We start from the raw sequence: 72,089 nt of genomic DNA, 5'->3' as shown, positions 1-72,089 counted from the left end.
ATCTTCCATATTATCAGTATCCAGAACATTAGAAATAGACTCAGCATAAAGATTTTTATAAAAGTCCAAAATATGATCCTCAATGATTTTAGGATCCTCCGTAACCTCATTATCAATCCGTAGACGATGAATCCCACTAGAATTATATCTCCTTTTGACCACCGCATGGAAAAAAGCAGTATTTCGATCTCCATCCTTGAACCATAACATCCTAGCCCTTTCTTTCCAAAACAAATATTGACAGTGAAGAGCATGATCAAGCTCCTCCTTAGCAATCTTTTCTTGACAGAAAAGTCTGTCACTATCAGACAAACTAGCAGTCTCTAAGCTTTTTTGAATACCAAGAAGGATGTCCTGCTTAAGAAGAACTCCATTATGAACATTACCAAAAGAATTTTTATTCCAGTCTCGGAGCTCAAGTTTCAACATTTTTAACTTAAGTTGCAAGATAAACATAGGACAACCAACAACCTGATTAGCCCAAGAATCATGAATAAGCTTTAGACACGAAGTGTCCTGAAGCCACATCGAAAAGAAACGAAAATTGTTAACCTTCCGCAAAGAATTACTAGCAAGACTAGCAATAATAGGGGAATGATTAGAACAATTTTTAACAAGAACCTGATAAGAACAAGATTCCCATTCATCCAGACACACTCCATTACATAAAGCCCTATCCAGTCTTCTGTGAATTCTATGCAACCCTCTCCTTCCGTTACACCAAGTATAACAAGATCCAGTAAAAGGCATACAAGAAAGATCATTAGTATTAATCCAGTTCAGAAATTCATTACAAGAAACCTGATTAGGAGCCACCCCCCCTTTACAGTCATCCGCCGAGAGCACAACATTAAAATCTCCCAGAATACACCAAGGCCCTGTGAAGAAACTAAGATCCCTCCATAAAAATCGTCTAGACAAGTATGTGGTAGCACCATAAACACCTGCAAAGCTAAAACTCTTATCCTCCAGACGACAAGTTACAGAGATAAATTGATCATTAACCAAGAAATTTTGGACAAGATTAGGAACCGACAAACACCAAAGCTTAGCAACTTTATTAACAATAGGAGACGTAGCCACCAAATGCATATTAACAGATTTGAAAAGGACGTCGAAAGCATTAGTGTACGACATCATGGGTTCAGCAAGAAAAACCAGGAGAGGTTTATGTAGTTTAAGTAAACTAAGCAACATCTCCACAGTTTTGTGGTTCCCCAATCCTCTGACTTTCCAAAAAAATGAAGAGACCTTCATTACGACGTTGTAGAGAGAACTGCCTTAGCAGTTTTCCTGGATTTACCAATCCCTTAGGTGGTCTCCCTGGTTTTCTTTTAGTGCGAACTGTTTCCTCCCCATTATCACTGTCATCCTCCTCCATGTCATTAGAGTCAGTCCAAAATTTTGAAACAACCTGATTTTCAATATGATCAGAATTAATTCCAACAATGGTAGGCGAAATAGTTGACGCTCCAATATGAGAATCAACTCCCACATCTGTAGTTTCCAAACCATCAAGAGAAGAAAAGTGATTTTGAAGGACCAACGATATTGCTTTAACATCCCCAAGATATTTAGCCTTTCCGAGGGGAGGGATGAGGCGACTGAGATGGTACAGTCACAATAGCAGAGACCTCCACATTAGGAACTGGAGCATTAGTATCCGCATGTGATTTAACCCTTTGAGGAGAGGTAGTACGCAACGGAGATGGTACAATCACAGGAACAGATACCTCCACATGATGATCATCAATAAAAGTTGTTGATTTTGACTCTGAGTCCTTAGCTTGCATAACAGCAAGTGAGTCCAAAGTGGGAGTGGACAACCCCTGCTTGGGTGAGGACCTATCATGATCTGAAGCATCCTCAAGAGGAGGCATAACTGCAAAAACATCCTCCCCTCCACCTGTTTCATCAACTTTCAACTTATCAATGAGGCCTTCCACGAGTTTTGTCTCCGGATCTTTTTTCCTATATTCTTTACGTTGTTTAGGAATCACGGTCCTCCCTTGGTCCCGTTCATCAGAAGATGCCTTCTGAGAAGGTTTATGTTGAGGCCCAAGAACACGACCCTGGTCATGGATCGCCCGACACTGAGCAAGCTCGTGCCCAATCATCTTACAATGAGAGCAAAAAGGAGGGAGCCATTCATATTCCACACCAGCTACAAAAGCAAAGTCTGGACGTTCAACCAAAAGTTGATCGGAGAGAGGGGACAGAAGATCAATATCCACCAACACTCTAGCAAACATACCCCTATTCTTTCTCATAGTATGCTCATCCAAAGACAAAGGAGTACCAAGGCCTCTAACGATGGAATATATTGTATTTGGTTTCCAATACTCCAAAGGCAAATGGTAGATTCTAACCCATGTCTGAGTTTTCGTATTCTTCATGGTAGCTGGGACAAAGTCTTTTGTCCAGGCAAACAATCTCAATAAACCAGGAGATAACTTGAGGGAACCCATTTCGAGGGCCCATCTCATGTCTTCTATAGAAGCGAACTCAAACTCATATAAACCCTTTCCAAGAGGAATTGCTTTCCATGGTCCAAGAGCTTTCCACACCAGTTGCAACTTTTTAGTTAAATCCAGGTGTGTGAGAGGTTTATCCCCCTTAGATAGAATAACCCGACCATGGAGATGGGTTTTGCAATCCTCAAGACCAGCCAAATAATCTGCCTCATTAATCTGGACAACAATCAAGTCACCCTTAATACAAGGGATAGGTAGTTGGGACAAAGGAATATCACATGTATTTCCCAAAGCCTGAGCAAAAGTCTTCCTTTGACCGGACATGGAATATACTTTATTATCAGGACAAACTTTTCGATCGATCAAACAAGTCCATGGAATGAGGAAACCCGCAGAGCCCTCCACCATTTTAAAAGGCTAACAAGTTGCCGCCAAAAACTTCCGCAAAACCCTAAAACCCCCAAATCTTCAAATTAAGGTTTTGCTGGCGGTGCTTGGAGCTCCGGCAATTGAAGTCTCGTTTCAACCAATCACCTTTGTGCTGGACTGCGAAGGTGTTGATCGGTGAGGTTCCGATTTGAGGAATTAGGGCACCACTTTTTCACATTCTTGGTGGAGAGAACCAGCGCGGCGCACGATGGGTGGACCAGCTGCGACACGCGACGGGACAGCCGCAAAAGGACGAACCACTCGCTGGTGGCTGCAGCGACACGACGAGGCGCACGACGCACGTATTCCTTCTTCGTATTCTTTTCTCCGAGAAAATCTTTAAAAAAATATTCTTTCTTGCTTGAAATTCTTAAATTGTTTATAAAAAATTATTTAAAATTTTCTAAATCATTTATACTATAAAAGAATTGTATAGAATCAATTTAATACAAATGATAAAAGAAGTTATTAAAACGCTTTATTATTAGTTTTATATTATTTAAACTTTTTCGTATACTCGTTGTCATATTATAAAAAAAATTATTAAATAAAAATTAATTTTAGAAACCAATCTAATTAATTATTGTATTAATTAAATTAGTAAATTAAAAAAAATGTTGATATCTATAATAATTTATTATATTAATAAAAATTGATAAAAATATTTTTTTAAATAGTGTTTAACTATTAACTACCAACTTTTTAGTTACTAACTATTTATATTCTAAATTAATTTTTATTAATCTTTTAGAAACTAATTTAGAATACAAAATATTAGTAGTTAAATTTTTAGTAACTAATTTAGATACCAATTTAGAAATTATTTTATAATATTTTATTAATAATAAAAATCATATTTATATCAATAATTTTTAACCTCTAAGTTAGTATCTAATTTAGTCAATAAAATAATTAATTATTTTTAATTTTAAAATTTAGTTATTACTTACTGATTTTTTTAATGTGAATGTTAATGTAAAAGGTGTTTTCATATAAATTTCTGAAAATGCTTTCTAATTTTAATCAAATTGTGTGTGTTCATAGACAAACGCACCCTCTGCCACACACAACATTTTCTTCAATAAGATCAACATAAATGTTATTTAAATTTATGAAGTAAAATACATTAAACCAGTGATAAAGAAAACTTAACCTAAATAGAAAATAAATATTTTACTATTTATAAAATTTATATAAAATTATTGATGTATTGTTTATTTATCCAATATATTGTATCTCTAAAATATAAAACATCTTTTTTTTATATTTATGAAGCTGTTTCTAATTTTTAGCTCCATCAAATCCTTTTTTTAGTACATTTTTTTTTTCTTTAGATTTCAATTTGTTTGCATGTGAGAGTTTTCTTATCACACGTGAAATTTGAACCAAATAGAAGAATCTTTGTTAGGCTATATATCTGTATTTGTGAATCAAATTTCTAAGGAGTAAGTTAAAACTTTTTTTAACTTTTTATCCATTCCTTAAAAAGAAGGGAATCAAACTTATTTAGAAAGTATTGAAAATGATAAGGATGAAACTTTGAAGAGCTCAAACCCTAATATAAACACTTGTGAATTTAATTATATTATTGTGGTATTTGAATTATTAGATTTTGGTGGCGAAATGAGAAGTGTATTATCAGTAATATTTTTTAATGATGGGATGGAATTGTATACAAGTGTATTTAATTAATGATTTTATTGGATTTATGTTGATCATTAAGTTTAGTATAAATTTTATTAGTTTTAGTTGATTTGTTAGGATGCTATTTTTACTACAATAAATTCATCAAATAGAAATTAAGTTTAGACATAATAAATAATTATTTGTTATATTAATTAAATTAGATAACATTTTAAAAACTAACAAAATTATTAGTATGTAAATTAATTTCTATTATTAATAAATAATTTTTAAATTAATATTTAATTAGCTACCAAGGTTTTAGCTATAAATAATTCTCTTACAAAAATAAGTATGAAACTTTATCTCTCAAACTACCTTAACTGAAGAGGACTTATTTAAGCAAGATATAGAACGAATTTTGCATAAAACCTAATTTAAAAATGTCCCGAGAACAATTTTTACATTTCAAATGGATTATAATACACCTCAAATCATTCATACAACCATACTAAGTTTTATAATCTCAAACAAAACATATTCAAGCACTCATTCACAACAAAATCAACCTATACAAATTCTAAATACGCATAATCAACTAGTCAAAGTTTAATTTTAATCAAAATACCACTTTATTCAAAATCAAACATCCCTACAAGAAGATTTGAGATTGGTGACTATGACCACATCACCCTCACATCTAGATCTTCTAATTAGGGTTCTATTGAAAATAAAACTAGTTTTTCTTACTTGACTTTGAGCAATTGTGCTCACAAAGAGCTCTAATCCTACACAACTCAAAGGTAGATTAACCTGCATCATAGAGTTGTAATCAATGATCCAAACATATAACCAGGTTTATGAACTAACATGAACTAATTATGAAACTCTAAACATCACATGCAAAGCCTATACTAATAAAAATCTAACTAATTCAAAATTGATTAAAAGAAGAAGAAAGAAAAAAGAACTTACTTTATCCAAAACTATGATCGAACAATCTTGTAGTACTCACTATCAGAAACTCAATGACAAATTCTTATCATCATTTTGATGACAAAGATGTTAAGAAAATAAAAAAAAACAATTTTTTTTTTAAAAAAAAAATCGATAATTCTTTTAAAATGAAACATAAATAGATGATTTTTTTATATATATATTATTTTCACTTTAATAATAAAATATTCATATATTATTCAAAGTATATCACTTTTACATTAAAATTATTTTTTAGATTCTTACAAGTAAAAATACAACAAAAATATACATATATATTTTTTCTCATATTTTTTCTCTTATTAAAATAAATTATATTTATCAAATAAGAAAAAATAAATTAATTATAAATTAGTGTACCTTCGATTATTGACTATTCGTTTAAAAATTTATAAAGAAATACAAAATTGAATTTTCAAAACCTATATAAATTAAAATAGAAAAAAAACTTTAAAATAATAAAAATAAAAAATGGCATAATTAAATCAAAGAAGTGTTGGTGTATCTCATTGATGTAACCATGTAGGACAGATGCAAATGTATTTGAGGGTTTTCTTTAGGAATATTTGAGATTAAAGTTTTTTCTCTTGAAACGGAATTGGTAGGGAAAGAGTACCAAAATAAGTGGTGTTAAAGCTCATCTTCCAGTCCTACCATATTGATGCCAGAAGAAAGCTCTAGAGTCATTAAATACAAGTACTTTTGTCCTGTTCTCCAGAGTTGCCATTTTAATTACCACCACGTAAATTAATCATCATCACATATATAGATAATATTCAAAATACTTAAGAATATCATCCCTTCCAAATATAAGAACCAATAAATTGCAATTGAATATAAAACTTTGGAACTTGATTATTTTTTAAGTACTCCATTTTGATTTTATGTGGTGTAAATAAGATCAATAATATTGATTAAGATTAATATACTGAAGATCTTACATTTATTAAAGATTAAAACATTTTATAAGTTAATGAAAACCCATGTTATAAATTAAGTTTTAAGTTAAATTTAAAGTTGTTTTTATGACGTTAAAGGTTATGCAACCAACTGTTTAGATGTTTACTTTAAAAAAAAAAGTGATTTCATGCACAATTTTTAAGATTAGATATTTTTTAAAAATTAAAAATTAGTCACATTGATTGAAATTTTATCCAGTTAATTTCATTATAAGTAATTTTTTATAATTAAAAAATATCCAATATAATCAACTTAATTAATTTAAATTATAATAGTAAATTATCTGAATTACATTCCCTTACAAATAATTAAATATATAATTTAAAGAAAAATTAAAAGAAATACCAAATAACTAAATACATAAAAAATATAATAAAATTAAATAAAATCAAACACAGCCTCTGTGTAAAAAAAATTAAAAATCATTCCAAGCACAATTTCGACTTTAGTACAATTTATAAAGAAAAATTTAAAATTTGATATTTGAATCATGACTTCTAATCTCAATTGAGATTTCGGAAAAAATTACTCATTTTTTTTTTCAAATCGCCACCTACACATGTGATTTTTCTTCTACATCTTTTTCAAAATCATCATCTACACGTATGTTACATCTCTTCATTTTGAGGGGAGAAGATATTTACGGTTCACAAGTATATACTCTCTTCTTCTTTTCTGCAAAACCCTGGATTCAAACCATTGATATCATCTCACTTTCTTTTTTTGTGAACAGTAAATCCATAGAAGCAAACAAACAATGAGATATAAGCATACTAGGATGATGTATAAGCATGTAGGAGGAGTTGATGAAGATTGGGTTTAATGATGTGTTCCTTAGTCGTTTTGAGTAAAAAGATGAAAAGAAGCCTTGCTCTCTGAGAAAAGAACAAAGAGTGGCCAGAGTTTGGTGTGAGAAAATTCATAGGAAATGCGTGAATAGAAAGGAAGTGGTTAATGATCCCCAAAACAAGCTCAAACTATGGGAAAGTGCATAACTCAGCTACCTTCTACACCGCCATTCCTCGTCATCCCACGTTTCAAGTGGACAACCACCCTTCATTCTTTTCTTCTTTCCTCCTTTCTCCATTTTCTTCTTTTCCTTCCAACACAGGATCACAACTTTTATTGTATATTTATTAGTCTGATAACGAGTGAGATAATAAATTTAATAAACTTTAATTATAAAGATTTTAAGTGATAGTGAGTGACGTAATAAATTTAATAAACTTTAATTAAAAAAAATTAAGTGAGTTTGATAAAATGAACTTTGCTTAATTCATCTGAAAAGAAACAACTTTACTTCTCCAACTAAATTAAAGAAAATAATTTGATGTTAATTCTCACCACCTAATTTTCATTTCATAACAATTTTTACCTAATTCATATTTAAATCGGTAACTATATGCATTTATGGTTATTGCGTATATACATAGACAGATAGAAGTTTTAGAAATACACTTATAAGATGTTCTTATATTTTGAGTTAAAATTTATTGAAAACCGTCACACAGATTGTAAATGGTAATAAATGTAATAAATAATATGTTCATAGAATTTTTGAGAAATATAAAATTGATTCTTAGCTTTAATTACAACTTCTTTGTCGTTTTATAAAAGTTTCTTAATATATTCTTGCAGGAGTATGTAGTATAATATTATATATGTTTTCTTTGTATTTTTGTGAGCTTCTTCTATTTGTATGCATAAATTGTTCTTATGCTTTGATAAATTTGAGATTTTGAAACATGAAGGAAGATTTTGAAAGTGTAAAATTTGAACACGATTTAAAGGTTATATATATGAATTAGTTTTAAATATGGAAAGAGCAATGAAAACACGATATTCTCCGGGCATGGATGATTTGTAGGCGTTGATGCATATGGTGAGAGCATAGTGGAGAAAAAAGAAGTGTGTGTGGGAGTGAGAGCAGGACATACTCCTACTTTGTTCATAAATGTTTCAATTTCTTCTGTTTTTTCCATTCTCAATTCAGGAACACGCGCACTAAGCAATAACAAAGTGATACTACTACTAATAGTAGTATATATTGTGATTAGTTCCAACTTGTTGCTTTGCTTTGTCACCACGAAATGAGTGCTCAACAAAAAGAAACGGAAAAACATGACACGCTTTCGTCCAATCGAACGGTTTCTCTTCCACTTCACATGCTACATACATACTATGTTTTGCCTTTAACTTCTTGTTCCTTTGTATTTTAGGAACACCCAACATTCAATTCAATTCCGTGTTGTTGTGTTTGTAGGTGGATGATACGATGGGTGCAACCGATGAAACCTCGCATGTAAACAATGAGTGGAAGCCAGAGAAAATTCAGTTCGAAATACCGACCAGAACATCGGAAGACTCTTGTTGGGATTTTGTTGGAATAAGGATGCCACTGACGCCAAGTCCAACTCCCAGTCATAAGAGAGTGAATTTTCTTGTCACTTCTCGCTCTGTTGATGCTCCTAGACCTTCTTCTTCTTCGGCTCCCAGAGGCAAATCATCCATGAGGAACATCTTACCAAGATTCGGCTTCAAGAATCGTCAATCGCTTGATGTTGAAAAGGCTGTTACCGCAGTTTCAGAAGCTTCTTTTTCAGGTCATCAAGAAAAGTCCTCAATCTCCAGATCAGTGTCTCTCACCAAGATATTCACTCATAAGATTAACAGAACGTCTTCGTTACCGGTAGAAGAAATTGGGCGTGCAAACGCAGAATCTGCTCTGGGTGGAAATCTTGGTGCTTCTCCATGCGTAAGATTCCAACCCTATAGCATTTAAGTTTTAAAATCACAATTTATTTAATGGACACCATGTCTTTTTAATCGCAGAATTTGACATGAGGATTTCATTATTTGCTAGATTTCTTCCACTGAAATTAAAATTATTGTTATAATCAGGGTATTTTTTTTTAGATTTAAACTGTACAGATAGAAAAATAGGAATGATGAACACATAAGTTTTAAACTCTTTTTTTGTTATGAGGTCGGTGCTTCTTCTACTTTTTATTTTTCCTTTTTCTGATAAATGATTATACGGGCTGAAATCGTCGTTATAGTCTAGGTCAATTTTTGCATAACATGTAAGAAATATTTATACTATATAATGAAGAATTAATAAAACTCCATTCTTAACCATGTTGACTGGGACATGGTGTACGAGTAATAATTTATCCCCTTTTTCTACTGTCACTTGTTTCTGATATAAAATTGTGGCTTATAATGTGCTTTACTCTGTGTGGTCCTTTTGCAGGGAAGAGAAACTCAGGGGATGATAGCTCGATCTCGTTCAGTGCCTGTCAATAGCAAAGAAAAAGGCATCAGGAGAATGGATTCAGTTTTCCGCATCATTCCTTCCACTCCTCAAGTACATGAAGTGAATGAATCAACTAAGGATACTGGTATCTTGTTATACGCACTTCAATAAGTATTCATAACAAATAATAACTTTTTCATGTTAAAACTCTAACAAGATTCTCTGGATTGACACAGTTATGGCATGCCATTGTCAAATATTATTACCTACGAAAAATATTAACATTATATTGTAATTCTATGTCTTCTTGTTAGCATATCCATTATTTGGATATAAAAAAATTTACATTACATTTCATGTTACATTGCATATAATTATCTCTATCTTTCCTTAAAATTCCTGTTTAAACTAATTTTCTTTTATGGAGTGGTGTCTTTCGTCAACTGGGCACTTAAAAATAGCTTAAATTGTTTTCCTTTTTAAAAGAATCACATTATTTTTCGATTCATCTTACTTTCATTTCTAAATCTTGAACGAACTGTTTCCAAACCTACATGCACTTGTAACTTGAAAGTGTTTATAGGCTTAGAAAATGGTGGTGGTGAAGATATTGGTGAAGAGGAAGCGGTGTGCAGAATTTGTCTGGTTGATCTATGTGAAGGAGGTGAGACATTAAAGATGGAATGCAGCTGCAAAGGTGAACTGGCTCTGGCTCACCAAGAATGTGCTGTTAAATGGTTTAGTATCAAGGGTAACAAGACCTGTGATGTGTGCAAGGAGGAAGTTCAGAACCTCCCTGTCACTCTCTTACGGATCCGAAGTGTTCAAACCCAGAATACTGGAGCAAGGTCCGAGCAGGGAGATGAATACAGGCATGTGCTTTTATTTTCTTATGCAAAGACCACTACTAGTGTACCATGATTGAGCCATGCAAGAACGTTTCAATTGTGAGCTAAATGGATACCATAGAATGCTATAGCCAACCTGCTATAGAATCATACTAAATATGTTGAAGTAATAAACTTGGATGCCATCTCAGAACTTTTCGTGACATCCAATGATAACTTCGTTGAATGAATAATCTATTTTACAGTTATACTTTAATAGCGATCAGATTCAGATCCCTGAATTGCTGTGTCTTAGTTGTAGGCGTTCATAGCAATCTCTAGTTCAAATAGCAACTCTCGTGCTCAAGAAGTTTTTAGAATATTATTTTGCAATCAATGTTTTCCTTGGAGTTCTGCAGCCAATGCTAGTGTTGAGTCGTACAAGTTACAGATGGAATGGACTCTTCTTGCTGTGTCTTTCACTATAAACCGTTACACAGAACGATTCTTAATTCGTCTGTTCAATTTGACAGGGTTTGGCAGGAACTCCCAGTGCTTGTCATTGTCAGCATGCTTGCCTATTTCTGTTTCCTTGAGCAGCTGTTGGTAAGAATAGAAGTCCACATGATTTAGCACTATCTAAGTTATACATTTTTCTATAGCCTAAGTCATTGAACTCTCTGCAGGTTGGAAAAATGGGAACCAAGGCAATTTTCGTCTCTCTTCCATTTTCATGTGTACTAGGCCTACTCTCCTCCGTGACGTCAACAACCATGGGTAGGTTCATCATTGACCTATTTTAGTTTACAAATTGAAAATGGTAAACATTATCTTTGGATTCTCAACATATCAACACTCTTTTCAGAATATTGCAGGGTTTAAAATGATATGACAATTGCTGATTGGTTTATTACATATTACATGATACATTTTGTTTGGCAAATTTTGCTACTGCGTGGTTGTGTTTCACTAATATGCAAATCCTAACTTAAATTTTGTTTTCCCAGTGACGAGCAAGTTCATCTGGTTATATGCATCTGTCCAATTTCTTTCGGTGGTCATATTCGCCCATATATTTTACCCCCTGGTAAGATTTTGATCGAGCTAAATTCTCTGGTAAATTTTCACAGGACAACAAAATTGGTGACATTATTTTGAGAAATAAGTTGTTAAAGGGATCAGCCATTGAGGGTTGGTTCAAATACTGTTTAGATGGATTGTAAGCTCTCAAGCTTGTGACATGTCCTGAATCATGATGATAGAATGAAACCACCTATTCACCTGAATTTTTTATTACCAAAAGGAAAATAGTCAAATCAAGAACTTTTAGCACTTAGACAAGTGTAGGACAAGATGTTTCAAACTTGATCCTACATGAAGAATATCAAGCATGTAAACTAATTCCATTGGATTACTCTCTCAACTTCAGGTTGGTAAGCATGCGGTTTTGTCGATCCTTCTTGCTACATTTGCTGGCTTTGGTGTTGTGATGAGTGGAAGTTCAATTGTTTTGGAGTTTTCTAGATGGAGAAGAAGATGGCTAGCTTTATCAGAGCAGCAGCGTGGTTCTTCAGCGTGACACAAGAAGGACTATGAAATCGTACTGTGAACTAGGCTAAGGGAATTGCCAGAACTGATTGTGAATTGTCATTATATAGGATTTTACTTCAGTGTACATGTGCACCAGACTTCAATGTACAGTTTTATATTATCGTAATTGATAATAACTTAGGACTAGAGTTTCTCTTGCAGTGGAATAACTTTCGTTTTTTAGTTTTTTTCTATAATTAATGACAGACTTCAGTGAAAACTCTCAATATTTGAACAAGGAAAAAAAAGTTGTTTGCAGAGCATTGTTGCTTCCGAAAGTAACATTGTTTTCTCCCTTACGAGTGTAGAAAATGCAAAAATATACGTACATGGATATACATGAAACTAACTCTTCTGAGTTACAATTAAAAGTGCAATATGATTTTATCATTTAATTATAACCAGGGGCGAGACCCAGTTTTTTTTAAAAAAATTCTATGAATATAATAATTGAGAATTAAATTAGGATGATTTTCAATGTATTTTATAACCCACGTCATCTAAGTTAATAATTATTAAAATATAAAATTAAATATAATAAAGAATAAAAAAAATTAGAAGAAAATTAATATATTTCCTTCACATTTATCTGATGGAAAATAAAGAAAAAATTATAGGCTAAAACTATATTTTAAAATGAGATAATCAAAATAAGAAGTTAGAGGAAAGTCCAAAAAATAAAGGGGTTTCCGTATTTTGACTGAATAAGAGATAAGAGAATAAGTTCCCTTTTAAAGTACATGTGTAATAATAACATCTCATTCTATATAAAGATGTCTAAAACCTTTAAGCATAAAGTTCATGAATATGATAATAATAAAATCCTCTGAAAGTGGAAAGAATGCTGCAATTTTCCATCTCACGTAAAAGAATACGAGAAATCCACTATCCCATGCAAGAAGGAGACATCTAATAATGTCAACAATTTTTAACTTTCAAGACAACGACATAATTATAAATTTGAAAGTTTTTTATATTGATTCTAATTTGAATCCACATATAAAATATTTTTTTATATTATTTTAGTTTTAACTAATAAAGAAAGTATTTTCTGTGTCATTTTTAATAATATGAATAGCATGATTAAAAATTCAGTATAAATTTCTAGGATAAAAAAATTAGTATAACATTTACATATTTTACATGTTTTGGTAAAATCGGAATCAGTATTCCCACCTTTATATAAATATAAAATAGGTTTTGGCATAAACAATAAACGGATAAAAGAAAATATATAAACAATAAATGAATAAAAAAATATATATAAACAATAAACCGATAGAAGAAATATAAAAAAAATAATGATATTAAAAAATTTAATGTGAAAAAAATCTTAAAAAGGTAAAAATTCACTAGATTCAATTTCGACAGAGTTTTTACTATAAAAATAATATTACAATATTTATTCTGTCATATTTTAAAGATATTTGAAAATAAATTATCTTCATTAGTTTCATAATTTTTTAAAAGATTATAATTCCAAGACTTTCGAATCAACATTCTTATCAAAGAGATGAATTATGAAGATTTCCAACACTTTATGTTTAGAATTTCTTACTTTCACAGTCAACGATGTGATTCTCCTTTTTAGTGATCAATCTGGTTTCTCCACTGAAATGGAGGTCTGGAACAGTGTGGTGTTTAAGATGGAGGTGTTGGAGTTCATTGAAGAAGGAGGAGATGAAGAAGCAACGTAGTGGAACTGAAGGGAGAGATAAATATTGTTAAAGAGGCGATGACAATGAGAAGCATCCTTAAGGAGGATTTTCTATATCTCTTCTTTTTTATACCAAACTATGTCATATATAGAAAGTTATCTAGAACCAGTGTGAAACCCACATACTAAATCTCATTTAATTATAGAAACTTTAAAGAAAATAATTGTTTCTAAATTATTTTGGAAGAGTCAGAATAATATATATATATATATATATATATATCTCATTTAATTATATCATTGTGACTATTAGAAAAAAAAAATATTTAATATAATTATAACTATAAAAAATCACCATATATATTTAAAGAATTATTCTTTGTTACTTCTAATTCTTAAACACATCAATAATTATATCAAGATTAGAGAAGCAATTACCAAAAGAAATCTACAATAAATAAGTCACATTTAGAAACTGATTATAAAAATATATATAACAATTAAAATTTTATTTTATATTCCTAAAAATAAATTTGTATAAAAGTATTTTTTTTTAAATAATACCACTTAATTTAAAATGTAACAACACTGAAAAAAAAAAGACAAAATGTGAGAATATGAGAAAAAAAGTATGAAAAAGTGAGAATATTTAGATTGAGGTATGTTAAAAGTCATTAAGATATGCTAAAGTAGTTGTGTCAGTAAAATTTATGAAAATTTGTGAGTGATTTGATGATTTTCAAAGAATTTTGAATATTCTTAAAGATGTAAAATATTATTTTACAAAATTACCCTTATCTATTAAAAAAATATAATAGTAAAATTGAGTTATTTTTTTAGAAATAAATAACTTTCACTGAGTAAATTTAAAAATTATAATTAAAAAATAAATATATATTAAATATAAATAGGTATAATTTAAAAAATATATATATATTAAATAAATTAAATAAAAACAAAACTTCAAATAATTTTTTAAAATATTAAACATGTCTTATAAAATTAAAAAATTAATCAGATCTTATATAAATAAGAAAATATTATTTAATATTAAAAACTTCTAGTAATAAAAAGTACAACAACAAAAATATATCTTAATTAAAAATAAAAAAGAATTCCATAAAAAATATAATCAAATAAATTATAACTCATAAACATAATAATTATACATAAAAATATATTAATATAAACACAACAATAAATTAAATAAATAATTTCTTAAAATATTAAATATATATTATAAAAATAAAAATAAATCACATCTTATAATATAAAACATATATTATAAAAACAAAAATAAATCACATCTTATATAAATAAATAATAATAATTTTTAATATTAAAATAATAAAAAATAAGAAATATTATAACAATAGAATAAATGATAAATTTAGAAATGATGTGACTTATTCTCTCCTTTCTTTATTAAAAAAAGATATTTACGATTTAAAAATATATTTTATTTTATTTTTTCTTACTGAATTCAAATAGTTGATATTCTTTATTTTTTTCTCTAACATTCACAAAAACAAATAGACCCATCATCTATTATACGTATATTGCTTAAAAAATATTCATATTAATATATCATTAGTATATTAATAAAAAAAAATGTTTTTTACAATGTAGAATAGGTTTTTGAGAAACCTATTTTTCTAAAATCTAATATATCCAAAGTTTTAAATTAAATAATATTTATTAAAATTAAAATTATTATAGCTGTATGCGTGGATATATGAAAACTTTATATATTTTAGCTTCAAATAAATGTTATTTTTTTTTTCCTAAAACCGTTTGAAAGTAACTTGTATACTTAATAAATGTACTTTAAAATTGTAACAGTTTTCGAGGTTTGTGGTGTACTACATCGGAAGTTGCTCCTATATCTCTGTCACACATGCCTATACCTACATATATATATATATATATATATATATATATATACTAGAAAATTTTAACCATATTATATTTAATAAATTATTATGTAAATATATTAAAACTAACTTTCGGATGAATGATAAAAGTTACTATTATGAATCAACAGTTACTATGACGTAGATATAAATACTTATTTTCAATTATATTTGTTTAAATTATTAAAAGATGATTATACTAGTTTATAAAATAATTTAATTTTATAGATAGTTAAAATTTTCAAATAAATATTATAATAAACAGTATTGACGTGTACAAAATAATTATTATAAAATATAGAATGTCAATTAGGTTGGTGTCGAAAATTCAATTGCAAAATTAAAAGAAAATTCATGTCTTATATATAACTAAAAAAATTAAAAAAAGAGAGTTCGAAAAGTGAATTCTGAATACAAGATTCATAATTTAAACTGTTTTCTAATTATTTTTTTTATTTTATAAGAGTTAAACACATTTGAAAAAAATGATAACAAGTGAAATCTTACACAGGTTTGAGTTCATTAGTCTTAGAGGGAACCAAATTTATGTAAAATTGAAAGAAAGATTAGTGGGCAAAAGCACATGACTGAGACAGGTTGTGCAGATCTGTGAAACATGTGAAAGTTTGATGAGTGGATGGGTTTAGCCAATGCATTATTGCCTCACTGCATCTCCAATTGCATTCTTTAAGATTTCTTGGACAGATACCCTTAACAAATCTGCCATCCCTACCAACTTTAGGAATAAAAAAATATAATTAATTGTCATGTGTAAAATCTCTGTTATTTTCAATGCATGTTCACCACTAACACAGATCACTCATTAATTACTTACTTAGGCATAAAATGGGTACATTTATGATTATATTTAATCAGTTAATGTGATATTCACAAATAATAAATCACTCATTGATTACTCACTTATTAATAAAATGGGTACATTTACGATGAAGATTAAATATTGATGAGAGAAGAGAAATATTAACTATTCAAATAAACCCTTTCTCACTCTTCAATTAAAGAGTTTTGATGCTCAGATAATAAAAATATTTAAAACCTTAAATGCTTTGGATTATGATATATTAATTTATTATTTAATAATTAATAAAGAAAGTTCGAGAAGGAAAAGATTTTATTGAGTATTAGATGTGTTTTCGTAAGTCAATTATATTTATATTTGATTTTAATCTGTTTTTGTCTTTCTACGGAACAGTTCCCTATAAAATCATGTGTTTGCTTTGTTTTCTTCTTTGGTGCAATTCTGCATCCAAAGTGGTGTTGTAAAAAAGAAAAGAATAGATCACGTTCACGTTCTTCTTCCTTGTCTGTTACATATTCTAGGGGAACAACAACATGAATGCCACCAGTGTTATTTCATACTCTTGTAATTCATATTTACTTAGTTTTTAGCTGAATTTATTTTAGAAAAATAATCATATGCTTTTATTAAGTTTTATTTTATTTTGAACAGTACAATTAACCCAATCTGGTGTTGTTGAGAGACTAAATATCTCTCAGAGAGGATACTACCATTATTATTATTATTATTATTATTATTATTATAATAGTTAATATTATTATGTTTTTATTCAGAAATTAACATTTGTGGGTTATTGTGGGTCACTTTATTTTTGTTAGTACTTTCTAATCCATTGTTTATCTTACCCACATTATTTGATTATTGTTGATACTACCCTAATTAGACTATCTCATGGTATGTAGTCTCAAGGCATGTCTATAGAGATTCATCGGTTCTTAATGACCTAATATCTTAGTTTAAGTGATTGAAACTATTAGTAGACTTGGGGCTCATTGAATCTACCCTAACATATTGCACCACATTAAAGACAAGTTTTACCTCTCCGGATACAAAGCATTTCATCACGCATCTTAGTAGATTATGGACATCTTTACCTTTGGCTCTAGTCGACCTCACACATAATCAGTAGATTATGGGCGCCAACCCTTAGTTTTACTCGATCTCACATACAATTAGTAGATTAAACATATATTTCTAACTCTACATGACCTCACATCACATACCTAAAAATACAAGCACATAAATATTCAATAATATTTCAATTTTATGTCGGTAGAAATTAAAAAACGTCCAAAAATTATGGTTGATTTTTGTTTGAGTGACAATCTAGTTGCTTGACTGAAATTGGCTGAATTGATTATATTTCTATTGGGTTGTTTTTGCTTAAGTGAAAACACACTTTTTGCTTGGATTATTTTTTTCAAAACATTTTTTTTTAAACGAAAATTGCATTGCCTTGAATCACATTATCATCAACACACTTTTGCTTAAGTGGAAATCGCACTGCTTAGAACATTTTAACACCATTATACTTTTTTTTTTAGTGAAAATTGACTCGAGTCAAACTTTCACATGAAGCAAACTTTCATATTTTTTCACCTAATACACGAGTTTCCCACCCTCATATCATAATAAACAACAAAACATTATCTTATACATCCAAAATAGTATAGAAACAAAATTTTAAACAAACATAACACAATATAATTACTACAAAGATATGTGAAATGTTAACTTTCTTAACTTAGTTGGTTTCTCTTTTCTCAATTAGCAATGTTATAACTTAAATCTTAGATCCCATTTATTAAAGAAATCTTGGAGAACATTACAATAAGAACAAAATCCAATTATAAAAATTCTCAAAAAGTAATTTAGAGAAATTTATAGAAAAAAATACACGTATACTTATTCATTCATAAATTTGATCCAGTAGAGTTTTTCCTTTTTTTTAGCTTTTTATTCTTTCTTTTATATCTAAAAACTAATAAAGTTTCAATCTATTTGTTTTGTCTTATAGAGAATTTCAAGGAGAAAAGAATTTGGGAAGACTATTGTACTGAGAAGCTAAATAATAATATAATATCTTTATAATATATTATATATTTTTTCATCCTTTACAACAGCAACAAAAAGTTATAAACAATGTAATTAGTTTTTATGAAAAACAATTTCTCTTTTTATTCCATAATCTTTTTTGTCAACTATCTTTTAATCAGTAACGATTTAAATAGTTTTGACTTAAAACCTGCTAATAACTATTATCTTTGAATTCTTCAAATTTTTTATCTTAACAAAATAATAATGCAATTTTATTCTTTATTGTGGACTTTCGTTAAGGTAAGTAATGGTTCTTATATGTCTGCTGGCGGCATATTTTTTATTTATTTATTTTGATGGCGAATATCCCCTTATATAGGTATGCTATTAAGTATATTCCCTTTAGAATTCACCTCTCTTATAATAACAATAAATTTAAAAGATATAATAAAAGAAATAAGTAGAGTAATAAATTAAATTGCATTAATTAATTTTTAATTAATGTTAATTAATCTATTTCAGGACAGAATCGTGTGATATAGTACCTAATAAACTCTGGAATGTCAAGTTGCATTTAGATTGTCTACATAATCAATTATTCATAACTAGTTATACAAAATATATTTTTAAAGTTTAATTTTTGTGGCCATAGATGTAATTAACGGTGATGATCACTGCTACAGAGGATCAAACACCAAATTCAGATTTCACTTTTCTCGTTTTATAGTCCTCTCTGTGGACCTTGGACGTGTGTCATCGTCACGCTGGATGAATATATAGTCCATCAATATTATTAATTGATTCTTAATTATTTATGTGGAATAGTAATTATTTAAAAATAATTTTCTTTTTTTAGTTTTTATCTATTTATTACTTTTTGAGATAATTATGTTCCAAACACAGTCCAACATCAAATAGCTCGAGGTTAGAAAAGGAAATAGGAAAAAGGGTAGTTGAGAAACTGAGCCACATGCATGGCTGATCGCAGTAAGCATAATAATAATAATTAATTAATAATAATAATAATGATAATAATAAAAAAATGTTGGTCTTGGTAGCTGTTGTAACCATGATTTTATCGTGTGTTCCTCGAATTTGCAATTCAGTGGCCTCACTAGTTTCAAATACAGAGTCAATTTTGTGAAATAGAGAGGCTCTGAATTTTGGTCCACCACCCACCACACCCTTCTTCTCATCTCCGCCAGGTAAAACTATTTCAATTCTACTCGAATTCAATTCAACGTTTTCAGCTAAAAATTAAAAAACTGCAGTCAATGTTTTGTTTTCCCTCATTGTTTCTTCTTGACTGAATATAATATTTTGTGACTTTGACGTTCGTCTCACCAAGCAAAGATTTGTTGACGGCTTCTTTTGGTTAAATTCTGAAACTTTCTGGTTTCTATGGTGTTCGATTTCTAATTTGTGAGGTAAGGTACTGTTGCGCTTCAGAAATGGCTTCCGGAACTGTGCCAACTTCGTTTTCCTCCCTCAAGACATGGGATTCCAATCTGGGGTTTGCAAAAAGCATTGATTTTGTGAGAGTTTCCGATTTGAAGAGTATGAAATCTTCGAGGAAAAAGGTATCGATTATCAGGAACTCCAATCCTGGCCAGGATATTGTTGAACTTCAACCCGCATCCCCAGGAAGTCCTCTTTTGGGTATGAATGCTTTCTTAGCTTCACATATATTGCTCTATTCTGTTTACTGTTTAAAGCTTTGATTGTTTTTTTCGTCCATCAATTTTCAATTTTCAGTTCCTAAATGTTGTCTCCAAGACTATTTGGGTGTTTGTGCTTAACTACGAGAAAATATTTTGGTTCATTGAAACGGTTCAAAATTTGGTTTTTGCTCAATAAAAATATCATTTTTAGTTCCTACAATTTATCAAAAGTAATGCTATTCTGGTGTCTCGTTAGAGACGCAAAACACATATTTCTGTTAAGATCTGGATAGAGTAAAAACATATTTTTCCCTTGTATTATTTTATTTTCAGTTCACCTGATCCTTGCATAATATTTTGATCGTAGTTCCTAGGCAGAAGTATTGTGAATCATTACACAAAACTGTCAGGAGAAAAACAAGCACAGTGATGGTTGGTAACGTGGCTCTTGGTAGCGAGCATCCTATAAGAGTTCAGACCATGACTACGACAGATACTAAGGATATTGCTGGAACAGTTGAACAGGTTATACAACCGTTACTTCTGTTTTGCACTAATAACTCTTGCTTCTTGCCAATTTACACTGTTATGCCTATCTATTTTTCTCAATATAACTGCCTAATGGATGGAGTAGTTATGTTGATTTATCTGTTATGGGCAGGTTATGAGAATAGCAGATAAAGGAGCTGATATTGTACGGATAACAGTTCAAGGGAAGAAAGAAGCTGATGCATGCTTTGAGATTAAAAACACCCTTGTACAGAAAAAGTAAGCTTAAATTATAGTTATTATAAAGGACATGGTTGATGCTGTAAGCATATATTATTTATGTATTCATCTGGATCCTTATCGATCTTTGTCCAGCTACAACATACCGTTGGTGGCAGATATTCATTTTGCTCCTACTGTTGCTTTACGGGTAGCTGAATGCTTTGATAAGATTCGTGTAAACCCTGGAAATTTTGGTATGCACTTCTTTTATTTTATTTTCTTAATTTTTTTTTCTGAGTGTTGGCTTTCATTCTGAATCCAAGATGTTGATCTTCTCCAGCTGATAGACGAGCTCAATTTGAACAATTAGAGTACACAGAAGACGACTATCAGAAAGAACTTGAGCATATTGAGAAGGTTTGGCCAATCATCTGTTGATTTTATATCTCAAATTTTAGTGAAGAGCATGCATTGTGTTAATTTATCAGTACTTCTCTGTTATACACTCATACATGTATGTCTCCTTAGTCTTTTTACTGAAGATGTGGGAATAATATGTTTCATGTAAGTGTGTTTAAAAAATCACCGAGTATACAGGAAATGGATTTGGAATACTATATCATTCTGTTCCAAGATTCTTCTTTACCCTTTATTTCCCAGAAAAAAAAGAGTATAGGACTTTACTGAAGTTGAACAAAAGTCTAAACAAAAGATTTCCAGAAATGTCTGTCTTTTGTATTTTCTTCTGGATGCATGGATACTGGAAAATCTATTTTATTATTTTCAATTCCTGTTAGAATTAATTACTAATACTGTGACTGAGTATGAACTTATTAACCTATTTAAGCTTTAAAAAATGCTAGGTTTTCACACCATTGGTTGAGAAATGTAAGAAATATGGAAGAGCAATGCGCATTGGGACAAACCATGGCAGTCTTTCCGATCGTATAATGAGCTACTATGGAGATTCTCCTAGGGGGATGGTAAGCAGTCCTTCCCCCTCTTATCTGCATTTTTTGTGTATTCATGTGTGTCCCTCAGAATTGTCGTTCTTACTAAGTCATGATTGGACAGGTGGAATCTGCTTTTGAATTTGCAAGGATATGCCGAAAGTTGGACTTCCACAATTTTGTTTTTTCTATGAAAGCAAGCAACCCGGTTATCATGGTTCAGGCATACCGCTTACTTGTAGCTGAAATGTATGTTCAAGGCTGGGATTATCCATTACATTTGGGAGTTACTGAAGCTGGAGAAGGTGAAGATGGGAGGATGAAGTCTGCAATTGGCATTGGAACTCTTCTTCAGGTATGCACGTGATTGACTGCATTATTTAATAAAAAATGTATTTTTCCATCTGTGTATTCATTACTGACTTACTGTGTATGTTGACAATATGCTGTACATTAGGATGGATTGGGTGATACAATTAGGGTTTCTCTCACAGAACCACCAGAGGAGGAGATAGATCCTTGCAGAAAGTTGGCAAATCTTGGAATGAGAGCTTCTCAACTCCAGAAGGGGGTGGTATGATTCAAAATAACACTTCAATAAGACGTGGCTAAACTTTCTAAATTTTGGTATCCTCGAATACTAAGAACTTACCTTTGATAACATTACTTTCATCAGGAACCTTATGAAGAAAAGAACAGGCGTTATTTTGACTTCCAGCGCCGATCTGGTCAATTGCCCGTGCAAAAAGAGGTTATATTATAAACTATAAAAATACTTGAAACCATATGCAAAAACAGGAACATTGTATTTATATTTTCCTTCCTTCTTCTAGCACTACCCTTACATTTATTACTGAAATCTCCGTCTTCATACAGGGTGAGGAGGTGGATTACAGAGGTGTCCTGCACCGTGATGGTTCTGTTCTCATGTCAGTCTCCTTGGATCAGTTAAAGGTAACATTTTAATAACTCTTCCCTTGTTTTGTCTTCTGTTTGTCTGACTGGATTTCTCTACGAATCTGTTTATGTGTGTCACATTTCCATTACCTTTATTTTCTAATTTATTTGGAGGTGGATAGTTATTAGTGTCATTCTGAAAACTTTTCCCTCCTGATTTTTACAGAAGCCAGAGCTCCTCTACAAGTCTCTTGCTGCCAAACTCATTGTTGGCATGCCATTTAAGGTTTTTTTTACTCTCTTTTAATGGATGAATGTGTTGTTGATTTAAACAAGTAGTTTTTCACATAGTATGCCTTATATGTCCAGGATCTGGCAACAGTAGATTCAATTCTATTACGGGAACTTCCTCCAGTAGATGATGCTGAGGCTGTAAGAACCTCCACTGTGGCAACCAAGTCTAAATAAAAGCATTTACTTGATCTACTTCATTTTCCTTCAAACTATTTTGGCTTTGTCAATAGTTGTAACGATTGGATTTTTGTTTCCTGTTTGTGATTTTGGATACTGTGATCAGCGACTAGCTCTCAAGAGACTCGTAGATATTAGCATGGGGGTTATAACTCCTTTGTCGGAGCAGCTAACAAAGCCATTACCCAATGCCATGGTTCTAGTAAACCTGAAGGAACTATCTACAGGAGCTCATAAACTTTTGCCACAAGGTGCTGTTCATTATCTGAGACCAATTTCCCTTACTTTTAGATTCCAAATTAATTACATGGACCTCCCTTCAGTTTAACGACATGTATCGGACCTTGTTTTGAAAATAATGTAGAGCTCCCTTACTTTTGAATTTTAACATAAAAGCTAAAGGGGGGATCTACACCGTTTTTACTCTGATTATCTGATGACATCTTTTCCTAGTCCACTTGAAATTCACGTATGATCTTATATTAATTGGTAATCTCTCAGGGACACGCGTGGTTGTGTCAGTAAGAGGTGATGAGTCTTTTGAAGAACTGGACATTCTTAAAGGTGCTGATGTTACTATGATTCTCCACAACCTGCCTTACACAGAAGACAAAGTTAGTAGACTGCATGCAGCTAGGCGGTGAGAAAATTATGCATGACTATTTTTTGCAGCAATCTGGCATTCTGAATCCAATTCGTATAACTGATTGACCTTGCTTTCCGAGTTTAACTGATAAACACTAAATAGTAAAATCATAATTGATTGGTGACAAAATTTATCCGAGCTGCTTGTATATACGATTCCATTCCATAAAATTAATCTTCATTGCTTCTTTGATTTTCTAATCGCGATTCCTCTGCATTGGTGTCAGGTTATTTGAGTTTCTGTCCAACAATTCTCTAAACTTCCCTGTTATTCACCACATTCAGTTTCCAAATGGCACTCACAGGTAATTTTTAAAGTTATAGTAATATGCAAAAAAAAAAAGTAGTTCTCATGAATCCTAATCACTACTTCTTGTAGAGATGACTTGGTAATTGGTGCTGGTTCCGATGCTGGAGCCCTTCTGGTTGATGGGCTTGGAGACGGGCTTCTTCTGGAAGCCACAGACAAGGAATTTGAATTTATTAGAAACACTTCTTTCAATTTGTTGCAAGGCTGCCGAATGAGAAATACAAAGACAGTAAGTAGATCAAGCGCAGACAAGACATAGATTGACTATGAAAACGAAATATGTTATTTATTGATATGCATGATATGAACTTGCAGGAGTATGTCTCATGTCCATCCTGTGGCAGAACATTGTTTGATCTTCAAGAAATAAGTGCTGAAATTCGGGAGAAGACTTCACATCTCCCCGGGGTTTCGGTAATCACCTTATGCTTTCCTCTCTACATCATGCTCCTACCTCCCAATTGCAATAGTGCAAACTAATTTCATCTGAACAAAATGGGAAATGCCTTTGATTTGATATGTTTACTTTCTCCTGCATCAGATTGCAATCATGGGATGCATTGTAAATGGACCCGGCGAGATGGCTGATGCAGACTTTGGGTATGTGGGAGGCACTCCTGGGAAGATCGATCTCTATGTTGGAAAGGTAACATTCTACATGCCCAGATTACTAAAGCTTATAAACATGAAAAAGAAAACTCAACCTGTTTTCAATTTTCTATGCATACTGAATGGATTTTGACATAATGTTCAATGAATTATTACAATTACAGACAGTGGTGAAGCGTGGAATTCAAATGGAGCATGCAACCAATGCCTTGATCGATCTAATAAAAGAGCATGGACGTTGGGTGGATCCTCCTGTAGAGGAGTAAAAGAGAGTTCAATTTTGAGATTGGCATTCAAGATTATTGTAAGATAATTATTCTGAAAGCTTAAGTTGCAGAGCATAGTTTGAAATTCTTCTACCAAATAATATATCTATCTTGGGACCGGGGAAATCGACAGTTACATCATGTATACGGACAATACAGTGTTTCTTTGCCCCCATCAATAATACAAGTAATAAAACTTGCAATGGAATATTCCAATTTGTCCCTATTAGGCTATTAACATGTTTTTCATATCCATCATGGGGACTCTATTTCTTTTGAATCCATCAATTTGACTTTTCAACCAAATCAATTAAGTTAGTCAAAACTGATTTCATTAGTTGGTTTGTTGAATGAGTAAACAATTTTTTTTTGTACCACATAGTCCAAGTATAAATATTGTAAAGACTTTCAAAGACTTTTGATACTTTTATTTAATAACAAGTTATAAAATACTAAATTTATAATTATATTTGCTATGAGTTTTAATGGCGTAATTTTTTATAGAAAAAATATAAATTAAATTCCTGTTTTATTTGAAACCTAAATCAAATTAGTTTTATTTTTTTATAAAAAAGACTATTCATCCCAAAAGCATCGTTATAAACTATGAGATTCTACTTAGGTTTACACTTCAAAGCTCAAATCAAATTAGTTGTAATTGGTCCACCTTTCAAAAATAATATTAAACTTAAAACTATATCAATAACCTAATTTAATTTTAAAAAATATAAAAATTTATACATTTTATACTTTTGTAACATTATATCTTTTTTTATATATATTTTTTCACTTGTTTTGGGTAAGGACACTTTTGTGCCTTAAAATAAGTGAATAAATTCAAAAAGTGATAGCTAAATTTAGTTTATGTTGAATGTTTAATTTAATAAATTATGTGTTTAAGTTATGTATGAGTTTTATAAATTAGTTTTAGTTTTATAAAAAGATTATAGTTGTGTTAAAAAGGAGGATAGGGAATATTTCTGTTACGAGATGTAGAAAGTATAAATAGCTGGACTTTTAGTGCTACTGGGCTTTGAGATAAGAGAGGGGTGTGAGTAGAAAATGATGCAATTGCCATTTTAAGCTTTCTTTTATTTACTAAAAAACACTACATTAGCCACCTCCTTCCTTCTTTCATTCTTCTTCAACCTTCACTCTTTTTGCTCCATAACATTTCCTACCCTTCCTATTTCCTTTTTTGTTTTTCACATTACAAAACACTAAAATGAACTCCATCTTGAGTGTTGTATTAAGTAAATTCATGTTATACCCCATTTCTTCAAATTTTCATCATTATCTCTCTAGATTCTATAGCTACGTGCATGGTTAGGTTTTGTAAGAAAGTAGGATAATCTTGGGTTAGAGCTAAGATTTGAGATTTTTAGTTTATATCATTTTAATATTCAAGGTGATTAAGGAGTTCATTGAGTGTTCTTGACTTCTTCTTTTCAATCTTTAGTTCCGTAGACTATAGGAAAAGTAAGATAAGGAAAAAGTTATTTTGTTATAAAATTTAGTTAAGGTTTATGTGACTTTTGTGAGTTGTAAATTAATGTAAAATCCTTACGTGAATTAAAATTTGTATTTTTGATTAACTGTTATGGATTGATATGTTGAGTTATTTCTTTGTGGCACTTAAAAATTATTTGTAAACTTGACTACATTTTAAATCTTTATGTGCAATGTGTATTAAAAGAAATTATAAAAATATGTATTTTAGGAAGAAGAGATTGAACTTTTACATTTAATATATTTTTTTATGAATTTCAAAATTTTAATGGATTAAGATTTTACTATCATATTTGCTAAAATTGGAAGTTTGATTGTGAGTTTCGAAGTTATTTCAGTGTTTCTAATGGATAAATATAATATAATATTTTGATAATAGTTTTGGTACGATTTTTAAAGTAAAGTGAGGCATTTTTTTTATAGGATATGGTTTAATTTTGAGTAATGCATATATGTATAAAGTTGATATTTGATTCAACTTTGCTAAATTGATTATATATATATATATATATATATATATATATATATATATTCGCTTCAGCAAAATGAAGTTCGTCCAGGTCATATATACACTATGGTAAAATTACCTCAATATTGAAGCTCATCACTAAAGCAAATTATTTTTAATCAAGTAAGGATTTTTTTTAAGCTTCACCTTGTCATTTGACTTCAAAGGCATGTTTTAATCCATTAAAACCTTTTTCTTTTTTTAATTTTAATATTCTTTACGAAAATTATTTTCTAATTTGATAAAATATTTTCTTTAATTTTAATCCATTCAAAAGCAAATTATTTTCTAATTTAACACACAAAAAACTATTTTTCTTGTGTGAAATTAAAAAAATAATCCTTAGTAAAAATTAATATTTAATGCATTAAAATTATTGCTTTTCTTTATTATCTGATAAAAAAAATTGAAAAATTAACACGCAAAAACTTATTTCAAGTTCTTTCATACCCATTAAATAGTGTATTATTTATCACTGTATTATATAAAAATTGGTTACATAAAAAATATCACATGCCAAAATCAAATAATTTTTTTTCCTTTTAAAGTTTTTACGATTACTTTATTTTTCAATATATATATACCCAATACCTAAATAAAAAAAATTATAATACATCAATTAATGAAAACCATGAGCAGTAGTTGATTCTATAGTTCGATAATAATTATCCAAATTACTCACAACTCAGTCTTAATTGTCAAGTCACCTTAATAATAGGACACACTTAAGGAAGAACGTGAACTCAACAATTAAGATAAAGTAATCATTTTATTGAGTCTATAAATACCTTAATTCTCTTAAGAAGTAGATTTATCTTATTATTCATTTACTCATATACAAAATTATTTGCATACAAAATCATTTGTATTCTTACTGAGTTGAATGTCCGAAAATCTTTTGTAAGTGTATCACCACTCGACGGAACAATTTGGAGAGTCTTACAATATTCACATACACCTCGGAAGAAGGACATCTCATCCTCAGTGAGAACATTTGACGTCTACTTTTCGTGATAAAACTTCAATCTTCAAAGCAGACAATACTCGAATGTGGTTATTGATGGATGTCATCTTAAGAAACTTGAGGTCAAAACATTGACACCGTTTTTTTTAAGACGAAACAAAATTCTAAAGATGAACTCTTCACTTAGCCCTCGACAGGGGGCTCGCTCTAGTAATAATTTCACACCGCTTAAGAGTTAAGATCAAGAAAAGTAAATACATCTTCTTTCCTTAATCCACCAAGATGCCTTTTAACATAAAATTGTGACGGAACTCTAAAATCAAAATGAACAATATCTCAAGTGCAGGTATTCACCCTAGTCAACACAAAATATTTTTTCATAATTATTAGTTATTATAATATTTTTGTAATTTTTTCCTTTGGGTCATTAACCTGTATATTTCACAATTTATATGATAAAATATTGTTAGAAAAAAAATATGAAACATGATTAATTTAAATTTTTAAAAAAAGTATAAATCAGAATCTTTATTACAAGTAGCAACAAGAGAAAACGAAATGTGCAAAATGAAAATGATGATGATGGTTTAGGAAAATAGATGAAAGCAAATTAAAAGAATCTAGAAATGATGTATAGCATATGAATAAAAGAAGCATAATAGGAAGAATTTGTTCAGAGAATTTCTCTCCTTACGGCGTATGCATACTGAGAGCGTCGCATATTCTGCTTCCGCATCTTGTACACCATTCCCGCCATTATTATCACGCTCACCGCCACGATTACTCCCACCACTAATCCTGCTTTCTTGAACCAATTCAATCCTCCTCTTGAAGAATTTTCTGCTCTATCATCCTCGTCGGCGTTGCTACTTTCCGCCTGAGAGCTTCCCGGCGAAGGCGACGGTGAACCTAGAGGAGAGCTGGCGGGGGCAGGATTTGGAGCGTGAACAGACGGTGACGGAGATGGAGAGGGAGACGGTGTGTCGGAGAGAGCGAGGTGCAGTGAAAGAGAGAGGAAGAAGAGAGAAAGCGGAAATAATTTTGCATTTGCCATTGATTAATTATTTGTAAGAAAAAAGGAATAAAAAGAAGAGAGAAAATGTTGATATGAAAATTGCATATATAGAAAACTGGTTGAAGAGAGAAATTGATTCACAGTAGAATATAGTGAAATATAGTATTTAGTACTAATGAGAATATTTGAAAAATACTTGTTAAAGAATTATCAAATGAAAAATATTTAAAAAAATATATACATATACTTAGTAGTATATTAACAATATTTATTAATATTAATATTTGGTGTGTGCATATAAGAAAAACCTTCGTCTCTCGGGTCTCCCAAACGTCAAGTTGATTTGAGTGGCAAAATTAAAAGAAGGGATTCTCTGGATTCACTTTTTTATATTATTAAATTATTGTATATAAAATAGCTTATTATCTAAACTATTCATATTAAATCTTTTTAATTAAATAAATGATAACAATAAAGTGATTAGATAAAATTTATTTGTATGTATATTTAAACTAACTGTAATAAGAACTTTGACGAACATTAATAAAATGTAGCATAAATTTAAATAAATGAAAGTTTATGAAAACTTTTGTATTTAACATATTTGATAGGAACGATGTCTCAACATTTAAAATTTTTGCATATAGTGTTTGTGGACAATTTATTCCTGCACCATATCACTTTTAATCTACACCCTATTATTTTCTAAAATTTTCAAAATTATCTTTATTCAGATTTTCAAATTGGGAATAGTAAATATAATTTAAAACTAATAAAATAGATGCTGGATAAAAAATTTCAAACACAAAATTAAAAATGCATTATAGTCCGAAATTTAAAAATGTGTTTTGAAAATTTAAATCCATAATATTTCAAAAAAAAGGGTTTAGAAGTAATTTTTATTCTCACTCTTTTTTATTTAAGATTATTTTCTATTTTGAAAAGAGATTTTTGTCATTTCAAATGACAGATTCGTGTATGTTAGAATTGATATGGTGGAGGGAGAATTTGCCTGGTAGGAAATGGGCCGCATGGAAACCAAAAGAAAGGCCCAGTCTCTCCAGATAAAACAGTGATAAACAGGAGACAATTTCTCTTTCCACCATATTACATGCACCCAATCTACTGTTTAAAATGATAAAAATGTCCTTTTCTAAATAACGAAAATAACTTTATTTAAAAAAAATGTAAAATAAAATTTACTTTCAAAATTTTTTATCTGAAAATATTCTGGATTTTAATTTTCGGAGTACAGTTTTGAATTCTATAAATTTTTATCCAAAATACATTTTAAATTTTGTGTTCCAAATTTCTTCTGGAATGTATTTTTATTTTTATTTTTTAATTATATTTACTATTTCGGATTTTCAAATTTAAAATAAAAATAATTTTAGAAATTTTTAAAATTTATAAGTTTCATGTTAGAATTGATATAATCTAGGAAGAAATTGTCTAAACAGGAATGTGTTAATTATATGGACTCCTCATACTATATTATTTTATAATTATATCTATTTCAGATTTTTATATAAATATATTGTGGAAGATTACTTTTTCTTTACAGTATTAGTTTTATTGAATAAAGGAAATACAAAATTAAATTGCTAAAATTAAGTATAGTGTAACATGTCTGAAAATTCAATAAATTTATTATGAACTTTTTTTATACATGACTTTTAACACTTATCATTTGTGTTGTTTTTCGTTCTTAAGAGTATGGTTCTTTATCTTCATATATCTTCTTCAACTTTGATTGTTGTCTCTCTTTCTGTATTTTTTTAACTTTAATTTAATATCATTTCTTTATGATAAGACAATGTTAATAGGAGTATTTACAATAATCATTTGTATAACTTCTACATGTATCTTTCTAAAATTAAATACTTAATAATAATACAATATTTCCTTTAATGTGGTTTTTATTTTTCATAAAAAATATTTTATTAATATAATTATTTGAAATAATAAGGTGACTGATACAAATATATACGTTCTCAAATAGAAATAATGATGTGACAAAAAAATTCATATTGATTAGATATTAGATATAGAGATGAGAATAGAAATAAATTTTTTCATAGTCAAACTCATTCTGTCTTATCCAGTTATCATTCCAATTTCTGACTATTTCTCATCATCAAAAAATGACAGTGAACTCATTGTGTATGTATCTCTCTATTAATATTTCTCTTAACTCATAAATCTCTCAAAAGATAAAGGTTCTTAATACTAATGTGTTGTTGAAATAATACTCAATAAATTAAAAAAAATACAAAATATGATTAGAGAAAATAATTTATGCATTATTGATTTGCTAACAGAGATGGAGCTAGAAAGTAATTACATATCATAATATCTTGTATTTCTAAGCATAAATATTGATCAATTATAATAATATCTTCAAAAAAAATCGAAATAACTGAATATAAAAAAAATTAAATAAAAAATATCCATGTTATTATTATTTTAGACTCAGTTTCAACTTGGCACGGATACACCACACCCTTCATTTTTATTCTGGATATCAACTATTTTTTCTAATTTATCCTTCTCATTCAACCCTTTGGCATGACACCGTTTATTTACCTTCTCTTTTACTTTCCTCTCTCAAATCAGTCACGAGTCACCCAAAAATGGGATAAGTGTCGCCACCATGATATATTTAACGGATGATTTAGAATTTTGTTAAGATTTCCAAAAAAAAAAACTAAAATATCAACTAAAAACCTTTTCAAGGAGTCGAATGGAAAAATAAATTATTCACAAACCAATAAACCAACATTTCAGTACCTAATAGGTATTTTACTCTCCTATTAACAAAAATTACTTTCTGTAAAGTACTTAGATGTGTTGTTACGCATTTGACACTTGACAAATGAACCTATCCTATTTTATATATAAAAGTAATGCATATAGAAGAAATATTTAAGGGAAAAAATCTGGAGGCCCACCAGCTAATTAATTTTCAATTATCAGTCATCAATATTGCTGATTAGCCTATATACAGCCTCTGCACTACACCCATGAGCTTATATAATCCTCATTTCTGGGACTACATGGCCTTGTGCAAGGGACGTGTGAGCTGTGAGGTTCCCATGCGTATATTTATCATTTTTCCTTCAACATTATATTGATGATACAGAGAAGAAAACCAGAGGCAATCAAGTAGGTCTACGATACATGCAACTTTTTTACTATCATGAATGCGGAGAAAAACAGAAAAATTTAGCGGGGAATTTATTGAAGTCTCTCAACCCAAAAATTCCCCCAGTTGTAAAAATTGAAGATAATAGTAATACATATGTTGCCTTGCAATTGTGCCCTTTCTGAATCTAAAGCCCCCCCCATCCGTCCCCACAATTTTATTGGCCAGGGTGAGAAGAAGTAGCTGATATTTCACCCTCAGTCACTATGTCATCATAAATCTGATTTTTTTTGTTTTCTAAATAAAAATGTTACTTAACTCTTCATAATTCATCCTTCACGTCACTATTGCTACTCTGGCTCTCTGTGGCATCGGAGCTCGCCTTGGCGCCAGAGCTCTCGGATTGAGTTGTTGAGGTTGGTTTCTGGAGCTTGAATGTGATTGATGCATGTTTCTTGAGGAACTTGTAGAAGGCTACCACAGTACGATCTGTATCAACAGTAATCTGCAAATGCAGTGAACCAATTACATATTTTTTAATTACCCAATGATAAAAGCATATGCATAAGCATATTTAGTATAGCTAAATTTGACTTAATATTCACTTACAGGGTCAAAACTCTTGTTTCCTGCTGGGAAGAAGAGAAGAGTGGGGAATCCATCGGGCTGCGAAGTGAAAAAAGATCAATAATGAAAATTAAATTCTCGTATCTTTCATTACTCATTAAAGATGGATTCATTGAAGAAATAGAGTATTCGGATTGAAAACCCAAAACCTAGCAAGAGTTAGCACTAAATAACGTTTCTATTGATAATTAGCAATAGCATGTAACAAATACTTGCAATTAAAACCTGGGCTTACCTTGGCCCTGGGGTGCTCATTTGTTGTTCCATCCATCTTGGCTATTACAAGAGACTCGATACTACGAAGATGTTTTGCAAGCTTGTCATATATTGGCTCCAGTGATTGGCAATGGCCACACCAGGGAGCATAAATCTGAGTCCATCAAGCATTAAATTAACATGATGAAGGTGCAGATGCAAATATAACTCGAAAAGTTTAGGGTTAAAATTTCACCTCAAGGAGAACATCCTTTGACTCATCCAAGACAATTTCATCAAAATTATTCCCAACTACTATTTTCACATCACCATCATTCTGTTACCAAGTTAGGAAACACGTTAGAAATTAATAGGACATAATTGATGGTCGGAAAATAAAATAACATACTTTTTCAGGAATTGGATCTGACTTGTGAAATGGTTTTAGCTTGTCATCGAGAAAATCTTCTCCAAATGCCTGTGAAAAATGGAGATTAAAAATTTAGTCAAAATTATTGCTATCAAACCTGATGAAGTATTGATAAAAGCATTCATGCACACTTCCTAGCATGTTAGCAATTGAACATAAACCTATGCAAAAAAAGTACCTTAATTCTGTCAGCAGTCACCTCTCCGTCAAGCAGAAATTTTCTTCCATCATCATTCCCAGTGTATGCAAGTACCTGTATTGAAAATTCCACTGGTTAATTAAATATACTAACAAATTATTTAAAGGATGTAATTGTTGATGTCATGATTTTCATGGCTCATCATTTAAATAAAATTAAAACAGTGAAGAAGAAATAATTACTTTTGGAGCATTAAATATACTTCCCAATGATTTAAAGGATGTAAAAGGTTAATGTCATGATTTTCATGGCTTATCATTTAAATAAAATTAAAACAGGGAAGAAGAAATAATTACTTTTGGAGCATCCCCACTGATACCAAAGTATTCTGAAACAGGCTTTCCAACATCTTCATTATCCAGGTCCACATATACAAATATCAACTGCAACATAATAGCAATAAAGTTAAATCATTTGTAAGAAAATCGAAGTACACTTTAGGGGCTAGAGCTAAAACAATGATATGTGAAATTTTTATCAGTAAAATATAGAAAGTAAATTTTATTATTTCCTGTATATAAAATGAGGGAGAGAGGGCTATCAGTAAAATGTAGCAAGATCAGAATGAAAAAACAAATTTCATATATCATTAGGGGCAAGTCCAATACTCTGATGATTTTAAAACGAGATGGATATTTGAAGATACAAGGATATGAAGGTTAAAAGGTGTTTAGCTTAGAAACAATTCTGCACAGCACTCTCTTTTGTACTCGTCTTGATATAAAGCTAATCAAAGCAGAACTTGCTTTCAGAATACGAGCAACTGCCACGCCTGTATGATTTTAAACCTACTTCGTACCTAGTTACCAACTTTTTAACTTCAGCAAACAAAAATTACATCCACCACTAAACTAAATCCCATGCCATCTTAACTATATCTCAGAAATCCTTCCTCCCAATCTACTCTCATTACCCACTAAGGAGTGCCCTGCCCCAGAATTGGCATGAAAGAAGATGAATTCCATTTCAATTTGCATTGTTCTCGTTCTGAAATAAAAGACATGCAAATTTGTCCAGAGAAAGAATGACATAACAGTAATAATTAGTAGCCTGTAAAAATTATACCTTTCCATTGAAAGATTTTGCTGCTTCTTGAAATACTGGGAGGAACTTCTCGGAATCATTTGAAGTTGCAAACAGCAACAACTAAAATTGTGGTTTCAAACACAGAGCAACGTTATCAACAATATTTTTCTTAAGAGATTACAATATAATAACATGAATGTCTGTAAATACCTACCTGTTTCTTGATTGAATTTTCGAAGACTGCTGGGGCACTTTCTCTTGTAAAAATTGTTACCAAAGGAAGCTTGTTGGAAAAGACAAAGTCCGCTATTGCAGACTTCTCAAATTTGCCATCTGCTTAGACATAGTGAAAATACATCAGTTTACAAGGAAAGAAAAATGGCAATAGGAAACAAAGACTAAGAATAAGAAATTAAACAAACCAAAGTGCTTAAGTTTTTCTTCCTCCTTCTTGACGAGGATCAAAGCTGGGCGCTTAACATCGGGGTCAATATGGAAAAGCTTTGCGACGTCGGAATTCACAGTCTGATAAAAATTGACATCATCCTCAATTCTTGAAGCGGAAGCAAGCTCCTCACTCTCAGGACCCTGCACATTATGCATCACAGGAAAATGAAGCATAACGACCAACAATTTCATTTGTCAAATAAAAAAAATCAACAATTTCATACATTCCAACTATACAGCTCAAGGCTTTGATTTAATCCAGAGAATCAAATCAACAATTGCAGAAGACCTTAATATTCCAAAATCGCCAGCTGCATGTGTGTCTGGTGAGTGTTTACAAAATTAATTTTAGATCAAATCGACTCCGAACTGATGTCCTTTATATTTGAATGTTTTATTCTAAAAGCATGTTAATAGCAAGTATAAATCTCTAGATCCAATGAGATGCATCTAAAATTACTTTAAGTCAAAATCAATTCTGGACCAGAACTAACTCCTAAAGTACAACCAAAATTGAACATTGAGTCAAGTCAACGTGACTCTATATTTATCAACCAGAATCAAACCATGCACGAAGAAATCTGAGCACTTACAACTAAAGAGTTGAGGAAGCCCAAAACAACTTTAGTTTCATTGGTCAAAATACGTTGAGCGTCCTCCAATGTAGTCAAGTTGTATATACCAGGTCCAATCTTCTTCTTAATCCACGTCACTATAGCCTCCCTGCATTCCAATCAAGTTCAAACAGAAAACAAAAAACGAGTCAGATCCAATCAAATCAAGAGTTGTGAGAGCGAGAAAGAGGGAGACTTACTTGGTCCTTTGGCCATTATAAGGCTTGTGAATGCCATCAACGAAGAAGTAGATAGTGGGAAAACCCTGCACATCGTACTGCTGCCCCAATTCATTCTCCTCCGTGGCATCGACCTTCGCCAAAATGACATCTTCGCCCTTGAGCTCGGTGGCGGCGGCGGCGTACTCCGGCGCGAGGGCCTGGCAGTGGCCGCACCACGGCGCGTAAAATTCGACCATGACGAAGCGGTTGTTCTTGACGACGTCGCTGAAATTCTTGTCCTTCAAAACGGCGACGTCCTTCTCGTCAACCTCAGGCAGCTTATAGGCCTCGGAGTCGTCGTCGAAGTCGCCGTAATTGGCGTCATCAGCGAAGTCGTGGTGGTGGTGATCCGGCGCGGAGGTCTCGTCTTCGAGGAAGCTGAGGTCTTCATTGTCGTCGTCCACGGGGGCGGGGCTGGCGCAGAGGGTGGAAGAGAAGGAGGAGAAGAGGAGGAGAGTGGCGAGGGAGAGGAGGAGGAGGATTCGCATTGTGAGAGTGAAGGGAAGAATGGAAGAAACTGAGATTGAGATTGCGATTGCAGAGAAAGAAAGAGAGATCTGTGTTAACAACACTCACACTCTATGACTATGTTCTCTGTGACTTCGTTGACTTTCAACTCAACTGCGAGCCTAAACAAACTCAAATCAATTCTCTTTCTACCCAAAAATAACGCTCATGCATTTTTTGCTGCAAAATTGTTGAAACTATTATATCGAATATTGGGTTTTTAATTACTAGTAATTGATCATTCAAAACTTACACATAATTTTTGTCCTTTTTTCGGTTATATAAGAGAATAAATTATTCTTTGTAGTAACAAAACAACAAACTAAAAACAAAAGATAATATCATCATACATCCGACACAATATTAATATCAATAATATTATGATCAAATATATAATCTAGTTCCTTGTTGTTTTCAACATTATATTTACTTTGTAATAATTACAAATGAATAATAAGTCAATAAGGATAACAATAAAAGTTGTGCAACAACAACAAAAATGGTTTCTAAATGTGTACATGGCGAGGCTCATTTATTATTGAAAGAGCTCACTCCCAAGAGTCACGGCACCAATCTCATCGTTGAATTGAGAATACATGGGAGCAATTTCTCTTTGAATCCGCTCCAGCTCTAGCACAATTTGCGCCATTGATGGTCTTCTAAAAGTAACATCCACACATAGCAATGCCAACATCAATATTTGTCTAGCACCATTCTTTTCTTGGTATCCCAGTGTTATGTCAACAAATTTGTCCAAGTCAACACTATTTTTTGCCTTCAAATTGATAAATGTTGGGATAAGTAAGCTTAATTTGGAAAATCCAAGAATATGGAAGCATTAAGCATGTATGGATATACCTGAAATACTATATTTTCATCTGGGTGTAACATGTTTTTGTTATGTGCTTCACTGCCACTTATCAACTCTAGTAAGAAGACCCCGAAACTGTATACATCACTCTTCTCCGAATAGTTTTGTGGAATGTTCAACCTTTGTTCATGGCAAATTAAAAAGTCCATTTAGTTTAAATCAAGAAGGAAAGTTAAAATGGTTTAGATTCCATCAGAGAGTAAGTTGTAGCATACTCTGGGTCAAGAAAACAGTCTACATTTGAAGACGAGCCTGCCCGATCAACTTGTGCTTGCAATTTGCAGAATCCATAATCAGAAACCTTGGCAGTATAATTTTCATCTAACAGAACATTGCTAGTTCTAAAGTTTGTGTGAACCAAAGGAGGAACCAAACTGTGAAGATGTTCCACTCCTGTTACAAAGTAAGATTGAATTGAGTATTTTGAACTACAAAAGAAAAAAAAAGATGATAAAAACCATAGCCAAAATTGGTTTACCTTTGGATGCGCCTAAAGCAATAGACAACCTTCGCCACAAGTTTAACCTTCCAACAGGTAAACCTTCACTGTCTGCATATTGCATAACCACATGCATGAAGCATAAAATATACAACTCAAGGTGCAACAAATCTCACGTAAACACAAAGGGGAAGTTTACCATATAGGTGACTCCCTACATTGCTGTTAGGGAGATATTCATATACAAGTAATTGTTGATGGTTATCTTCATAATAGCCTATGAGCTTGACAAGATGGATGTGGTGAATATGAGCTATCTGTTTCACCTGCTATCCGTTGAAAGAAATCAAAATACTAGGTAAAGGCTTTCTAAACCTTCATATATGGCAATATTGGAGCTAAGAGGCCAGTTTCATACATATATCAGAACAAAAGAGGAGAGATTTAATTTACATATATATTACCTCGACAACGAAATCTGGTGTCAGAGCAAATAGACGCCTTTTTATAGCCACAATAGAACCATCTTGAAGCAAGCCCTTGTATACAACACCAAATCCACCTTCACCAATGATATTATTATGACTGAAATTTCGTGTAGCTTGTTCCAGTTCCAAAATTGTTAACTGCCTTGTGTTTTGTGGAGAGAAAGCAGTAACATGCTGCGTGTTGACTCTTCCCATCTCAACTGCAAAAAATAATGTCATATAATTGTAACAAATTGAATCATAGCACTGATTAGTTGATTATGCCAATTCATTAAAAGGCTAAAATGAACTAACCAGTGGGAGATGGCATAGAAGAAGCAACCTCAGATGTTTGCCTCATAGATTTTTTAACACGCATCAAGCAGATATAGACAGTAACCACAATTACAAGGACAACTAAGGCAGCAATAGCGCTGCCAATTATGGCAGAACTCCTTCTTCCACCTGGTTTTCTATCTCGCGGTTCTGGAAGAGGTGTAAGTGTTGGAATGTCATTATTCCCATCTATCTTTCCTGTCACTCCACCTGTTTCTCAAGTGGAGAGCTTTGCTTACAATTCTTATGATTGAGCTGAATTTTCCAAGGAAAACATTTGAAGTGAAAAGTGAAATTTTGTATATCTAGTCAAAAGAGGACGTGGAGGTTTAATATCCCACCCAAAACCTTAGGTTATAAAAATTGAAGAACAAGTATGGATAACAAATTCCTCCTATATACTCATCAATTAAATTCTGGAGTGAATCTCAATGTTTTACTCAGTTTTGACAAGCTACTCTCAAATATTCAGAGAGACGAGAGAAGGAGCTTACAGAGAATTTGAGAAAAAAGCACCTGGATCTTTTAGTTTATAGCAGTCAAGACAAGGCCATTGCATTTGACATGGATATTTCACAATGCTGCATCCTAATTGCTGTGGACCTCCAAGCGAACCTTTGAAAGTGATCAAAGCCTCAGCTGCAGTCATCAAATGTATAATTCAGTAACTGCAATAACTAGCTAAATCATTGGCTCTCCCCCACATTCTATGTCCCCTTAAACTTATGATGTCTGACACGATGACCAATTTGTTCTCCCATGAGAAAAATGAAGCATTGATGAAAAGTTAATGAATTAGTCTAATTCTGGTCACTCTACCAAACCCACTAGGCTAGTGTTATAGGATTTGGGTCGTATGTACAAGATCATAAGTTATAATGTTGTTGTTGTTGTCACTTCGCAATAATAATAAGAAAAAAAGCACTCTGTCCAACTCATTATGTAGCAGCTACATTCATAACGTGCAAATAGAAATACCAAGCAGCACTTGGAATTCAGTGAACTAAGAACAAAATTCATGGCAAATTTACCCTTTTTCTTTCTGAGGTCCCCTAAAACTTTTTGATACAGAAAACATTTTCAAGAACATGATGTAAAAACAAAAACAAGAAGAGCTTACCGTATAATTTGTAGGTTGATCTGTTGGGAAATAAAAGTTGAATCAGTATGAGTAGGGGCAGCCTTAGCCCCCATAGCAATCGCATTGTAAACATGCATCACCCAAGGAAGTCCTTATGAATTCTCAGTTTTCTGCTCCTTGATTTGAGAAGCAAAAACGTCAAACTCGCCTCTGAGACCTTCCTAGCCCACCCGTACACAGTTTCAACATACAGTCATTAAATAATAAGAAGAAAATCTCATCCCCATAAGTTCATCAAGAAACATAGTAAAGTATGCACATATTCAAGAGGCGAAAACAAATGAGAAACATGAGTAACTATCAGTAAAATTCCGCTGAAAAACTAGCATAAAATAATGGAGATACCACAAGTAAACCAAGATCCAAAGTGACAAAGGAAGTGGATTAGTTAACCAGAAATAGCACGGGGGACAAAGTTCACGAGTAAAAAGTGAACATACCAAGAAGTGTAATGAACTGCCATAATGGGAATAGATTATAGACACAGCAAACTGATTTATATAGCGGTCAAAATTGAGAAAAAAAAAATTCACACTTTGCATGCTTCTAGAGTAAGTTACATGTTTACCAAGGAAATCTGGAAGTAGTAGAAATAATTGTAAAAGTGATTGAAAAGGGAAGGTTAGTGTAAGACTCTAGTCTAAGCATTAGCTTTCCAAAAATCCAAGCAGTGGTCTTGGTTGACTATAAGTATACTATCCAGCTAAGAAAGGCCACAAGAAAAGCTGGAAAACGCTTTAAACAGGTTGTCTTCATTCAAATGGACAGGTGGAATTGCTGCTTTCTATTGAACGTTGTTACGCCCATAAATTTCCACAGCAGGGAAATGGAGTTCCAAATCCCAAAATATTCCCAAGGAATCTCAAAACCTGGACTAAGAGCCAAGAGTTTTCCAAGCACTTGTGAAACAAGAAAGTATTTTCAACTACCCAAACCCCATTTATCTGTATACCAAACTGATTTTCAGAATTATTTTCCAGGCACATCCCCAATTACCTGCAAGGAATTGAAAATGTATTCACTGATTCAGCAAAGTGTAAACAGTTTTACAAAAGCAAAATCAGGATCTTATTTTGTTTTATAACAGAAGAACAGTATTGTTCATACTACAAAGTGCAATGAGAGGAGAACAATGTTGTGAGTGTGGACCATGGTAAAAGCATAAAGTGGTGATTCTCAGGAAGGTAAACTACAAAAGCCAAAAACATGATCTTTGTCAGGAAAAGCTCGTGGAATTTTAGATCTATAGAAAGAGATGAGGCTAAAGCAAGTACAGTACAACTAGAAAGTGGCAAATTGTGATGATAATTCAGGTTGGGTCTAGAACTGATTTGAGAGATATAATCCCAAGAAAAAGAAAAGGTCACCGTTTACAGGACTCATTGCATAACAGAAACAGTAAGAGGAGACAAACAAACAGGGAGAGAATCTGTTCATCAATGCTGTACAGGCTCTTCTAGTGTTGCAGAGGACCTAATCCTAATAGCTGTTTTCTGTTTTTTTTTCTTTTTATTTTGTTTATAGTACCTTTTTTTATATATTTGGCCATAATGTAAAATGCTTATTTCTAAGATCTACATATCCCACAGAAGACCATATTGACTTCTTTGCTTACGCATTATCATTGGAGAAAATTAGAAAAAAAGAGTTCCCACTTCCCAGATAGCAGCCACTACAATTGGTGCAGACAATCTCATTCATATATGGTTCTCTCACCCAAATCATTATATCCACCCTGAATGGTGACTTGTGGAGACTGAGAACTTTGAATTTCTATCTTGTTTCACGTGTCCTTGGGAAGTGTCCACAAACTAGTAAACCTTAGGTTGTAGCTTAAATAGTTAAGATGGATAGCAACTTAAGGAAAAAAAGGAAATGCAATGTTTCCACTTTCCTTAACTTGGTTTTGGTGTGAGTGTTGTTTATTAAGTTGAGAGTGAAGGTGTGGTGTGTCCAATAGCATGGGAGTAGGTGTGCATGGTGAGAAGTGTTGTGATGGTTGAGTAGAAAGGATGGGGACAGAAGATGGAGAGGAACATCCTTGATCCTAGAACGAAAGGACCATGGGACTTTTGTCTGAATGGAGTTGTCTGTTGCATGATGGTGACTGAAGGTGTTTGTGGGGACCGTGAGTGAAATTGTTGAGCTGCAGAATAGAAAGATCACATGAGAAGAAGGGGCTTCAATGCAATGCTGGATTGGCCATTAGCAGGGGAACTCACATGCTCAAAAACACTTTTGCCTTTAATGGTCAAAAACATTATTCTATTCTCTTCTCTAAATTTATTATGACTTTACCAACTTACATGGAACAAACATCCCATCATATAACAATACATTTAGACAAATTCTCCCATCTCCATATCTTTTCTCCTGCATCTCCATATCTCTCCCAGTAATTCCATACTTTTTTCTAATTTGGCAAGTCATCAACGTGTTCATAGTTGGGATAAGTTTTGCAGATAATTATATTTTTGCTTCTTTTTTATGTCACAAACACCAACAAGATAAAAATAAGTACAAAATTAAAAAAATAAAAATAAAATCCTGAAACATTGAATACAACATAAATTATCTCTCTATTATCTCAAACACACTCAAATAATAAAGCTACTCTATTAAACTATAGGAATCAATAAAAATGGAACTTCTACAAATTTATCTAAATTTATTTTACTTATATTTTGTCCTTATCCAAGTCGAGATTCCTTTTTATGGCAGTTTCTTCCTATACCTCTACATTTTTCTTCCTGCACTCCCACAATTTTATAAATCTTGAAACTGACCTTCATCTTTTATTTGAAATCGGGATCTGGGAGTGTGCTACAGATTGATCAATTCAGAAGTGAATCGTGTTGCTTTCCAGATGAGGGGGTGTTCCGGAAGTAAAGTTTGCATAAAGTGTTGATTTCCAGATTGCTGAATTCGAAAGCCTAATTTCTATTACGGATTGGTGGATCTGAAATGATTTTTTTCAATTCAATTATGAATTTCTGAATTTGGAATGCATAGTTTGAATTACGAATTTGTGGATCTAGAATTGGTTTTTTAGTTATGGATGTTCTGCATTTTTTTTATTTTGGATTAACACTGTCATTCATGTACTACCAGAAGCACCAATCTGGAAGGTTAACGGACGCGCGACAATCCAAAACTTTACCGGATTTCATAATCCGAAATGCAAAAAAATAAATGTACAGTTTTTATATAGGGACACTTTTGTCTTTGCACAACAATATGGGGGTGCAGGAAGAAATTTCCCCTTTTTATTTATAAGATGTGATCTCAGAATCGGTCCAACGGCCCAAATTATTACAGAAGTCTAAGAATGTTAAGGGTAGTTTCGTTTTCATCTTAGATCCACAGGACCATTATAACCGAAAAGCATTTCACATAATTGTTCATTAAGAACACTTTAATTAAAATGTGCTCAGTTACCACAATTATAATAAAATATGTTTATAACCCTTCAAAGATTGGGTCGACTAATATCTGTAAAGGATGAAGATTTTCATGAATCATCTCAACTCTTATCTACTCAATACACTGATCAGATATTTTTATTAAAATATTTTATATTCTTATTAATTTAATTATTGTTTTACACGAATCACAAGTAACTCAAATTGATGGACGTGTGATTGAATAATACAATTGTACTGTATTCTGTTTTTTCTTAAAACCAGACTCCACTGTCCTAAATCAGTTAAATAACCGATTTAAAGAAATCATAAAATCCGTACGAAGAATCAGTCGTTAAAAAAGTAAAAATAAATGATAAATCAGATAATCGATTTAATTAAAAAATATTTAATGATACATTGTTTTAACTTTTTTTCAAAATAAAAATCAACTTAAATTTTTTATTATTTGTTAGTAATAAATATTGATAGGTATTATTGAAATTTAATTTAGGTATAATAACATTTTACTTTAACTTTTATATTATTTTAAATATTAAATACTTATAAATTTATGTTTTTAACGAGTGAATATTAATATTTACAACTTTATTTATATTAATTCTTTTATGCTCTGGTGTATTTTAAGTTTTGATGGATACACATAACTAAAATTCAGTTATATGTTTTTATAAAATAATCCCCTTATTCTTTTTCTAACAGTTAATCATCTTAATTTATCTTGTCGCACTGTTTTATTAGAGTACAATTAGTATTATATCACGATGCCAGAATACCATCATAAGAGACTGAACTTTATTTCCTCCTAAATGCATAAAGATGAATAAAAGTGAGTGCTAAAAAAATGCAATAAAATACCATGATATAGATTTTTCTTTTAACCCAATCAAGTGCACTGAAGCGACAATACATTATAAAATTTCCACATAAAATTAATTTACTTGTTTAAATTATATATATATATAAAAAAATCATATTGACTCAGTGATACCATTTAAAAAACATAAAAGATAAAAAAAATTGGTCTGAAAATTTATAAAAGATGTTGTTGGGCTTAACCAAGGACAATAGTCCTATTAACTTGTATCCTACTATTTGCACGACCTTCATTACTATTTAATAACAGTGCATGTATTGCCAAAAACCTATGGACAAATTTTTCATGCATCATATCAATTTTGACCTGTACCGAATCTATCATTAAAATTGACAGAAATACTTTTACACAATAATGACAAAAATAACCTTAAATAAAAGGAGCGTGTGTGGATAAAAAAATATTTTTGAAATTTCTTTTTCAGAATATATTTCTAGATTTAAATTTTCAGAACATATTTTTGAATTTTAAATTTTTTTTTCTGGAATGCATTTTCAGATTTTGTACTGTATATTTTTTTTTCAAAATACATTTCCAGATTTGGATTTCTTGAACATATTTTTGAATTCTAAAAAATCTTTTCCAAAAAACATTTTCAAAATTTGTGTTCTGGATTTTTTTTCATTATGTATTTTTTTGCATTTTGAATTTCCTTTGTAAAATGAAATTTTGACTTTTGAATTATATTTTTTGAACTTTGAATTTTCAAATGTAGAAAAATGATAATTTTAAAAATTTTGAAAATGAGGAAATTGGTATCGTAGAGAAAGAACTTTCCAAAACTCTAATTGTTTTCTTGCTCCCATTCCCACCACACTGATTGGGCTGCCTTTGGAGGACCTTAACCCAAATGGAACAATGTAGATACATTTCCAACGATCCATCTCAATTGAGATCATGTGTAAGTTTATTTCAAAATTGGAAGGCTTTCTCATTTTGTTTCTTTAAATAGATTGATTGGTCAACCCGTAAATAATAATAAAAAAAATAGAAAAAAAATACATTTAAAAAAATAGATACTAGAGTGTAAATCAGAGTAAGAATTGAGAAAAAAATGAAAACTAAATTGTTGAAGTATTTGAAAGCATGAAATTAAGACGTAACAAATATTCAATGAGTGAACCTATTGTATCTCAACTTCTTGGTATTAGCAAAATGGGTTAGTGGGTTCATATATGTAACTCAACTCATTTGCTTTCAATCCACTTTCATAGAAATGTTTATAGGTTGATTTATTTTTTTTATATTTGTTATATACTTTATTGGTCTAATATAAAAGTATTTAATTTGCTCATATTGAAATGAGTGAAATCTAAATCCAAAATTAATTAAATAGACTAAGTAATTAAAATAAAAATTATATCATTCAAGAATAATAGTATTTCAGAAGATATATTCTTTGAGTAAATCCATTTGAATTAGGAATATTGTACGGTCTACGACCACGATAATCTCGATTAATAAAAAATAGTCGAAATCATCTTCAACATACATTCTGACATTCTTGAACTAACATGTACCCTCTTCTTTTTATAATTAAGCATAATTAAGTAGATAAATTATACACTCTAAAATCGCAATTATGATTCACTTAAACCTTTGAGAGAGTACTATGCAAATATAACCTCATTAAGATTAGTATAAATAAGGAGATACCTCCACATAAAAATACTTTTGAACATATCCTTATAACTACATACTTTAATATTAAAATTATACTTACTTGAGGGATGAACTAATTGTAAGTACTCCCAGACCAAGACTAAGATATCAACTAAGACAAGATATGAAACAGTAAAGATTATGATTAATTTAAAAGAAAATGGTCGATATTTGGGCATTGTAATAAGAATAATGAAATTGAATTGTGTTTTATTTCTTAAACGCATTTAATCCAGATTCACAATAATTTGATATAATAGTATGACATGGTAATTACTCTTTCAAATAAAACATTTTGATTGGAGTTTTACTCCGTAAGATGTTCTTACAAACTTTACTTAATAAGATGTTAACAATGACTTCCAAACATTGAAGGTCTCATAATTAAAGAAGTTAGTAAGAAAATGGAAACATTTGAGCTTGTTGTTTGCTGAGATCCAAATTGGAAACTGATCACTATATCACGATTCACAACAGTAGATACATTGGCTAACCAAATACAAATGGTAGACGATAAAAGCAAATAAGTAATCGTCTAGTAGTAAGATATTAAGGGAATTAAAGTTCAGGGTAGGTATTACATTACATCCCTGTACAAAATCTAGGGTGAGATTTGGAAGTAATTATAACAGAGACAAAGCATATCAAGCATCTTGTTGAACAGCACCATTGTCTCTGGCTCTACTCATGTTGGTTCGGCGAGTGACCCTCACATGGTAGACCCCCATAGCCAAAACCACAACAAAAGCAACACCAAAGATAATGCCAGCTATGCCACCAGCTCCTAATTTTTTCCTACCTTCTTCGTGTGTTTTGGCTTTGCTTTCATGAATTTCAGTGGCTTCCACCTGTGCTGCTAAAGGCATTGGTGAACATTTTGATGCTGCACAAGGGTCTCTGGTCTCGGGCTTTTTTTCATTGGGATGAAAGAAGCTATATGCTGATGGTGAAAAGGCTTCGGGATTCTCGTAGACAAGCCCATGAGGGGCTCTTTCTTGGGCTGTGACAATTGAGACAAGGGCTAGAGAAACTAGGGAGAGGAGAGACAAACCAATGGGATTCATGTTTTTGTTTTGTCTCCTTGACTTTCTGCAAATCACTTGGAAAGAATGAAAATTTGTGGGTGGGTTTAACTGGCTTTTATAGTGCCATGGTTCTGACAGCAAGTGGTTGTTCCTTGGACCTGAATTTTTGTGTTGGGAAAAGGAGGCTAATGAATGGGAAACATAATTATGAGCTTTGCAATCACCAGACCCCAACCTTCAACTCTTTGTAATTCCCAAACTGCCCACTAAAATTTGATTATACCAGTATCAGCCAAAACTTTCCCAAGTGTTGATCAATGGACTTGTTCAGATTTGACACTTGAAAGATTGTGAATTGTCCTGTTAAGGATAGGTGATGAGTCTTTGACCCTTTGGTGTTATATAGTGATTGATTGTTAAAAGGGTACATTCCAGTTCAAAGAGTGGAACAGATGAAACAACTCTTAACTACTCTCAGATTCCAATTAACAACTAGTCTTCACATCTGTGTCATCTCTCTCTACTGCCACAAAACATATTAGCATTTCTTTAATTCATTGAGTTGGTAATCCTTTATCCATCCATGTGTTGATCGCATGAAAATGGTTGTAAATGAATTCACTGAAACAGCTTGGGCATAAATATGGCTTCTTGTGACGAGCATGCATATTATTATTGTGCAATTTGGAGTGTATTGACGTGGCTCAAAGAATGATGGTTATACTGGAGTGAGTAGCTTGGGACCGTGAGAGCAAGTTACATGTACTTGAGTACCTTGATGAAGTGGATTACAATGTGAGTAATTAGTTACTAGATAATGAATCATACAACAAATAATTAACCATCCTTTTAAATCAATAATCATATTCTTGGAGTAAAAGGGATGGTAGAGTTGGTCGACCTGACAATTTATTATTATTTAAATAGGTATGTCAATTTTTTGAATTCGTCAGTTTTGTATATAGTCCGTCATGAAAAGTCATTCTTCTTTATTCTTTACACTTTTAAATATTTTTTTTTATATTTCTGGAATCAAAATTGGTGATAATTGATTTTATCATTAAAATATTGTTGATATTTACTTTATTAAGTTAGCCATTAAATCTTTTTTATTATAATATTAAAATTTGATTCAATTTTATTATTATTTTAATATTTTTATTATTCAAAAAATGATATCAATTACAACAATCAAGTAAATAGTTTTAAAATAAATAAAAAATTATATCATTTTTAAAAAAAATGACAACTCACCAACCTACTTTATAAACGAACGAATTATTAATTTCAGTTCATATAATCTTAATGAATCAGTCCAATCGATTTCGTTTTTACGGGAATTTACAGATAGAAAAAAAAAATGGATGGGATAACCAATGCATTGAAATTAATTGTTGAAAATCTTGAGTTTTTAAGTGTCTTATTGAGTGAATGTTAACACAAGTATATTAGGGGATGGGGTTTTTAAGATGTATGCTTTGCTTACTCGCTACGTGGAAAAGTAGTAGTAATTGAAGCATGGGGTTGCCTTAGCTTAGAGGTGCAGCAAAGGCCCTGTTTGGCACATTATTGCAAAGGCACAACGCAAAAGCGCATGCAAGAGGTGAATGTTAATCAAAGGTCTTCTTCTCCCTCGGAGGCCCCACTCCTCCACCATCGGTATGTCAATATGATGCCCTGTTAACTAAAAACAGAGTGTGCTCTGTTCCAAAACTAAACTCACTTCCTCATTCTTTGCTTTTATTTTTATACAAATATTCAATTTTTGCAGTTACTTTCAAAATATAATATTATAAAACTTAATGTAACCAAAAGCATCAACAAAAATTGAAAAATAAAAAAGCATCTCTCTCCCAATATCCCCCATATTTTCAAACTTAGCTGTGTTTTGATAGTAGTTAAACTGACAATGCGCCAATCAAATTTGAGTTAATAATGAAATACAAAGAGAAGATATATGAATTAGATAGGATCAAATATTTTTTCAGATTTTTATTTTTTGGGTGAAATTTGAAATCTCTACATTTAAACATTTAATTGCTTTTATAAAGTTCAAAAAAGAAATTTAAATTTTTAACATATTTTGCTACAAAATATTTTGCGTAAAAATAAATTATCCTTTTAAAGTTGGAGAAATTAAATTTTTTTAACATAATTTTTAGGTTAGGTATCAAACAACTTATTATTAAAAAAATATAAACATATAAAAAATTAAACTAAAATTCATATACCGATACATAGATAAATTATACTTATTCATAATAATTCTAAAAACATACTAGATGAAAATTTATTATTCTAATGAAATGGTTCTTTATAAATAAATTATAAATTAATCCTATAAAAAAAATTACTCTATGATACTCTTATTTTTTTCTCTAACTTCTATTTAATTATAAAAAAATATATTTAAGTAATAGAAATAAATATAAATAAAATTTTAAAATAAAATAATAATATAATCAGTTGTCAAATAAAAAATGAAAGTGTAAAAAAAATGTTAGTGTCATACCAAGTTATCATTCTACATACACCGTTGGCTTACGTGTTGCTAATCTGTCCAATTTCTCCATTTTCAACTGTGCCGTGAAAATTCACGGTGATGGCCGAAAAACCAAATCATGGCCTTTCTTTTAGGACTATTTTTTACATATTCTTATTATTCAGCTGTATTCCTCTGAGTTTATTTAGACCATAACTTTATACTCAATGTTCAGACATTAAATATTTACCTGCTTTAAATGAAAACATTGAATTTTTTTAATAATAATCATACGATGCTATTCATCTTGGAAAAAAAATGCATGAGATATAGAAGTAGAAAATGTTTAATAGTTTTTTTTATTCGATTATTTACAGACCAGTCAACTAAACTTGTAATGGGCCTAAAGTTCATGAACTCTGAGCCCATTTGCTATGTTCTTTCAATAGATTTTTTACAGTACGACTTAAAAAAACAGAAAAAAAACGTTAGAGTTATGTTAATTTGGTTGTGTGAAATTAAATTAATGTGATTACGATTGAATTGGATCATCAAATTTATTATTATATAAAATTAATTAAAAAATGATAATGAAGTATAGATTGAGTCTATGATTGTGAATAATTAAAAAAAATTAATTGCGCTAACTACAGACTAAAGTCTTAAAAAATAATTTGAAGGCATTTAAACACAGAATGACTTAAAAAAATAAAAAATAAAAACAGATATGACTCGCCCAAATAGATATATTATTACATAAAGTATTAAAAATTAGTTGTATAAAATTGGGTTATTTTATTAACAAGGAACTTAAATACAAAAAATTCGAAACATTTTATCTATACAAAATATTTCAAAAAACGAGATAACTTTAACTACAAGTAGTTCAAATGTTAAGTATTTCAATTTCTTTGAATTTTTATAATACTCTAACCAAACACACTTTTTGATTTGAACATTGAACTTCGTAAATATTATCTAAGTTCTTTTTACCTAAGACCAATATTAGAAAATGAGAAACCTTTATTTCAAAAAATCTCAATAATCACTAAATTGCTGTACAAAATTTGAATATGAAATTGTATGTCTGTCGTGATACCAAATCATCACTTCCAAAGTAGGTTCTTAGCGTGAAGAATAACTTATATTACTTTAAATTTGAAATAAATTGACTCTCATCTCTAGTCGATGTGGGATCTCCAACACACCCCTCACGCCGAGAGTGATAGATAGAAGCTCGTGCGTGAGACTATATATTATGGGTGACAAATGATTAAATAAATAAATTAGTTGATGTAGTTAAAATTCAAAATTTCTTACTAATATGTGTGACTTTAAATTTCATTTAAAAAGATTATTCCAAGTAATTAATATAATTTATCATATATGATAAAAAAAAAAGTCATCACTTTGGGTATATGACCGTACTGTTTAATCGACAAGTTGATGGTTTCAAATTAGCTATTATTTTGTATATAAAATGAATGTGACATGAAGACGAACCATAAAATAAATATAGTCGTTGATACGACTAACGATTACTTTCTTTTATATTTTGTTTTTTAATAATACTCAACATTATAATAGACCTTTATAACCCTAAATTTATAGTTTTGAAAAAACGTTTTCTAGAAGTTATAACTATGATTTTGACTTATAATATATATATGAATTAATATAATAATAATAATATAAAAAAAAGTCATCACTTAGCTATATGTCTATATGACTTTGCATAGCAATCTATAAGTTGATATGAGTGAACTTAAACGAAAATTAAGCAGATTTATGAATGAATAGAAATTAAGCATGATATAATACACGATTATGAAGTTCACAAGAGTGTGGCTTGATAAGGTCGAATATAATGTAAACTCGTTTAAGTTATTGGCCATGCACAAATATTATATTTTGCTCAGGAAGTCTATGCTAATATTTTAAAATAACTACTGTTTCTTTCAGTAAACGTCATAACATTAATTATTACCCAGAAGAGTATAATAATAAACTAACAACTTTTATTTAATAGTAGTTTTAATAGAAAATAACAATGAATTAAACGGGTAATCATATTTCACATTCATGTTATTAAATGAAATTATATATATATATATATATATATATATATATTAATCGAAATATAACGAAGTTTGTGTATTCTTAGAGATATTTTCATGCATAAAATCTTCAATATATATTATATTTCAATATAACAGATTATGCTATTATGTTCTTTAATATGTTATTTATTGTCGAATCCACAAATTCATCAATTTGGCATATATTTGGTAAAGATATTGTAAATGTAACAGTTCATTGTCGTATTAATGTTATATAATTTTTTTATTAATAAAAAAATATAATTTCTTAAAAATTAATCATTACAAAAAATATGTTTTATTTTTTGAAACATGTAATATCCTTCCACTATGTTTATTCACTCAATAATATATCATCTTTACTCTATCGTGACTATTATCGATATTATGTTTAAATTGTATAAATTATTTTACTCATTTACACGTGGTGAATTAATCGTAACTTCGATCCATATCTATGTTGTGTGTAAATTATCTCATACAAGACTTTTATTATAGTTCAATAGTATATAAACTTTAATCCTCATTACTTTTATTTCACAAAATTTTGACAACATTTCACATTACTTCAAGAAACACGAAATGAAAGTGATGACATAAAATCTTCACAATCAAACATGTACCTTAAGATTAATCCAAAATGCAATAAACTAAAATTAAGTAAAATGTGTGAAATATAGATTATAAGATATTAATTAACTAATAAAAAGTTATTACTCTTCCCAAACTATTTAATTGGGTAATTCAACATTTAATACAATTATTATTTATACAACATTCTCTACTTTTAATATAAAGTTTACTGTGATAAAAACACTTTTAAAATTGAAATATTGCTACACAAGTTAATGTATTAAATTTTAAATAAAAAAATTAAGGATCTTGTAGTGAATATCTCTAATAAATATTGAACACCATAATACATAAAATATAAACTTCACATAATATAATAATATTTGTTAGGTGGCAGACACCCTCACACTCAATACCAAAACATTCAATAGAAATAATTTTGTTTTATTTTGTGTTTTACGAAGAACATGTTAGGTTTTTATTTGTAGTATTTCATAACAAGATATGTTTTAGCTTCCTCATTCTAAGTTTTTTAAATCATATTTTGTGTTTGAGTTTTAATCTTAATGTGTATACTTAATATATTTTGATATAAATTTAAATTTAGTTATATATGTATAACTTGTTAATGATGAATGTTATATTCATTCATTTATTTATTTTATTTTTCATTTATTTGTTTTGTTTTTTGAAAAAATATTTTATCAAATATGAATAAATAAATTCAATAGATGTATACAATTGTGGTTGAAAAAACACATGAATGATGAAATTTGAAACCCAGGATTTTTAGAGAGGTTCTAACAATTTATAGTATTTTATGAAGATGACAAGACATATGATATTTTATGAAAATTTGGAAACGTACACTACAAAAAAAAATCATGAAATGAAAACTAATTTTTAGTGACAAAAAATAATTAATTACTATAATGATTAAATTAGAGACCATTCTAAATACTAACAAAATTTTGGTTTCTAAATTAGTTTATATTATTGTTAAATGGTTTCTAAATTGGTATTTAATCAGCAACTAAGGTTTTTGTTACCAAATTTAGAAACTAAATAATTGGTAGTTAAAACCTTGGTTGCTAATGTTGGAGATCCCACATCGACTAGAGATTAGAGCCTTTCATTGTATATAAGTGGGTGCAAACCTCACCTCATTGAGCCGGTTTTATGGGGTTGAGTTAGGCTTAAAGTCCACTTCTTAATATGGTATCAGAGCTCTTCGAATGAAGAGTTCTGCTGCGCTTCTCTCTTATTTTTATTTCCCTTTTTGCTGTTCTTGGTTATTTTTTTTTTTCTGTTCTCTTTCAAAATCTTGATTGGTTTTAAAAATCTTTTAGGCAATGTTTAATGAAAACCCTAGTCTTCATAGTCTTAATAGTAGTTACACTATTACATGCAATTTTTGTGGTAAATATGGTCATACTGAGGCTGTTTGTTTTCACAAAGTGGGTTTTCCTTCTGGTAATGTTAAAACCTCAAAGTTTTCTTTTACTAGAAAAGTCTGCACTTTTTGTAATCGTCTTGGCCACACTGTTGACACCTGTTATAAAAAGCATGGGTTCCCTCCTGGCTACAAATTCACCAATTGGACATCCCAAGCCAATAATATGATTACTACTGACACTTCTTCTGAGCTTTTTCCTAAAGAACATGATGTAAAGGGGATTCAACTTACATCACAACAGTGCCAATTCCTTACCAACATTTTGCGTCAGCAAAACCTTGAGGATCCTGCCTCTCACACTCAAATTAATCAAGTCGGCAACATCTCTACGGATGAAATCCCCAATACTGAGCATTCTTCAACAGGTAAGTTTTTCTCTTCACTATCTTCTATAAAAGAATCTTGGATTATTGATTCTGGTGCCACTGATCATGTTTGTCACAATTTGAACGTTTTTACTACTTATACTAAAATTAAACCTGTCTTAATTAGTCTTCCAAATGGCCAAACTATTTATGCCACATATTCTGGTTTAATACGTTTTTCTGATCAGTTTTATTTGTCTGATGTGTTATACGCGCCTCATTTTCAATTAAACTTAATATCTGTTTCTAAACTCACACACCAACTTAAATGCACTTTAACTTTCACTTCAACCCACTGCATTATACAAGACAATCTCACTCAAGAGAGGATTGGTACAGTTAAAGCCACTGCTGGCTTGTACCTTGTCACTACCTTGCCTGCTTCTAGTCAATCTAAACCGCATTGTTTTGCTCCTTTTATTAATTGTAATATCACAGACAAAACACTATGGCATTATAGACTAGGACACCCTTCACATGAAAGATTACATGTCTTAAGCAAACAATACTCTTTTATTACTGTTGATACTCATCATGTATGTGACACTCGTAGTCGTGCAAAACAGAGAAAACTTCCTTTCACTTTAAGTAATACTGTTAACTCTGCTATTTTTGATCTTGTACACTTTGATATTTGGGGACCATGTTCCATAATTTCTATGCAAGGTTTTCGTTATTTCTTGACTATTGTTGATGATTACTCGCGTTATACTTGGGTTATTCTGCTGCATAACAAATCTGAAGTGCGTCAGCACATCATTAACTTCACTGTTTTCGTTCAAAATCATTTCAAAACTAATATCAAAACGATTCGTACTGACAATGGTGTTGAGTTTGCTATGTCAAATTTTTATGCTTCAAAGGGAATTATACATCAAAAATCTTGTGTTGAAACACCACAACAAAATGGCATTGTAGAACGTAAACATCAACACATACTAAATGTAACCCGGGCTTTACTTTTTCAAGCAAATCTTCCTCCTATTTTTTGGGAATTTGCTGTAAATCATGTTGTTTTCTTAATAAATGTTATTCCTACTCCATTACTTGATAACATCACTCCTCATGAAAAGTTGTTTGGAAAACCATATGACATTTCCTTTCTAAAAGTATTTGGTTGTCTCTGTTATGCTAGTACCATTACTGCACATAGGAAAAAATTAGATGATAGATCTATCAAAGGTATTTTTCTTGGCTTCCCGCAAAATACAAAAGGTTATATTATCTTAAATTTAAAGTTTCATAGCATAGAGATATCAGGACATGTAATCTTTCATGAAAACCACTTTCCATATAAATTGGACCGTGGCTTGCCTAAGGACCCTAACACTTTATCTCTCCCTATTTCTAATGCATATAATTCTGCTTTTGATTTTTTTCAGATACTGCACCTCCTGTCGAGCCATGTGCCTCTACTCCTGCACACAATACTGTTCCTCCACTAGCCTCATTATCCTATGATCTTCCAACAAATAGTGTCTCTGCTCCTGCATCCAACATTGCACCTCCATCAGAATTATCACCGCCTGCATCTCCAGGAAGCATCTCACCCCAATTTCCAAGAAGATCAGTTCGTCCTCACCGACAACCTGCCTATCTTGCAGATTTCCACACTACAACCAACACTGTAAGTAGTAGATATCCTATTCATAATTACTTGTCTTACAATTCCTTATCTTCCAATTTTAGAAATGTTATTTCCTCTATCAATTCTCATCCTGAACCTCGGACATATAACGAAGCCTCCAAACATGCTTCTTGGCAATCTGCCATGCAAGATGAGCTTCAAGCTCTTGCTGCTAACAATACTTGGCAACTTACCCCTCTCCCTCTAGGAAAGAAAACTATTGGTTGTAAATGGGTATATAAAATCAAATACCATTCTGATGGCACTGTTGAGCGCCACAAAGCTAGAGTTGTTGCCAAAGGGTTTACCCAACTTGAAGGACTTGATTTCTTAGACACTTTTGCACCTGTTGCTAAACTCACTACCCTCCGCCTTCTGCTTGCTATTGCCACTACCAAAAATTGGATTTTAAAACAACTTGATGTCAATAATGCATTTCTTCATGGTGATCTCCATGAAGAGATATACATGACCCCCCCCCCCCCCACCTGGCCTCTCTCTTCCTTCTCCCCAGCATGTTTGCAAGCTTCAACGGTCTTTGTATGGCCTTCGTCAAGCTGGTCGCCAATGGTACGCCAAACTTTCTACTTTTCTTTTGTCAAATAATTACTCTATTTCTGTTGCTGATCACTCTCTTTTTCTTAAATATAATAATGATAAACTCACTGTTATTCTTGTTTATGTTGATGACTTGCTCTTAACTGGTGATGACACGGAGGAAATCAATACAATTACTGCATCCCTTCACCATCACTTCAAGATAAAAAATTTAGGTAATCTCACTTACTTTTTGGGACTGGAAATTGCTCGCAACAGTACTGGTCTTCATTTAAGTAAGTCAACGCAAGTATACTCTTGATCTCCTTCAAGAAACTGGCATGCTTGACTCTGCACCTGTGGCCACTCCACAGCTAATTAGGTACTAATTTACTTAGTTTTTAAAATGGTCTCTAATTTAGTTACTATAACAACTATTTTTATCTCTAAAATTGATTTCTATTTCATGTTTTTCTTGTAGTAGTATGATATTTTACAGAGAATTTGAAACGTATAATATATTCGGAAAGATATGGTATTTTACGAAGACTTTGAAACATAAAAAAAAAAAAAATATTTTGAACCCATAGTACTTTACAAAAGAGTTTTAAAATTTTTGATATTTTATAAAAGAAGGCTTTGAAATCAATGTAGTTAATAAAATTTTGAAACATCCGTTAAATACTAATTTTTTTCTCCAGATTTAAGGAAAAACACGTTCCCAACAAATGATTTATTTGAGAAAACTTAAAGCTTTTAAATAATGTAAAAACAAAGTCAATTAAAAAGAAGTTCTTATACTGAGAGAAGAAGAACATAAGAAAAAGTAAACCTAAAGCCCATTGTCTTACCTATTTTATTTTGTCAATTAACATGTCATTTTAGACATAAATAAATATACCCACAAATGTGTAAATGGTATAATATTTAACATACACTATCAAATGATAATAGTGAGAAATTTAATGATTGTAGAAATGAATCTTATATTATCCCTAAAAGAAATTAAATAATAATATAAGAATTTAATAGCACTGTAACACATAAATTCAGCTGTTCCTCTGATTTAAAAAAGAGACAGAGAGACAGTATGATATACAAACTCTATCCGTTACCATCGAAAGGGGAGAGAATAACAAAATAAAGTTGAAAACGTGATCTACACGAATACCACCAATTATGGGATCACGACAAAACTCATAAATACTCAAATCACCAAAAATTAATTTCAGCCACTATTCTTCTCCTTCCCTATCTCTGTCTCTTCTCTCCACCATCTCCCCACTCTGCAATTATCCTTAATCTAAATCTTTTTTAAAAAATCTTATAAAATTTCTATCTTAAATTTGTCATCACATATAAATATATATAAAACTATACGGAAGAGACAAAAAAAAAGGGAAAATAATATATATGTGAGTTATATATAAAAATAAACGTGATATATTGATGGCTAAATTATGCGTAATCATAAACATATAAAATGGGAACAGAGTAGCAGAAACATAAAATAAGGCAAAGATAAGTACCTTACCTAATCAATCTATTATTTTACGAACACACGACACAATAAAGGAATCCCAACGATCAACCTAACGTCTTTATTACTTATTTTTTGTTTCGAACTACTACTGTGTTATTTTGTTCATAACAACTACGATGAAAATGTTTCACAAAAAATGAATTAATTAACGGCTTTATATCGTGTGCGATACTGCAATTACAATTTAATTATGACGCTAAGCTCTTCCACTGTTCTTCTTTCCAATAATACATTAGTACTAATTGTTGATTTATGAAACTCACATACATGAATTTCTAATTTAAAAAATCATATTTATAAATTTGATATTAAAATTATTTTGTCGATAAATAGTTGTGAAAAAATCGAAGTATCGAGAGAGAGAGAAGATATGTTTGTTGAGGAAAACAAACAGGTGAAGTAATAGGAAGGTTCAAGAAAGTTGTGGTTACTTATTTACTTGTAGCAAGCATGATTGCGAAAGCACACCAAATTTATCCTATTGGGAGGACCACTCACTCCTTTTGTTCTTATTCCTTCTCAAGGTTACGCAAACTAATTGTAGAAGATGGGACAAAACATCAATTATGTAAATATATATAAATTACATTAATTTACAATTAAATCTCTGATAGCAAAACTTTACCAAAGAATTTTCATTAAACTGAAATAACTTTTCTATTAAAGTAATCAGAATCAAACATAACACAAGGCCAGTTCTAGTGCATCCCACAGATTAAAGAAATGCTGCATAGTAGTTTTGGTTTTGGTCTGTTTCCTCAAGTGCTTTGAACTATAGTTATCTCATGATTAAGTGCGTGAAAGAAAGCAAGTGATGATTTATTTTTGATAACGCATTGGGAACAGTGGTAACAAGTGGTAAATTTGATGAACAAGCAAAGAGAAAATTGATATGATAGAATAGAAGAGAATACATGAGGGAAAAGAAAAAGGGATAAAAATACAGGGTTGACATAATAAAAGCATTCTTATCTACAAATTCAAGAGGCCACGGTATCTGGTTTTCCCAAAACCCACGGGTAAGGGAAGAAGCCAAAAGGAACTCCAAGAGAGGGACCTGTAGACAGACTTGAATTGAAACACTGTTATTGTTTTGGGTGACACAGGACAAATCATAATTTAACCGGACAATTTTCTTATGCGTTGCTCCTGAAGGATCCAAGAGCCTTTATTGCTGCAGCTCTCAGAATGTACTGGTGGTAAAATGCAGCCACCGCAGCTCCAATAAACGGTCCAACCCAGTAAATCCACTGAAAATAATCACAACCGTTAACAATTTTTCTTTTTCATGTAAAGAAAAATAAAACAACAACAAATTTTAAGGTTAACTTACTTGGTCGTCCCAGGCTTTGTCGTTGTTGAAGATCACAGCTGGTCCGAAACTCCTTGCCGGGTTAATGCCGGTTCCAGTGATAGGGATTGTAGCCAAGTGAACCATGAAGACGGCAAACCCAATGGGAAGGGGTGCTAGTACCTTTTTTATTTTTATTTATTTATTTATTTACAATTTCAAAGTGAAGTAAGTAAGTAAGAAAGAAAAGGAAAAATAGTAAATTAAATTGAACGATGAAGAAGGTAAGAGATGGTGTGCTTACAGGAACATGAGAGTCCCTAGCGTTTCTCTTAGGATCGGTGGCGGAGAAAACTGTGTAGACAAGAACAAAGGTACCGATGATTTCAGCACCCAAGGCAGTGCCTTTGTTGTAGCCATCGCTCACAGTGTTGGCTCCTCCACCGTACCTGTTGTAGAAGGATTTTTGGAACGCCTTCGCCAACCCAGCACCGGAGATTGCACCGGCGCACTGTGCTACTATGTACAACAACGCCCTCACCAGCGACACCTTGCGCCCCAGGAACAACCCCAGTGTGACTGCAGGGTTGATGTGTCCCCCTGTTACACCAGATCAAAAAGTTAACTGGGTGGAGCAGAAAAAGCAGAGAGTTTGAGATGATGGATGAAAGTTCAGTTTTTTATACCGGAGATGCCAGCGGTGCAGTAAACGAGGATGAAGATCATGCCACCGAAGGCCCACGCGATGCCCAAAATGCCAACGCCGTCACACTCGGTGTTACCGGGAATACTGGTGTCGGTCTGTCTCTTGTAGCCGATAATGGTCAAGACGGTGATGTAAAGGAAGAGGAGGGTGGCTATGAATTCGGCTATGGCGGCTCTGTACAAGGACCACTTGGTGAGCTCATCGGGGTCGAACAACGGCGCGGGAGGTGGGTCGTGGTAGTCCTTGGCGGAGTATTCGGGTTGCTCTGTGACCTGCTCAACGTCTTTGGCCATTGGTGGTAGAATGAATGTGGGAGGAAGATGGTAGTGTAGTTGTTTGAGTGAGGGTTTGGAGAAGAAAGATGGTAAGTATTTAAGGAAGAAGGGTGTAATGAGTGGAATTAATAATTAATTGCAATGTTTTGTTCCTATCTGACTATGTGGCAACGATTACATGATTAGCGTATTTTTTTGCCGCCCTATTAGCTTCATTTCGCTTGCATGGTCCCACTCTTCATTTCCTCCATTTTCTCAAATCTCTTTCTTCTCTGGATCTACCGTTACATGCCCCTAACCCTCAACAACTCATCTATTTAAATTCCTACTCACTTCATAATTAATTACTATTATTCTATAATTAAATGTTTAATCATCACTTTAGTAAAATAGTTTTATGAGTCCCAATATATATTTGACATCTTTCACATGAGAAACATTTGACGTTGTGGACGTGATAATGATGTGATAGATTGAGATTGCACGTGAATAAGCTGCACGAACTTCAAAATAGGATAAAAAAAATATATTACATCGATGTTAGAAACAACCGGTGTAATGTTTTTTTTTTACTTAGAATGAATAACCACTTACAAACACACGGGTAACCAGTTTTGCGTGTGTTGCATAATCAGCTCTAGTAGGGTTATTACATCGGTTAAGCTATCTAGCGGATGTAATATATGATTTTTACACCGGTTAAACCATCTAATCGATGTAATATATGACTCTTATTAAAAAAATGAATTTTTTTCATGAAGAGTGGGTGGCCATAAACGTTACATAAGTAAGTACTTAACTAGTTTTGAGTGCGTCTCATAAGTAACCACTTATAGACACACGGATAACAGTTTTGCGTGTGCTATGAGTCATATATTATAATATAGAGTCAGTGTCACATCTTCACCAAATATCACGTCTGCAGCGTCAATTAATATCACGCAAGTAGTGTCAAGTCTTTGTCAGTGAAAGAGGGCGTTAATAAAACATTTTTCTAGTTTTATAGATGAACACACGTAAAATATATTCATAAAACCTATAGAACTTCATCATATAAAGCTCCAATCTCTTACCATCTCATGGCAGATGGAAAATTGGAGTTTTTGCAGCACTCCAAGTTGAAGTTCGTGGCTAAGAAATGATTGCATAATAAAAAAATTGCAATAGGTGAAGATATATTAGAGTAAAGGTATGAATGAGCACTATTATGAATATTAAATAATTGTTGATGTGATTAAAATAAGGAGAAAAGGAGCTGTCACTTTTGTGGAGTGACGAAGGTTTGCCAGATGAAGTTATCTGGAGCCACCTAAAATGAAATAGATGCAGAACAAAAGGGATTCACCTTATCCACCTCACAAAAAAAATAAAAAAAATTATGTGGCCACTATTGCAAAGTTTAAATCACCATGACTATTTTAAAGTCTGTATTAGGGTTCTTGTTCTGATATTATACATTTTGTGCATCTACTTTCATAATCCAACAAAAAGAAGTTTAAACCATAAACAAAGAATATTCGAGGTTTCTTGTGATTTCATTGCTGTCTCGTTCAGTTGATTAGGGAGAGCTGGAAAGAGATATGAATCAAGTCTCATGAACATTTAAATACTTTTTATGCTTTAAATAATTTAACCTTTTGTACTACAAAATATGCAGTTTATTATATTGCTGATTCCGTTTGGATATTATTGTATAAGAGCAATGAAAAAATTATAAACATGTTGGTACTAAAACTTCAATGAGAAAATTATTAAGAACCAGTTATAGGTAAAAGAAAACAAACACAAGATATGTTTAAAAATGGGAGCAAATTTAGTCGTTTTCTTTTCTTGTAAGTTACTAATGTATTAATATTATTTAAAATATTTTTTAAATTATCTCTAAACTAATAGATTAAATAACAAGTCCTTCTTTCAATCTGTATGAAACTTCCGTTGATTTTTATAATAACAGTATTAAACATTTTATAAATTAATTAAATTTAAAAACTTCTTCAATAGTCAATAAGCTAGAGCCATCTTATCTTTCCTTTCCCTTTTTTCAAATAGATTTTTTTTTTTAAATTGTTTTCTTTCAAAGGTAATAATATTTTGGACAAAGTTAAATATAAACTTATCTCAATAAAAAAATCGTCGTGTTATGGTAAATTATTCCCCTCCACGGTATCTAACTTCATGTGTTTAAATATTATTTGTCATAATAAAAATGCTATGAGTTAATTTGTCTCAATATCTATATAAAAAAAACCTATACAAAAAACTGAGTGCATATTTTAAGCTTTTAAAATCAAGGAGAATGAGTTTTATATTTTAGAGAAATTTAAAACAAATTACAATTATAACTAATTTTTAACATAGAATACTTTAAAGAAAAAATAGCTCATACTTTTTAATTAGTTTATAAAGTAAATCTTTTAAAAACAAGACGGGTTATATATTATGTTTATGTATGCTTTTTTCATTCAAGAAAAAATGTATTATATTTTCCTATGCTCTTTTCTACCCTTTCAATTCTAGAAAAAAATGTTTTTATTTATTTCAATAATGCATTTGTTATTAATTTTTATTATACTCTTATGTGTTTTTAATTTTAAAATAATTTACATATATATTGAATAGAGAGAAAAATAAGTGAAATAAAAAATTGAAAACCTATTTTATTTTGAATTAAAAAATTATTATATTTTTTCATTCCTGAAAAATAACATTTGAAATATATTTACACTGTAACCTAATTAATTTGATCAACCCTAGCACAAAAAGTGTATATCACTCAGACATAAAATATGTAAAAATGTGGACGAAAACAATTTCTCTTTCTCCTGTTAGTGGGGGCCATTTGAAAAATTATTACTCAGAAATGAATTAGAATCACAAGTTTTTTTCCATTGACTATCGTGAATATTCTGGTTCATTTACATTACTATTCCACTTTTAATTTTCTTCCTTCATTTTCTTCTTCTTTCTACATAATCATGATATAATTAGTACAAAATATTAAAGTTGAAAATGTCTGAATTATAGTAGCTGTCATATTTAGTTATTATTTTGTTGTCTTTATATTTTTTCAAAATACGTAATTTAAGTCTCAAAATTTCTCTTATGCAATTTTAATTCTTACATCTTGTAAAATCTATATTTTATTTCTTTAAATACTCTAGTTAAATATTTATATTTTGTTAAATTTATAATTTTGACCAGTCAACTTTTTACACAATTCTAGTTTCTTAATTTTTAAAATATTTATAATTTTGTTCAAGTTTTAATTTTATAAAAATCATATTTACATCTTTGGTTGATAAATATAAACTTAAAACAATAGACATTTTAATTTATGAAATCATAAAATGTAACATCTTTTTAGATAAATTCATTACTATTTATTTCAAACTATTTTATTGTAATTTTTCCTTTCTTAGTTCAACTATTTTTAGTATTGGTTATGGACTTCGGCCAACCCTGATTTAGGAAGGATGTCGATCTAATTATCCCAGGTGTAATCCAATCTGGTGATCGAGTACAACTTTAAGTCAACAGTAGTCTCAATTGTCTGTGCATAAGGTTGGGGAACATGTTTGGTTATGGGCCTTTGACCGACCCTTGGTCATTTAGGTAGGAGACTGATGTAAATGAATAATGTAAAGAAAATAACATAGGACAAAAATTTGGATTAATTAGCATTTATCAGACAGTAAAAAGAGAATCATAACGGCAAACACAGGGTTAAAACCGACTCAATATATAATAGGTAAAACCTCAAAGATAAACAAATCACAAATTAGGTTAAGAAAACACTTGTTATTGACTATCTTAAATGTTCTGGGTTTAGGTTGCCTATTCGCCTGTATACAACACTTAGAAAACAACATTAATATTAAGTCTATAAATATTTTCTTAACTTATATAAATGTTTCTTAACAACAAATGGGAACAAAATGAAAATTTGTGATGTAATTTGTATTAAAAAGACAGGAATGAATGGATGGTGACAAGATGAAGCTGCCTTTGGTTCTTCACAAAAAAAAAACGTGGCAGTCTGAGTCAGAGTGAAGCACACAAAAATCCATTGGTCTGGCTACAAAACACATATAAGTTAATGAAATTGTTTTGTTAGTTTAAAATTTCAAAGGAGCCACCGTCCACCTCTACAGTCATTCTCATCTTACACAATACAACATTTCAAGTCCTCAACACGTGTATAATTCTCAGCCACAAATTCACGTTACAAATTCAATTCACTAATTTTTGCTAATTTCTTAATGAATACTTTTCTTGACAATCTACATCAAATTATAAATAAAATAAATAAATATTTAAGATTATATCACAATTATCTCATTATGCAGTATTCAAACTAATATTTTCTCTCGCGTTATCCAATTCTAAAAAAATATGTGAAATTAACATTTTCTCTCTTTCTTATGCACATTATGTTTGAAATAAGAGAATTGTACTATAGCCATATATATGCAGCAGAATTGGGTGGGCGGCTATAAATATTTGAATTGTGTGTTGTTATCTTGTTGGTCGTTATCATTATTTTTCCAATTTTACTTAAAACTATGGTTACAAACATTGCTTCAGTGGCACATTTGTTGTCCATGTCTGGAGAGTGGTTGGAAAGATGCGACCAAAAACATATTTCAAATCCCAAATTTTGTGCACAGATGAGACTATCTATTCCATGTCAGCCTGTCATTTATCACAACCCACTCAAGCTGGAGGATTCCAATAATTCTTCTGTTCTTCTTCTCAATTATACACCTTCATTCTTAATTAAGATAACATATAAGAAAATTACATAAGAAAGATGATAAGAAAAATAAAATCTTTTTATTTATTTTTTATTTAAAAGTACAATATCGTATAATAATTATGTATAATTTAATAACTTTTTTTAATAGAACAAATTGTTATTTTTATATAAGTGAAACAAAAAAAAAGCTCAGTGTAGTTGTTGTCCAAATTCCTTGCTGGTTGTTAACATCTACCGATTGAGAAAAACCTTTTCTTTTGCAATTGTAAAATCATGTACCTAATATGGAACACACACCAATGCTTAGCATGTAGTTAATATGAAAAGGAAACTTATCACACATGCATGTTTAACACGTTGGAATCAAAATTTCTTGTTCTTCTTTTTTTATCTCTCTAATCAAAATTGTGTGTTTTATCATGTCAGACTTGTCGTATTCATTTAGAGTGAAGCTGAAAATAGGTTAAAATAATGTATGTTTAAGATAAAACTGTGATCAATTCATCATGAATTTCATCTTTCACAATGTTAATCACCTGTAAGTGATATTTCCACTTACAGAATGGATTCTTTATCTTCTCTTTACCAATTCACCATTTCATGTTCTCTTATGGATTTTGCTTCCGGCACCTTCATCATTATTAACTCCACCCGACTACTAAGATAAAAGTACCCTCTCTTACTGCATCACACTACCGCTGCCGTCACCATTTGTAGAATAAGAAGAGAGGAACAACACTGAAGAAGAGAGAGAAAATAAGCACATTTAAAAAAACTTTTTCTAGAAATTATTATATACGTTTTAATAAATTTGTTTTTAGAAGTAAGTTGTTCCAAAATATATTTTATGTGTTTTAAAAATTCCGTTACAAAAATTTCATTATGAAAATTATGTTTCAGAAATCTCATTTTTAAAATTCTGGAAAAGTGTTGCAGAAAATTTCTAGAGCGAATAATCCAGAAGCTACTTTAAATAAAAGTCAAATGTTTGATATTTATGAAGGTGCACTAAGAAATTGTAGTGATGGAGGAAGAATAACCTCTCTCTTTTTCTCTCTCTGACCCAATGCAGACGGGCCACTACTTATAGTAGGGCTTATTTTGGGGAGGGAGTAGGGAAATAAGAACGGGCTTCAGGCCCAACGAAAACCATCCATTTAGTTGAACAAGAAAACAAATGAAGGGCTGTTTCTTCTTGCACACATCATTTCCAAAGAAGAATATTTTGTCCTTTTTAAAAATGACTTTCAAATTTTTCTTTCTGAAATATTTTTGGAACATATTTAGCGGAATATATTTTATTAATTCTGGATTTACCTGAAAATAAAAAAAATTATTCCTGAAAAAATATTCTTTTATTTAAAGTTGTTTTTATCATTTCATAAAAATATTTTTATTATTTTAATGAGAAATCAATTGCAAGTTAAAATTGATATGGTAAAAAAGAATTTGCGAGAAGTGACGTCTCTTTGTTCATTGATAGAATATGGACGCAAGATAAGATATATACATTGTGATGGCACCAAGTTTTGGCCCTACAATCTAGGCTCTTTGTAAGGTTCCATTGAAATGCCTAACCCTCATGCCAAAAGCTTAAGGGTTTTCAAATTATTCTTCTTCATCATTGTCCTCCAATATGGTCTCTAGTCTGGGACTTCTGCAAGCCTTCGTAGGGAACTTCAAAAGCGAAGGTGCAACCTCAATCCATAGCTTCATCGTGTGCCTCACTTCTTTGCCCTCGTAACTTATTTCTATCAATCAATACAATACAATGAAAGCTAATAATCTTGCCTCATCAAAGCGGAATTTTGACTATGATGGAGTTATTTTTTTTGCTTTTTATAAAAAATGGGGTCCGTTTAAAAAAAATTACAAATTTAGGCAAGTTGTGCCAATTCGGCACGACTTCATATGCACAAATCGTCCCAATTAGACACGACTCTGCCATATCATACTGAAGTCGTGCCAACTTGACAAAACTTTTGCCAAATCATATTTTTTTTATTGTTTATATATTGGGTAATAAGTTATCTAATGTTAAAAATTAATTTGATACACAACTTTATAAGAGTGTTAGTTTTAAGGAACAAAAAATTAGATAATCGTGTATGAATCATGTTTGGATAATCAGCTTATTCAAACTTTGAGCCATTAACTCCTGAGGACATTGCTACCGGACATGGTTTCCCACTAGCCAAAAAATATATTTTGATATTTAATGTCTCATGTATGCAATTTTTTTGATATTTTGATATTTAATGGCGCCGGACATGATCCATATACGATTATCCAATTTTTTGTTCCTTAAAACAACTAACACGGTTAGAAAGTTATGTATCAAATTAATTTTTAACATTACATAACTTACTACCCAATATATAAACAATAATTTTTTTAAGATAAAATAAATATGACGTGGCAGAAGTCGTGCCAGGTTGGCACAACTTCAGTATGACATGGCAGAGTCGTGTCAAATTGGAACGATTTGTGCATATGAAGTCGTGCCGAATTGACACAACTTGCCTAAATTTGTAATTTTTTTAAACGGACCCCATTTTAATAAAAAAAAAAATAACCCCATCATGATCAAAAACTCCACCAAAACTTTATTATGTATCGATCTCTCTCTTTTTCAAACAAGAGAGAGAAAACTATTGATCAATGAAATGAACGAGTGACCAGAAGTTAATTAAGAACTACAATTTATACACATGGTGATGATCAAATTTACCCTTCAAAACTAATGGAAAAGAGGAAACTAAGGAAAATTTAGTGGGTATATTTCTTAAGATGAAGATGAAAAATCTGAGAGGATGAAATTTATTCCTGGTTTAGAAACATAATGGAGAAAATAAATGAGATTATCAAATTTCAATGCACTTTTTTACATTTTTGAAAGAGACTCAATGAATTTTTGTAAACCCCTCTGCAATTTCATAAGTCATAATATATTTACTTGCATTAGAAAGTTAAAAATAAATCAATATAACATTTTTTTTAAATACTAAAAAGATAAAGAATAACTTCTCCAATTCTCCTATCTCTTTCTTTTCTTTTTACTAAAAAATAAAGTTCCCTATGTTTCCACTAGTATATAAATAATATAATAGTGTCATGTTACACCTTAAATTCCCTTCAAAATAAATTTTCCTTTCCATACACATATACTTGAGAAAATAAATCAAACAAAACAGAAAATATTTTTTACCTCTCTTTAGCTCATCTATGCTAATATTTCCTCCTAAATATCATATGCCCATGATCATCATAATTTTAAAAACAACACACAAGCACTCACAAGACATGATAAACTCGTATTTTAAAATGTCACATACATGCATATATCAAAACCATATACATATATTTTCACAAATTCATACAATTCATTCATATCTCATCTATACATTCTCAAGGACACACCTTCAGTTCATTCATTAAACAAGATTTACACTTGTTACACTACCTTCACGTGAGTTGTCACTACAACAAAATTACATAATTGGGACACATTCACTCATGTGGCAGGGTCAATTCCTATTACATACTAGATATAGTTCTTTTTCACACTACAAACTATGTAATTGGAACCTCTTTCGACTCTTACCATTTAGATATTTTTTTTTTGTGTGATTCAAATACCAATAGAGTCAGAATATCTCATACAAAATCTCAAGTTCAATGCACAACCTAAACATTCCATTCCAACATAGTATTCTCTCTCTGGAAATAACTACAACACATGCAAATAATCACGTACCAGCATGCCATATACATTTCAACTCAAATCATATTTCCTTCCACATCATACATTTTAAACTCTACACATCATGTACATCGTCAATCACATAATAATGCATAAACTTACACATCAAATTTATCATTCAAAATCATATATTTCAATAAAAAAAAGAACTAATAAATTTCAATTTACCAATCACCACGCTAAACAATATTAAAGTATAATAACTTAATAAATATAACATCTTAGTGAAATATAAACAATTTTAAGAATTAAAGACATTTTAAAACATGTTATTTAATTTTTTTTAGACACTAGTTTGTTTGCTCAACGAATTAAGCACATGTCTAAATTCGTTCAACTACCATTCTACTCACTCACCCAAAGGTTTACTTGCCTTGCGACTTTTTAGTTGCCCAACAAATATTTAGTTATTTAAGAATATAGTTAGTTGTAATAGTCGCATTCTTACATCAAAACGTTTTATTTAAAAATGTGGTTATTACGAATAGCTGCATTCTTAAATGAAGTTAATTTCAAAAATGCTACCGCATTTTGAATGATAACGTCTAACCATAAAAACACATTAAATAAATTATTGTTGTTTTTATATTTTGTACTAGTGAAACTCTATTTCCTCAACATCATCATGACACGTTAATTGGAACGGTTACATTAGCAATGATTCAATTTGACTCTTTAATATATTATTTTATATTCCAAATCCATCTTCATATTGATATATCTAATGACGGACAACTTGAACAAAAGATTTAGGAAATATAGAACTCATATCTAGGTATTTTGTTCAAAGAAAACAAAATTTAAAAAATTATCAAAGCAAAAAAGATTGAGAGCACAAAATAACCTACGAAGATGAATTTAATCCATTATGATCATTGATGGTGACAACACAAATCAAATTGGAGCACATTGGCAAAGTTGTAATTAATAGAGTTTTTGAAGGACGATGCAACCAATGGTGAGATAATGAGTAATGACGAACTACAATCAACACCCATGATGACATTGTCATGGATTATGATGATGGATATGAAGATGGGATCAACCAAAGAGGGGGAGGGAAGAGAGAAAAGAGGAAAAATAAAAAAAAATGCAAAGATAAAATGTTCATTGTAATTACCATATAAGCAATATAAAGACATACAATGATAGTTATTATTTCTTGAATTGTTATCGTATGTACCTATGAGGATGATTCATCTAATAATCATTGTTATAAAGTACATACCACAATAATTCAAAAAACATGCATTCATATGACAATGATTAAAAAGTAATTATTTTTATATGTTTAACATCAATTACAAAAATATCCCCATACATTTCTTATTTTTTTATGATGATCACCGTTACATTATTAAATAATGTTTTTGTAGTGTAAGTTTGTGCAAGATGGTTAAGCTGAAGAAGCAAGTGTATAAATTACTTAAGAAAAAATTTATCTAATTGAGTAGGGTGCACCGATGTTATTGATAAAAGGAAAAAATAGAAGATTTCGTTTTTATTGATAAAAAAGGAAAAATAGAAGATTATGTTTCTATTCAGATTATAGGAACATTAATAAATTAATCACTAAGAATAAGAATAAATATATTTTTTATCCTAATGAAAAATTTGATAGATGATTTACACGACACGTTGACATTTTTATTTAATAAAGAAATATCATTAAAATTTGGTAAAGGTTAAAGATGCACAAAAATGACTTAGAAGTCAAATTTGACTACTTTTAATATGTCGTAAGGTCATTTTATTATAATCTTTTTAAGGATTAGTTGAATATTTCGTCAATTTTTATTAAGTTGTTATTATTTTCAAACTATATTCTGATAATCAAAGAAACTGTGAGAGGTATCTTGAAGACATATTTAGATGTTCCAAGATAAAAAAACAATTTTAAACCAAACAATTTAAATAATAATTTTGGATGAGATAAATTAAATTTTTGGGTATGTAATATTATAGGAGATTGTAGTAAACTCCTTTAAAATAAAGATCGTATAGTATTGTATATAGTATAGAAATATGACAAGAATGTATCTAATCAAAAGTTTAAAAAATCTAACCAATTATTAATGGAAATTCGATAAAGAATTATCGAGAATAATGATATCATTTAGATATCTTTTGACTTTACAAAGTAAAACTAGTTCAAATTTTTACTAAATTACATAATTAAATCTATATCATACAAAAATTAATTTAATTATTATATCACATGAGTTATTATTTTTCTGCACTTGATATATAAGAAAATGATAAAAAATGGTAAGAAGAAGAGATGTTTATTATTCTTATGTGTATATTACATCACTCATGTATAGGAAATATATAGGGAGTTTCTCTCTCCCAAATTACAATCTAATTAGGTAGGATACTAATCATGAGATTCTATAATTATTAAATTAATTGCATATAATTGGGTACAATATCGTCAAATATTGCATATAATTTGATAATTATTATTTCCTTAATACTCCCCTCAAGTTGGTAGGTGAAGATCAAGAACCCCGACTTGTGTCGTAGCGTCAAAAATCGTTCTTTGCCCAATGCCTTCGTAAAAATATCTGCGAGCTGATACTGTGTCGGTACATATGAAGGACTGATTATCCCAGCTTGTAATTTTTCTCGCACAGTGTGGCAGTCTATCTCAATGTGTTTTGTGCGTTCATGAAATACTGGTTTGCTGCTATATGTAATGCCGCTTGATGTTCACAAAAAAGTTGAACTGGCAAGTTACATGGCACCTTTAAATCCTGCAACAGATATCGCAACCAAACTATCTCCAAACAAGTATTGGCCATTGCGCGGTATTCTGCTTCCGCTGATGATCTTGATACGTTTGTCTGTTTTTTTGACTTCCATGAGATAATAGAGGAACCAAGAAAAATGCAATATCCAGATACTGATCTCCGAGTTGTCTGACAACCTCCCCAGTCTGAGTCACAATAAGCTGTCAATGTCAGATTGTTTTCGGATGGCAATAGTAATCCTTGTCCTCGTGATCCTTTGATGTACTTTAGGACTCGAATTGCGGCATCCCAATGAGGTTTCCGTGGATCCTGTATATATTGACTTAGGGTCCGAACCGAAAATGCTATGTCAGGTCGAGTAACCGTGAGGTATATCAGTCGTCCCACGAGTCGCCTGTATTTGACTGGATCCTTTAATAACTCTCCATCGTCTGGTGTGAGTTTTAGGTATTGTTCCATTGGAAATTTGTCTGGACGAGCACCTGTGAGTCCCGTATCCTGCAAAATATCAAGCGCATATTTTCTTTAGGACATGTAAATACCAGCTTTGGAACGGGAAAATTCAATCCCTAGAAAATATTTTAGGTCTCCAAGATCTTTAATGCGAAATTGTTGTAATAAACAATCTTTAACACGCTGAATTTCTGTCAAATCATTTCCTGTCAAAAGAATATCATCCACATAAATCAAAAGGGCAGTAAATGATGAGTTATTATGTCTTGTGAATAGAGAGTAATCTGTCTTGGACTGTTGAAATCCTACAGATTTAATCACATGAGAAAATGTTGAAAACCATGTTCGAGATGCTTGTTTGAGACCATAAAGGGATTTGTTGAGTCGACATACAATGTTCTCCCGCTGTCGATGATGTCCGGGTGGCAAGTCCATGTAAATAATTTCATGCAATGTGCCATGTAAGAAGGCATTTTGCACATCTAGCTAGTGAGTAAACCAATTTCTGGCTGCTGCAATGGTGAGGAGACACCTCAAAGTTGTTAATTTTGCTGTTGGTGAAAAAGTTTCAGAATAGTCGACACCTTCAATCTGAGTGTACCCCTTTGCGACAAGGCGCGCCTTATATCTGTCGACGCTACCATCTGAGTTGTACTTTATT

At 30.9% G+C, this 72,089-nt stretch overlaps 6 protein-coding genes and 1 non-coding gene across 9 annotated transcripts; 2 read left to right on the top strand and 5 right to left on the bottom strand.

The window, feature by feature from the left end:
• The first annotated feature begins 7,938 nt into the window (after nt 1-7,938).
• On the top strand, nt 7,939-12,316 carry LOC137835736 (uncharacterized). Its single transcript, XR_016520899.1, has 8 exons — nt 7,939-8,629; nt 8,746-9,237; nt 9,736-9,883; nt 10,322-10,610; nt 11,099-11,171; nt 11,252-11,342; nt 11,573-11,652; nt 11,995-12,316. It is a non-coding gene; the product is annotated as an uncharacterized LOC137835736 (transcript).
• A 7,156-nt stretch (nt 12,317-19,472) lies between these two features.
• Nucleotides 19,473-25,310, top strand: HDS (4-hydroxy-3-methylbut-2-enyl diphosphate synthase). The gene is made up of 20 exons (XM_068644369.2): nt 19,473-19,787; nt 20,015-20,241; nt 20,611-20,768; nt 20,905-21,011; nt 21,108-21,208; nt 21,295-21,371; nt 21,818-21,937; nt 22,029-22,259; nt 22,362-22,478; nt 22,581-22,655; nt 22,781-22,858; nt 23,028-23,087; nt 23,171-23,233; nt 23,379-23,523; nt 23,774-23,912; nt 24,145-24,222; nt 24,297-24,456; nt 24,543-24,641; nt 24,769-24,873; nt 25,001-25,310. Exons 2-20 carry the CDS (start codon nt 20,034-20,036, stop codon nt 25,100-25,102), a joined length of 2,223 nt encoding a protein of 740 aa, XP_068500470.1. The 5' UTR covers nt 19,473-19,787; nt 20,015-20,033; the 3' UTR covers nt 25,103-25,310.
• Nucleotides 25,311-28,609: 3,299 nt separating this feature from the next.
• Nucleotides 28,610-29,202, bottom strand: LOC137834415 (uncharacterized). The gene has a single exon (XM_068642471.2). The coding sequence runs from the start codon at nt 29,135-29,137 to the stop codon at nt 28,757-28,759; it is 381 nt and encodes a 126-aa protein (XP_068498572.1). The 5' UTR covers nt 29,138-29,202; the 3' UTR covers nt 28,610-28,756.
• Nucleotides 29,203-32,264: 3,062 nt separating this feature from the next.
• LOC137835732 (protein disulfide isomerase-like 1-4) lies at nt 32,265-36,762 on the bottom strand. Its single transcript, XM_068644363.1, has 12 exons — nt 35,982-36,762; nt 35,761-35,890; nt 35,143-35,308; nt 34,935-35,053; nt 34,760-34,840; nt 33,991-34,077; nt 33,674-33,748; nt 33,475-33,543; nt 33,322-33,402; nt 33,106-33,240; nt 32,853-32,909; nt 32,265-32,748 (listed from the first exon to the last, which is right to left on the bottom strand). The coding sequence occupies exons 1-12, from the start codon at nt 36,488-36,490 to the stop codon at nt 32,566-32,568; spliced, it is 1,692 nt and encodes a 563-aa protein (XP_068500464.1). The 5' UTR covers nt 36,491-36,762; the 3' UTR covers nt 32,265-32,565.
• A 136-nt stretch (nt 36,763-36,898) lies between these two features.
• On the bottom strand, nt 36,899-41,275 carry LOC137835734 (putative serine/threonine-protein kinase PBL28). 3 transcript variants are annotated; one of them, XM_068644366.2, is made up of 10 exons: nt 40,204-41,274; nt 39,743-39,920; nt 39,139-39,261; nt 38,602-38,832; nt 38,284-38,507; nt 38,019-38,148; nt 37,859-37,930; nt 37,596-37,773; nt 37,368-37,500; nt 36,899-37,284 (listed from the first exon to the last, which is right to left on the bottom strand). In XM_068644366.2, the coding sequence occupies exons 2-10, from the start codon at nt 39,834-39,836 to the stop codon at nt 37,045-37,047; spliced, it is 1,425 nt and encodes a 474-aa protein (XP_068500467.1). In that variant the 5' UTR covers nt 39,837-39,920; nt 40,204-41,274; the 3' UTR covers nt 36,899-37,044. The 3 variants fall into 3 exon arrangements, with proteins under 3 accessions (XP_068500467.1, XP_090158296.1, XP_068500469.1); XM_090302170.1 differs by having other exon boundaries at nt 39,743-40,759; nt 40,871-41,274; XM_068644368.2 differs by having other exon boundaries at nt 38,019-38,145; nt 39,743-41,275.
• A 4,846-nt stretch (nt 41,276-46,121) lies between these two features.
• LOC137835731 (uncharacterized) lies at nt 46,122-47,114 on the bottom strand. The gene has a single exon (XM_068644362.2). It carries the CDS (start codon nt 46,786-46,788, stop codon nt 46,369-46,371), a length of 420 nt encoding a protein of 139 aa, XP_068500463.1. The 5' UTR covers nt 46,789-47,114; the 3' UTR covers nt 46,122-46,368.
• Nucleotides 47,115-58,294: 11,180 nt separating this feature from the next.
• On the bottom strand, nt 58,295-59,770 carry LOC137835733 (aquaporin PIP2-7). Its single transcript, XM_068644364.2, has 4 exons — nt 59,409-59,770; nt 59,027-59,322; nt 58,765-58,905; nt 58,295-58,681 (listed from the first exon to the last, which is right to left on the bottom strand). The coding sequence occupies exons 1-4, from the start codon at nt 59,719-59,721 to the stop codon at nt 58,568-58,570; spliced, it is 864 nt and encodes a 287-aa protein (XP_068500465.1). The 5' UTR covers nt 59,722-59,770; the 3' UTR covers nt 58,295-58,567.
• Between the last annotated feature and the right edge of the window lie 12,319 nt (nt 59,771-72,089).

Source organism: Phaseolus vulgaris, chromosome 5 (assembly GCF_051622355.1).
Source record: "Phaseolus vulgaris cultivar YP4 chromosome 5, ASM5162235v1, whole genome shotgun sequence".
NCBI lineage: Eukaryota > Viridiplantae > Streptophyta > Magnoliopsida > Fabales > Fabaceae > Phaseolus > Phaseolus vulgaris.
The sequence above is the reverse complement of the archived record's forward strand: the minus strand, read 5'-3'. Positions and strand labels throughout refer to the sequence as shown.

What these genes read in the sequence shown, in the direction of transcription:
- HDS (XM_068644369.2), top strand. Translation starts at nt 20,034, where the DNA reads ATGGCTTCCGGAACTGTGCCAACTTCGTTTTCCTCCCTCAAGACATGG. An exon ending in AGACTGCATGCAGCTAGGCG is followed by an intron (nt 23,913 to 24,144) that starts GTGAGAAAATTA and finishes CATTGGTGTCAG; the next exon opens with GTTATTTGAGTTTCTGTCCA. An exon ending in GAATGAGAAATACAAAGACA is followed by an intron (nt 24,457 to 24,542) that starts GTAAGTAGATCA and finishes ATGAACTTGCAG; the next exon opens with GAGTATGTCTCATGTCCATC.
- LOC137834415 (XM_068642471.2), bottom strand. Translation starts at nt 29,137, where the DNA reads ATGGCAAATGCAAAATTATTTCCGCTTTCTCTCTTCTTCCTCTCTCTT.
- LOC137835732 (XM_068644363.1), bottom strand. Translation starts at nt 36,490, where the DNA reads ATGCGAATCCTCCTCCTCCTCTCCCTCGCCACTCTCCTCCTCTTCTCC. An exon ending in TGACTGCTGACAGAATTAAG is followed by an intron (nt 33,544 to 33,673) that starts GTACTTTTTTTG and finishes CATTTTTCACAG; the next exon opens with GCATTTGGAGAAGATTTTCT. An exon ending in ATGAGCACCCCAGGGCCAAG is followed by an intron (nt 32,910 to 33,105) that starts GTAAGCCCAGGT and finishes TTCACTTCGCAG; the next exon opens with CCCGATGGATTCCCCACTCT.
- LOC137835734 (XM_068644366.2), bottom strand. Translation starts at nt 39,836, where the DNA reads ATGTTTACAATGCGATTGCTATGGGGGCTAAGGCTGCCCCTACTCATA. An exon ending in TGCTTTAGGCGCATCCAAAG is followed by an intron (nt 37,774 to 37,858) that starts GTAAACCAATTT and finishes ACTTTGTAACAG; the next exon opens with GAGTGGAACATCTTCACAGT. An exon ending in ATGAAAATATAGTATTTCAG is followed by an intron (nt 37,285 to 37,367) that starts GTATATCCATAC and finishes ATCAATTTGAAG; the next exon opens with GCAAAAAATAGTGTTGACTT.
- LOC137835731 (XM_068644362.2), bottom strand. Translation starts at nt 46,788, where the DNA reads ATGAATCCCATTGGTTTGTCTCTCCTCTCCCTAGTTTCTCTAGCCCTT.
- LOC137835733 (XM_068644364.2), bottom strand. Translation starts at nt 59,721, where the DNA reads ATGGCCAAAGACGTTGAGCAGGTCACAGAGCAACCCGAATACTCCGCC. An exon ending in CTGCACCGCTGGCATCTCCG is followed by an intron (nt 59,323 to 59,408) that starts GTATAAAAAACT and finishes CTGGTGTAACAG; the next exon opens with GGGGACACATCAACCCTGCA. An exon ending in CTAGGGACTCTCATGTTCCT is followed by an intron (nt 58,906 to 59,026) that starts GTAAGCACACCA and finishes AAAATAAAAAAG; the next exon opens with GTACTAGCACCCCTTCCCAT.